The sequence below is a fragment of the Ursus arctos genome, unplaced genomic scaffold, assembly GCF_023065955.2.
Source record: "Ursus arctos isolate Adak ecotype North America unplaced genomic scaffold, UrsArc2.0 scaffold_16, whole genome shotgun sequence".
NCBI lineage: Eukaryota > Metazoa > Chordata > Mammalia > Carnivora > Ursidae > Ursus > Ursus arctos.
The window spans coordinates 11161511-11222458 of NW_026622830.1; the positions used below are offsets into that span (position 1 = coordinate 11161511).

General features: G+C 51.4%; 1 protein-coding gene across 1 annotated transcript; it reads right to left on the reverse strand.

Moving 5' to 3' along the window:
- Positions 1-33247: 33247 nt before the first annotated feature.
- CEBPB (CCAAT enhancer binding protein beta) lies at positions 33248-39551 on the reverse strand. The gene has a single exon (XM_048222360.2). It carries the CDS (start codon positions 39183-39185, stop codon positions 38145-38147), a length of 1041 nt encoding a protein of 346 aa, XP_048078317.1. The 5' UTR covers positions 39186-39551; the 3' UTR covers positions 33248-38144.
- Positions 39552-60948: the final 21397 nt, after the last annotated feature.

A 60948-nucleotide genomic window follows, 5' to 3' on the forward strand; every position in this document is an offset into this window, starting at 1 on the left:
ATCTGTTGCAATTTCTAGTGGCGAAAGCCTTTAAGCACCTCAATGGCCGTCAGTAAGAACTGGGTCATTAAATTCTGGTCTGTTTCCACAAGGGACTACTCTTTAAAAAAAGGAAGGGCATTCCTTATGCACTGATGTGGACCACCTCCCAGATCTACTGTTAAGTGAAAAAACAAGGCCCAGAAACACTGTACTGTTGTCTAATATCTGTAGGAATAGAAAAAGAAAGAAAATCTATGCTTTTGTTTGTATATGCGTAGAACCCTTCTGGAAAGCCAAACAAAATGTCCCAGGAGGAACTGAGGGGATGGGGGCAGGAGGAAGACAGACTTTTAACTGTAGGCTTCTAGTACGTGTGTATTTGGTGCCCTAGGAAGGTATTATCTGTGGACACAAATGAACAAAAGTTAAAACTTGTTAAATGATGGAAGAGCGCTACATTTTTGAATGTGGGGAAATGCTTATGATAAACTATTGAGGGAAAAAGGAAGTAACCCAATTGTAATACTCCTGTATTTCCATGCAGGTAGATAGGTATAGAGAGAAATGTCTGGGAAGACTGTCACCAAATTGTTAACAACCAGAGTTGCTGTTATTTATATGCTACATGAGTTCATTCATTGAATTCTCAAAACAGTGGGATGGAAGTGGACAGACTGGTACTATCCTCATTTCACAGACAGGGAAACTGAGGCCCAAGAGGGGAAGTCTTCTGCCCAAGGTCTCACAGTCCAGGGAGGAGAGCTGGGCAGAGGCTAGGGATGTGAGCCACAACCATGGGACTACAGAGCCCTCTCAATTCAAATGGGGCGATTTATACTTTTTCTTTAAATTCTTCAGCATCATTGTAAGTTGAAACAATGAACCCACATCTGTCCATCTCTGTCTCCTTCTCTCTCCCTCCCTCCTACCTCCTCCTTCTAAACAAAGTTTAGATACCTCACGTCCCCAAGTCAGCAGCCCTTTTCGCTAGCACTCTGTCCCCGTGGTACTTGCTCTTGTGCTCTAGGTATGTAGAATCATGAGGGCAGCTTTAAGAAAGCATGCATTACATATCAAGCGAGGACAGGGAGAATGTTCCAGATAAGAGAATACCAAAGAGACTTGCCACCAAATGCAGAGCCTGATCCTTGATTGGAATCTGGACCAGGAAAAAAAACAAAAACCAAAAAAACCTCAACCATTTAGGGACACTTTGGAGCAACCTCAGAATTTGGACACGGGCTGGATATTGGGTGACAGGAATGGGTCAAAGCTAAATCTCTCAGGTATGATAATGGCATTGGGGCTGTGCCGGAGAATGCCCGTTCTTCAAAGATGCTCCCTGAAGCGTTTAGGGTAAAGCATCAGGACGTCTGCAACTTACAAACAGTTCAGCAGAAATCATGTAGACAGAGAGAGAGGCCGAGAATGCACATGGGGCCAAGTGCTGACAGTTGGAGAATGTGGGTGAAAGGATTACCAAGGTTCATGGTGAGGTTTTTGCACTTTTCTGTAAGTTCAAAATCTCTAAAATAAAAAGTTGGGGGAGATCAGTGGCTGTCAGCAGCTGGTGGTGGGGTAAGGGATTGACTACAAATGGGCACAGGGAACTTTCTGGAGTGAGGGAAGTACTCTGTATCTTGTTCGTGGTAGTGGTTATGTAACTGTATAAGTTTGTAAAACTTCACAAAACTCTGCACCAAAAAAGGGTGAATTTTACTGTATGTAAATTATACTTCCAAAAAGGTGTTTCAAAAAAATAATAATAATAGTAACAGTTGTGGGAGACAAGGAGCCCGTAGGGCCACATACCCCCATGGGCTCTGGGAGCACAGTGGGTCCTGCCCTGAGCCAGCCTTGCCTGAGCCTGTCCCAGGATGGAACCTGTGGGGGGGGGGGGGCGGTTAGCAATGCAGAGGGGCTGGCTCTCCAGGGCCTGGGACCCCCAAGACCAGCCTTGGGGAGTGTCCAGATACCACATGGGAGCTTCCTCCCAAACCTCCTTGGCCTGAGTCCAGGGTCTTGGGTTCCCCAGGGCCAACAGAGACATACTGAATAACCTCTTTGTGTGGACTGGAGAACACCTCAGGAGGTGTTCTCAGCTCACCAGAGACAGAGGGTCAGCAGGAATAACCATTTGTCATCACTCTGTCCACCCCATCACCACCGGTACAGTCAGAGCTACAGGGACCCAGAGGGGGAAAGCAACTTGCCCAAAATCACACAGCAATTTAGACAGCTCTGTCTGAGTCTGAGAAGGATCATTCCTAAACTAAATCTTTGAGCCTGAGACTGTCACATCCAACCCCCCCCCCATTTCTCAGACAGGAAGACCGGGGCCCAAGTCTGTATCAGGGTGTAGATTAGCAGTGTCTCAGAACCCCCCACCCCTGTTGCTGTGGTCCTATTTGGTGTGGTTCCCACAGGCTTGTGGCGGGGAGCGGGGGAGTCCCGACCACTGTCCTCTGTCATCTTCACTGTCCCCTCCCAAGCTTTCTCTGCTCCCACTCCATAGGGGCAGAGGGAGGGCAGGGAGGAGGAAGGGGTCCCACACCTGCCCCCCACTGCCCCAGGGAGCGCCCACATGGCAAAGAGCCACAGATTCTGCCCAGCCCACGAAACTCACCTCACCCAGAACCTGTTTCAACTCCTCCAGCTCTCCTTGGCAGCCGTGGAGGCCTCATTAAGTGATGCCAGCGCCTCCCACACACCACCCAAAGAAGGGGAGGGGGTACACGCCAACAATGGAGTCCTATGGAACCTTCCCCAGAGACCCCCAGGCCCCAGGGAGGGCAGAGGCGGCACAGTGCCCTGCCAGGCCTGGGGAGTGGGGGCCTCGCTGCAAGACAGCCCTGCCACCTTCTCCCTGGGCAGGCCCGCATGGGCCCCACAGAGTTGTTTAACCTCCTTAATTAACCGGCAGTGATTAAGAGGCCACCTTGGAAGGCCCCCGGGGCTTCAAGGAAGGCTGGGGGCCGGGAAATGGGGGCAGGGCCCCCCAGCCATGGCAGGCTCAGAGGCTCCCCCCAAGTGGAATGGGGAAGGAGACCCTATCCCACACCAGAGGGTTGGGGGCAAAACAGCCCATCCTCCTCATATTGGCTGTGTGTTGCTGGGAAAGTGGCCTCACCTCTCTGTGCCTCGGTTTCCACCAGGAGGGAGGGTAGGGTGGCAGCGAGACTTGATTAATGACTGTTTGTGAAAAGGTCCGGGAGATGCTGCTGATAACAGGCCCGGCTATTATTCCGAGAAGGCATCGAGGAGTGTCTGAGCCCATAATTACCAGGAGGATGAAAACAGTAAGGAGTGAGGAGGCCTCGCCTGGCCCTGCCCGCTGCCCCCACGCCCACCCTCCCACCCTGGCAGGGGCCCCTCTCCAGGGCAGGGAGACCCAGGGAAAAGAGGTCTCAGACCCCCGCCTGGGCCCTGAGCCTTCTACTCGCCTCTCAGCACCCAGATTGTTCAACTGTTTCCATCCATCCTTCACTCATTGATTCATTCCACACATGTTTATGGAGCGCATATTATATGCCAGGCAGTACAACAGTGAACAAAACAAACATGGTCCCTGCCCACAACCGTTCAGCCCACTAGAGGAGGTAGATGATAAATAAAATTCCAGCGAGAGAGCAAGATACGAAAAGAAATGAAAAGAAAAAAAAAAAAGAGAAGAGAACAGAAAAAAGAAAAGACAAGAAAAAAGAAAAGAAAAGAAAAGAAAAAAGGTGATGTGATGGGTAACACTGCGGGTGAGGGGGGACGACTTGAGCTCAAATAATCAAGAAAGGCTTCTCTAAGGAGGTGACATTAGAGTTGAAAACCAAAGGGTAAGATAGAGTCGCATGGAAAGAGAGCTCCAGGCAGGGTAGCTGCATGTGCAAAGGCCCCAGGGTGGGAAACGTGTTGGAGGAGATCGGAGAAGAGAGCAAGAGGGGAGGTCAAAGAGGCGGCCAGGGTGGGGAGCAGATCAGGCACGGCCTTGGGGGAGCAAGGAGCGTGGACTGCATCTCAGGACTATGGACAGCCTTGGGGGAATTCTGAGCAGGGAAGGGACAAGGGTACGATCCCCCCTGCCGCCCGTGCACTATGCAGGGCCCGCTCAGCGCATACATGAAGGTTGAATTAAAATTAAAATGGCTAAGGATCCTAATGAGGACCACCCTGCCTGTTTGTAGAACACTTTTCCTACTTGAGGTTCAAATCCTGGCCTCACCACTTCCTGCTTCTGTGACTTGGGCCTCAATTTCCTCTCCTGTGAAATGACAAAGACCACAGGGTCTTCCTTTGAAAGGGGGTGAGGCATTCCCAAATCAAATGACAGCAGTGATATAAGCCCCATAAGCTCCTGGAACAAGGGTTTCCTGAGCACCTGTTATATGGAGTAGAGACTGCAGGCAGCACCTGCCATGGGAATTTTGAAGGGAACACGCAGCTGCTCCTGAGGGCTCTAGAGCATTAATGCCTGAGTTCAGATCCCAGCTCTGCCCCTTCAGAGCTACATGCTGTGGGCAAATGTCTTGGCCTCTTTGAGCCTGTTTCCTCATCTATAAAATAGGGTGATTAGTAATAACCTACCTCATGAATTGTTGTGAGAATTAAATTAGTTCATATATTTTTTAAAAGATTTTATTTATTTACTTGAGAGAGAGAAAGCCTGAGTGGGGGTAGGGGCAGAGGGAGAAGCAGACTCCCCGCTGAGCATGGAAACTCTCCCTGCCCCCCGCCATGCAGAGCTCGATCCCAGGACCCTGAGATCATGACCTGAGCCGAAGGCAGACGCTTAACTGACTGAGCCACCTAGGCGCCACATTAGCCAGATATTTAAGGCAAGTAGACAAGCCCTGCTCCAGAGTAAGCTTGATTCCTGGTCATTTTTTTATGATTCATTTCCTAAGTTCTTTCTTTAAGCTCCCCACCTGCTTGTCCCCCACAAAGACCCAACGCTGGATTTCTCAGCTCGGGCCTCCCAATACATCCAGTCCAACTTCTCGGCTCTGTTTCTTCCCAGCAACCAGAGGGATCCTTTCGGCCAATGTTTCTCCTCTGCTCATCGCTGCGGTGGCTGCCCACGGTCCCCAGGCCAGCATCCCCACGAGGGGACTGCACCTGTCCCAAGCCACCTCTTGTGCCACCTTCATCCTCCCACTCTGCCCTCTAGCTGGAGCCACTCCCAATCCTCTGCATGTTCTGTCCATCTTGCCTCAGGACCTTTGCACATGCTGTTCTTCTGCCCAGAATGTTCCTCCTCCAACTCCTCTGCCTGAGCTAGATCCTCCTCCCGTGGGAAGTCATCTGGGGCTCCCTAGGGTTGCCACATGCTGCTCGCTTAGTGCCCTGTGCTTCCCCCATGACTGTGTTTGTCGAAGAGATGGATGTGTCAGAGTCCCAGCTAGACTGGGAGCACGTTGGGGGCAGGAACAAGGTCTGAGGCATCCCTCTCCTGCAAGACCTGGGGATGTCTGCGGAGGGGGGGGGTGACAAACAGAATGAATGTTTAAGGTGGGCTGAGGTGGCAAAGTGGAGTCAAGTCAAGCTGAGTGGAGTTAAATCAAGTTTAGGTGGGGTGGGTTGAGGACAGGAGGTGAGCCAGGCCAGGTTGAGCATGAAACTGAGTGGGACTGACTCGAGCTGAATTGACGTGGGTGGAATTGAGGTGAACTGAGGTGAATTAAGCTGAGCTGAATTGAGGTGAACAACTAGTTGAGATAAGGTGAGTTAAGTTGAGTTAGGTTGACTTGAGTTCAACCCGTTTGCATTCTTACTGCGCTATACTGAATTGAGGGGCACGGAGCTGTTGTAACTGAGTGAGCTACACCAAGCTGAGGTACGCCAAACTGAGTGAGTTGAGTTTGGTTGAGTTGAGTTGACTTGAGGAGCTGAGTCAAATCAAGTTCAGGTGGGTTTAAGCTGAGTTGAGTTAAACTAATGTTTCTCAACTTGCTGTTGCTGCTGCTATTGCTGCCCCTAAGGAGAATTCTTAGACACTTGTTTCCTAACTGCCCCCCTAAGAAATTTTAATGACACAGATACACTGCGTATCTGTTTATGGCTTGTGTGTGTGTACTTTATACATAAACAAGTGTTTTTCCCTCCACAAGAATCAATTTCCACCCTCTTGGGGGCAATATGGCCCCCCACACCCACTCCAGTGCCCCTGAGGACACATCAGTTAGGCTGAGCTGAGGCGAGCAGAGCTATGCCTCTTCCAAGGGGTCTTCCTGGAGGAAGGGGCCTCTACCTGGGCTGGAGGCGGCTGCGAGGCAGAGGCCAGGCCAACCTGAGTTCCAATTCCCCTTGCACCCTGCACAATTCCCTTCAGCCCCATTTCCTCATCTGTGCAACGGAGATAGAACAACAGAAGGAACAGCAAACACACAGCCCCTGCAGCAGGTATGAGCTCAGTGTGTTGAGTTTAGCTGAGGGAGGCCCATGTGGCTGGAGGAGTGAGGAGGAGACGGACAGAAGGAGGTGAGGTCCTTATGGGGCATGAGGGGGAGTCTGGGTTTTATCGTAAGGGCAATGGGGAGACACGGAGGATTCTCAGCAGGAAGCAACAAGACGGGATCGCAACCAAAACCTCTGGATGGAGCCCGAGTGGACGCCCCACAGGACAGCGCCTCTGATTGGCTGAGCCGAGTCACGTGTCAAGAGAGGCAGGCCAACGAGTCTCCTCGTCTCAACATCCTTTGTGGAAGGTGGAACCTGCTGATAGAGCAGGGAATTCTCCAAACTTCTGAAGGAGATTCAGATTTGGGACAGAAAAGAATGGTCCAAAATACCCAATAGTAACGAAAGAAAGAAAGAAAGAAAGAAAGAAAGAAAGAAAGAAAGAAAGAAAGAAAGAAAGAAAGAAAGAAAGAAAGAAAGAAAGAAAGAAGAGAGAGAGAGAGAGAGAGAGAGAGAGAGAGAGAGAGAGAAAGAAAGAAAGAAAGAAAGAAGGGAGGGAGGGAGGGAGGGAGGGAGGGAGGGAGGAAGGAAGGAAGGAAGGAAGGAAGGAAGGAAGGAGAAAGGAAAGGAAAGGAAAGGAAAGGAAAGGAAAGGAAAGGAAAGGAAAGGAAAGGAAAGAAATAGACAGAGTGCTACAGAGCTGACTGGGTGGAAGGAGAAAGGCCCAGGCTGGGCCTGGTAGAGGCTGCCCCCTGCCCCAAGAGCAAAGCCACCTAGTCCCCAGCTAGGACAGGGGCCCTGGGAACACACTGCTGGATCCTGGGAGCTCGTACCTAGAGTCACTGCCTTCACTGCTTGCTTTAGTCATTAAAAAGCTGTTACGTCAGCGTCCATGGTGGACCTAAGGGGCCCGCGGGGGGACATCTCCCCAGCAATGCACACGCCGAAAGAACTCCCTCTGCCACCCTTAAAAAAAGACAGGCTCTAGAGCCAAGCAGACTTGGGTCCCACCATGGGCCAGTGACTTCACCTCTCTGAGGCTCAGTGTCCTTACTGTGAAGATGGCAGAACCACACCTACTGTGTGCAGGCACCAGAATGGGTACGTGATACCTATGGTCCTGATCCCCACAGCAAGCCGGGCAGCAGAGCCAGGACTCGGACCCAGCCAACACTCCAACCCTGCGTTTAACCGCCGGGGAAGGCTGGGGTTCATGAGGCCGGGGAAGGCTGATCACTGTTTTCTGAGCACCTACTCTGTGCTAGCCACTGTGCTAATAAGCACTTGTGTGGATTCATATGCTTTGTCCTCATGATGAACCCCGTGGAGTCAAAACATCTCCATCTCTGTGTGAGGACACCAAGGCTGTGGTGAGGAGGCCTCCTCCAAAATATGGAGATGTGGAAAAGTGAGATTTGCACCCAGGCCCATCTGAGTCTGAAATTCTAGTACTTTCCACCATGCTGATAGGAAGAATAAAAATACTATCTGTCATGTATTGAGCATTAGCTGTTTTCCTGGCCCTGCTCTGGATATTTGATCTGCATCATCTCACTCAGTCCTAAGCACACTCTGGGGGGGGGGGGGGGGCTATGACTAGCTCATTTTTCAAACGAGGAAACCAAGACGCAGAGAGGTGGAATTGACCAATTCACATAACGGCAAAGGGGCAAAGCTGAGATTCAAGCCTGGGAGAGCTAGCCCCAAAGCCCATGCCCTCCATCTCCCCTCCACATACCTGGCTCCAGACACACTTCCTCCATGAAGCCTTCTGCAAGACCCCTGCCCACCTCTGCCACCCCTTCCCCCATACGTGCATGCCCCCTTGGCACTCAGGTGGGTTCTTCTACATATTTGTCCACCATGGGCTGTGAGCGCCATCTTTCCTAGACATTTTCCTTTGACACCCCCTCCCCCATCTCCCCACGAGCACAGCCTTCCCACGGGGGACCCTGGACCAGCCAGAGCCCCACCTGCCCCATGATGATTAATGAAGCCCCCAACTGTGACCTGTGTCCCTGGTCCAGGCCTCGTGCCTGGTGACCTCAGCTGGGTGTGGTGAGGGTGGGAGGGATGCGGAAGCAGCAGAGACAGTCTGTGGGATGATGGGGTCCCCCACCGCCTGCCTGCTCCCTGAGAGAAGCTTTGGCAATCACAGAAGGCAGTGGGTTTACCAAGAAAAGGAGGAAGAAAACACAGGCAGAGGGCAAGGAGCTCATGGGTGAATCAACACCCAGTGGGCGGGTAGAGGCTAGAAAGTGGGCTCCACGGAGTTGCTGGCCTAAAGGAGGTCAATGGCCCAGGAGGGGGACCAAAGGTAGAAGGACCTCAGCAGAGAGAGGAGGGGGTGCACATGTTTTTGTTTTGTTTTTGTTTTAAGATTTTATTTATTTATTTGACAGAGAGAGACAGCCCGCGAGAGAGCGAACACAAGCAGGAGGAGTAGGAGAGGAAGAAGCAGGTTCCCAGTGGAGGAGCCCAATGTGGGGCTCGATCCCAGGACTCTGGGATCATGCCCTGACCCGAAGGCAGACGCTTAACGACTGAGCCACCCAGGTGCCCTGAGGTGCACATGTTTTGAGCACGCATGTGCCAACCATTATCCACTCAGACCCATTTAGTGTAGGTATCCACATCCCCATTCAGGGTAGCAAAACACTGAAGATCAGAAAAGTAAAGTGACTTGCCCAGGGTCACACAGCATCTAAGTGGTGGAACAGGGATTTAAATCAAAGTCTATGGCTCAGAAAAGGAGTTAAAAGTACAGTCTTTATAGTCAGAACTGGATTCCAATCTGGGCTTCCCCACTTGTAACCATGTGCCCTTGGGCATGTTACAACTCCTCTCTGGGCCTCTGTTTCTCCACATGCACGATGGATATAACAATATGCCAACAACCTCATGAATTGTCAGGTGGCATCTATGAGCCAGCACAGAGTTTGTCTCAAATCAGAGAGGGTACTGTAAGGCTGCTAGCGTGGTCTCTAGTTGAATGCCCCCATTGCTGGCGAGCTCAGTCTCTCACAAAATAGATTTTTCAGCCATAAAACTTCTCCGTATTTTGAACTAAATAAAACCTGCCTTTTCCTGGGACTATCCCAAGGTGGCCATGGAGAACTCCCTGCCCTCCACTCCTCCTCTATAAAATGGAATGAGGCCACTGACCTTGCATAGAGGGTACAGTCACTTGACATTTATTGTGCTCCCACTGTGTCCCAAGCAGTGGTCCCAGCACTGGGGACACAGAAGTAAATAAAACCAACAAAGTCTCTGATATCATGGGGCTGATGCTCTACAGAGAGGAGACAGACATTAAACATATAAACCCCTAAGAAATATAACCACTAAATACTTGGAAAATCTAAATACCAGAAGCATCCAAACAACAGAGAAAATTTAGAGTTTAGAGTTTATTTTTCTGTTCATCCGTTTTGAAAATGACATCATTGTATAAATCAGATAATGTTCCTTCTTAGCTCAAAACCCTTCCACGGCTCCCACTGTCTTCGGGATCAAGTCTAGATGCCCTAAAACAGCCTACCGGGCTCTATGTGGTCTGGCCTCTGCAGACCTCTCTGGCCTCAGCCCTCTGTCCACTCCACTTGAGCCACACGGGTCTCCTCACCGTTCCTCCAACATGACAAGCTCTGTTGGTTCTCAGGGCCACTGCACATGCCGTTCCCTTCACCTGAGGCTCTTCCCCTCACTCTCCAACTGGCCAACTCCTCAACACCCTCCACCCCAGGTAGGCACATGGGGGCCCTGTCTTGCCTATCAGCTTGGCTCACTTGGCCTCCTTCCCCTGGCCCCTGCGAAAATCCACGCAAAACGGAAAGAAAAATAGTCAAGAAGGAGTGTGAGTCATTTGTTTACAGGCTAATTAATTACTAAGCTTGAAAACCTGATTTCCATTCTTCCTTTTTTTCCCCTCTCTGCCCTTTGAGAATGTTTGGAATCTACATTGTTTCCCAACGCAAAAGTATGTCAAGTTTATTTTTAGCAAACGCACATGATGGCTGGGACTGTTATTCATCCCCGCCCGCCCCCCATGTCAGTGAGGAGCCAGCCACAGAGCATGCTGGCTGCTTAATGCTCTTCAGATGTGGATCCTGGGAGGCCAGCAGGTCTGTAACAGCCCTTGTGGCCCTGGGTTCAGTGGGACCCTACCTGGGTCCAATGCCAGGGACTGGAGATAGAAGTTCCAGGCTGTATTTTCTCCTCCTGACCAGAGGTGGTGCTGTGGGAGGTGGGGAGCAAACTGTCCTACGCTGGCTGAGCAAATGCCTTTTCTCTGGACTAGCAAGTGGGGAACTTGGGTATTCCAGAGACTTGTCCCTCCACTTCTTGCCTTTACGAGGGCAGTGGGAGAAACCCAGTTGATTCACCTTTGGTTCAAGCAGGACAGAAAAGTGCTCATGCTTTGTATGGCTGATACTGTGCTTTCTCTGCTCACTCCCGCCCCCATCTCCACTCCCAGCCTTCCTACTCCCACCCTCCTCACTCCCTCCCCCTAGCCCTGCCCACCCCTCCTGCATGGGGAGTAGTGGCAGCCTGTTGTGGGAACCCTTGCCAAGGGCTTCCTTCCAAGATGGCTGCCTTCAGTCCCTCTCCAGGGATGGGGGCCAGCAGCTACCCCAAGGGGATAAGAAAGGACCCGTCTCCAACAGACACTGTTGCCCAGCAATAAAAGTGACAATATGGCTGTGACATGGAAGACTGTCACCCCCAGAGGGCAGGACTTTGCCAATCGTGGTCCCTCTGTGTCCCCACTGCCTGGTATGCAGTGGGTGCTCAGTAAAGACTTGTTAAAGGTCTTTTAACAAGTGGCAACCTGAGTTCCAGCCTCGCTGTGCAATATCGGTTAAGTCACTTGCCTTTTCCAAGCCTCAGTTTCCCATCTTGCAAATAGGTAACTGACCTCTAACCCTAGAACAGGGGTTGCAAACTCAGCTGCCTACAGGAGCCAAGCAGGGACACAAACGTGAAGCAGATTGGGTGTAACTGTGGCCATCTCCCACCTGTGGAGACAGCCTCTCCTCTCCAGTGCACAGTTCCTGTGAGCCCAGAGTTCCTGGATCTTCCCATCTCTCAAGAGAAGCCAGAAATCTGGATGTTTTTATACAGTGTCCTAATTTTTCAGTGTTGGCCACTCATTTGACTTTCAGCAAAAGCACTCCACAGGCCAAACCCAACGCACCTCAAGGCTGACCCGCCCACAGACCCCCAGTTTGAGTCCTTGGTGGTTCATGTTTGTGGCTCACTAGGCCTTGAACAGGCCTGTCACACCCCAGCCTGGGACAGGGGGTTGGGATGGAGAAGGCAGCACAAGCCTCACCCCATGTGGGAGTAGCTATTATCCTGGCTTATGGGAGGGCCAGGCCGGACTCGTTGGTGCTGGGGCTGTGGGCATCGCCTGCAGAGTTTTGCCTTCCACTTAATTAAGGAAGCAGATAATCATCTAGGTGGAGCGTGGAGATAGGTCGAGAATGAGTTAGCAAACTGCGGCCGGTTGATTGTATCTATTGTAAAAAGCCTAGATATAATATAAGATTAGTACACTTTGTGTGCCTATTATAACACCGTGTCATTATGGGATGTGTTATAATTAAGGCCTGAGTGGGCCCCCTTCTCTCCCTGACTTTGCAGGTCCAGGCACTGAGGCTCCTCTTAACTCGCTCCTGGCCGTGACTGGCCCTATAAATGAGGCATGTGAGGCGAGCCCGGATCAGCCATCCACTGACCCATCCCACAGGATGCCAGGCCCAGTGCTGGGCCCGGGGGACAGCAGTGCCACTGAGGCAGACAGGTCCTGTCCTCAGAGAGCTCAGAGTCTGGGCAAGGGAAGGCTGATAATTATGGAAGCAAAACAGCACTCAACCTGCAGGCCTGGGTACCACTCTCAAGCCACCGGCCAGAGGAAGGAGGCTGGCGAGGTTTGCTGAGGCATGGTCTGGGCTGCTCTGGCCCCTCCTGCCCATCCATTCATGGATTCAGCCACTCTCTGTGGACCTACTAGGTGCCAGGCCCAGGCTGAGTGCCAAGGGAGCATGGTGACCAACACAGACAACCGTCCCTGCCCTGAGGAAGAGGACAATTGAAGGAAGAAGACAGACATTAAACAAATAAACAAATGTAGAATGATGGCAAGTCAGGAAGAAGGATTACGGGGATGAAGGTGACCATGGAGGGTGACACTTTAACAGGGTAGCCATGGAAGGCCTCCCCTAGGTGGTGACATTGAGATGAGATCTGAATAAAGTGAGAGATCCAGCTGTGTGAAAGAAATGGGGAAGAGCATTCCAGGCAAAGGAAGCAGCAAGTACAAAGGCCCTGGGGTGAGATCATCCCTGGTGTGTTAGAAGAAGAGCAAGGAGGCCACTGTGGCTGGAGTAAAGTGAGCAAGGGAGAGAGAATGGTGGTGATGAGGTCGGAAAGGCAATGGGGCCAGATGAGGCAGGGTCGTGTGGCCCTTGTAAGGACTTCAGCATGTGCTCAGAGATGGGAACCATGGAGAGTTCTAAGCAGAGACAAAATCTGACTTAGGATCCACGTGGCTCCAACAGAATCCCTTTGGCTACATGCGGAGAATGGATGGAGTTAAGGTAGGAGCAGCAAGACCAGAGGGGAAGTGCTTTGAATCCCATGTTCAAGTGGAAGGGGGGAACCTGGTTGGATTCTGGATGTATTTTAAAGGTAGAGCTGACAAGATTTCCTGACCACTTATTGGATGTGGGGCAAGACATGAGCAAGTTACCCAAGGCTTGGGCCTGACCACCTGAAAGGACGGAGCTGCCATTTCCTGAGAGTGGGGGGCTATGGGTGGACTCAGTGGCTGGGTCTGTTCTCTGCCCACTCCCCAAAAGCCCCATGCTGACCCCCACCCCAGCCTCTCCCAGGGTCAGGGTTGTGAAGGGAGAGAGTGAGGAGTCGGCCCCACCCAGGCCTCTGGGCAGGAAAGGGGCACCCAGGGCCTGGCCGCAGGATGACACAACACTTAATAATTTCTCCTCTGAGTTTTGCAATGGGCACCCTTTATCGGCTAGTGAAGGGAGTGGGGTTTTGCAATCACCCCAGTGGGTGATCATGGCTGGTGCCAGACCAGAGGGATATCAGGCCAGGCCACAGGCATCTTCTTCTTGACCCACAAGGATTGAGTCCCAAACAGGCCATCCAGGCCTGAGCCATCATTGTGGTGCAGAGGGCTGGGAGTGAGCACTGGCCTCAGACCCACGGGTTAAAATCTAGCCCCACCGCTCGGCTAGTGACGTTGGACAAGTCACTTCCTTCTCCGAACCTCAGCTCTTCCTCTAAAAAAAGGGGAGCAATTAAAGGAATTCTTTTTAAATCACTCTAATACTATTATCCAACATCCCTGCTAACAAGTACTGAGCACTTACTCTGTACCTGGCCCTGTGCTAAGCACTTTCTGTACATCATCTCATTTAATGCTTATATCAACAGGGGCGCCTGGGTGGCTCAGTCAGTTGAGCATCCAACTCTTGGTTTTGGCTCAGGTCATGATTTCGGGGTTGTGAGATCGAGCCCCATGGTGGGTTCTGTGCTCAGTGGGGAGTCTGCCTGAAGGATTTTCTCTCCCTCTCCCTCTGCCCCTCCTCCTGCTTGTGCTCTCTCTCTCCCTTTCTCTCTCAAATAAATGAGATAATAAACGAATAAATCTCTTAAAAAATCCTTTTATCAACCTTTAAACTGTTATTTTCCTATTTTACAATGTGAAAAGTGAGGCTCAGAGAGAGGGAGTGACTTCCCCAGATCACCCGGCCTGTCAGGTGTGGAGCAGGGACTCGGACCCTGGCCTGCCTGACTTCAAACCCAGTTCTGTTGTTAGGAAGTCATTGCGGCTCTCTGAGGCTGTTTCCTCACCTGTAAAATGGGAATTACAAACTAAATGGAATTAAGCAGTGCTTCCCTCATGGGGTTGTTGTCTGGCACCTGGGAAGCCCTTAGAACACGGCAGCTATTATGATTATTATCGTTATTCCCAAAATTGTTGTTACTGTCTAGCACTACCCCTAGGGGTGCCTGGCAGCTAGGATACCCCCCTCCCTCCCCTCACTGCCCAACCTGGCTCTGTGGAGCACAGACAGGACAGGGGTTTAAGAATCACACCCACGGCCCGGATCCCTCCTGCCTTCCTGCTGTGACCCTGGGCCCATCACTGGGGCGACAATTCCCACCACTCCAGGCCATTTACAGGCCAAAGAAGGCCACTGGCCAATGGTAATCCCAGTGTGTTGGGCACCTCAGGACAGTCCCGTGAAAGAGGGCCATTTATCCCGTCCAGCAAAGGAGCATGCCAAGTTTCAGGCTGGACACACGACTCCCCCGGACATCAAGCCAAAGAGTAGGGAAGAGGGACGTTGCTTCCACCATGACAGGCCCTCCAACCATTCAAGGTGCTGATGGCAAAAGCCTTCCTGGCAAAGTCTCTCTCTCTCTCTGTTTCTCCCCTCTTTACCTCCCTGTCTCTCTTCTTCCTGTGTCTCTCTGACCAACCCTCAAAGTGTGGCCCCCTTTGTCTCTCCACTGTGTCTCTGTCTCTCCCTCAGTGTCTCTCCATCTCTCCATCATGTCTCTCTGTCTCTCCCTTACACACTCACCCTCTGGGCCCGCCCACCGTCTCTCCATTACTGCCCACAAACATTTACTGAGGGAAGGTGTCTGGTCACCTAATTTGCTTGAAACACTTACCCAACCCCACCTCCCTTCTCACACCACCACCCAAGGGCTCTCCGGCAAGGGAGGGCAGGTGGGGGATCCACATGAAAAAGGCCCCCAGCTCAGGGGTCCACAGCTCATGGCGGGACCTGACCCCAGATGGAGTCCCGCTTCCCCGGGGAAGGGCAAACCACCTGGGGCTGAATGCTGATTGGCTTAAGTCAAACATGGCCCTCTCTCTCCCCCTTGCAGTGATTGGCTGAGGCAAGATCTGGAATGCGTCTGTGGCCAGTGAGATGGGGAAGTCTGCCAAGGGACTTCTGGGAATAGTTTCTTCATTCTTAAGAGGACACGTGAGGGCCTTTTCCTGCCTGGGCCATGGCTGTGTGACAAAGAGATGGCAGGAGCTTTGACTCCATCATGGAGCTGTAAGGAGCTGGGCTGGGAGGAGACGGGAAGAACCTGGGGCCTCGATGACGCCCAGCCCCCCTAACCTCCAGCTCACCCAGCCATTACTCATTCCGTCAGTCAGCAAATATTTATTGAGCACCTACTGTGTGGCAAGCCCTGTAACAGGCACTGGTGATGCAGCAGAGAACAGAGTTAACATGATCTCTGCCTTGCTTTCTGGGAGAGGGGACAGACCTCAATCAAATAAACATCTGAGAAAGTGTAAAGGTACGGCCATAATGAGGGCTGCCAAGAGAGATCCATGGAGATGAGACCAGAAAGGGGCATCAAGGAAGGCTTCCCTGAGGAGATGTCTTAGGTCAGGTTGCCCAGAAGCAGAGCCTGAAACAGAGACTGGAATGTGTGTGATTCACTAAGAATGCTTTGGGGAGAAAAGGAGAGAGTGAAACAGGACATGTGGGTAGAGCGAAGCTAGGATATGGTCTCAACTTCAGTCTAGCTTTAGCCTAATCTGGAGTTCTGGAGCATGAACAGTGCTACTGAGAGGATCCCACCTTGAACTAAGGCAGCTGAGCTTTGTTTCTCTGACTTAATCAGTCACTGGTTGTGTCCGTCCACCTCTTTGTCTGGGAGTGAGAGGACCACATAGGTGGGGCAGCTCCTGTTTGGTAAGAGCTCCAGAAAGCAGCTCTAGCTAGGTGCCCAAAGCCGCCAACATTGCATGCAGCTGAGAGATGAGTGCAGGGTCCAGTGTAAGGGTATCTGGGTGGGTCATCACAGTGCCCACTTCAGGAGGTCCCCCTGATCTGAGATCTGGGCCCTACCTAGATGAGGAGCAGTGAGGAAAGCATTTCAGTAGTGGATGCAGCATTTGCAAAGGCCCCGAGGCAGGCAGGAGCCAGATTTGCTAAAAGGAAACCAAGGTAGCTCTCTTGCAGAATGAATGAGAGTGAGAGTAACAGGAGATTAGGAGACACGGGTCAGCCAACATGCAGCAACTGCAGGTGGTGATTAGCAGGCTAATCCTTATTCTGAGGGCAGCAGGAGTCATGGGAGACTGTTGAGCAAGGGACTATGGTGATCCAGCTTACGTTTTTCAAGGCTCCGTTTGGCAGCACGCGAAGAATAGACCTAGGGCTCAGGCTGGGAGCAGAGATCATTTGGACGCTATTGTAATCACTCAGGTGAATCACCCACGCTTGAATGGTGGTGGGGGTAGAAAGCACAGAGAGGTGGGGACAGGGTGAGGCAAGACTCTAGGAGGTGACAGTAATGGTAGTTATTGATCACTTCCTACGAGTCAGGCATTGTTCCAAGCACTTCGCAGAGAGGATCTCACTTAAGCACATCCCCGTGAAGTAGAAACTCATTGCCCCTGCTTCACAATGAGGAAACTGAACCATGATCAATGCCCTAGAAATGGCTCACACCTTATGTGCCAGTACTTTCTGTCCCACCTCGATGGGCCCAGGACACTTGTAAATCTCAGGCATCCAGGGGACCTTGGGCAGGACTCCCCCCACATACACACAACCCCCAGTTGGGAACCCATGGGAATCCAGCCATATGTCACCAATCACCTTCTCATTTCAGCCTCCTTGAGAAGTCGGTGTAATTATTACATCCATGGACTCCCAGCCACGGACCCCATTTCTACAGAGTTCCTCACTCTTTCCTACGGGGCAAGACACCACCCTGTGTGACCCCGTAACCCAGAGAGAGGCAGGGACTTCCCTGAGCCACTCAGCATGTCCCCAGGAGAGCTGCCTGCAGCTGAGGTGAGGCCACCAGGCCCTGCGCTGTTATCTGTGGCCAGAGGCAAGAGGCCCAGGGATACCTGGGGCCCCTGATACAGTGGCTTGTGGTCCCAGCCCCCATGAGGACAGGCAGGCCATGCGCAGCCTAGAGATAATCAAGACCAGATTCTGGCCAGTGATTCATTACAACACCATGGCCAGGGCTGCGCCATGGAGTCTCAAGACTCAGAGGCAGGATTTCCTGGGGCTGGAGCTGGGACTGTGGCTAGAGGAGGGATGGGGATGGAGAAGGGAGACCCAGGGGTCAGCAGACTCCCTTTCTAGGAGGAATCCACACGGAAAAAAAAAAAAAAAAAAAAAGTCCAGGCTGCTTCTTGGCGGTCAGTGGCTTACTCGTGGAATACCTGTTGTGTGTCAGGGCCTGTGGGACACAGTGGTAACCAAGCAGACCTGGCACCTATACTCAGGGAGTCTCACTTGCATGGAGGAAGCAGGCATCAAATAAGGAATACCATTACGAGAATGGGTAGTGCTGAGCGCTGGAAGGAGAGATGTGGGGGACTGCTAAGGAATGTACCAGGGAGGCCTCCCAGTGACTTTGAGCTAAGGCCTGAAGCTTGTGTAGGGAGAGCTCTGAAAAGAGGTGGAGGAAGAGGAGGCTACAAGGGGATACAGCATATGTAAAGGTCCTGAGGTGGGCCAAGTATGGAATGTTGAGGGTAAGAGGGCAGGAAGGGAGGGCCACGGTGATTAGGCAGGAGCATGAACAGAGGGGCAGGTGGGTGGTGAGGAGGTGAGGCCAAGGTGAGGAGCTCGGATTATAGCTTAGGCCATGGGAGCCATAGAAGGCTTTAGGCAGGAGTTGTGGCAGACGTGATCAGACTGGAGTCCAGTGAATTTGCTGTACAGGATAGCAGGATAGCACCTGAGGATCCAGGCCTCCTGTGTCTCCCCACTTCCAATATACAGGGCTCGAACAGCCAGCAGGCAGAGGCCCGGCTGGGCCAATCCCAAGCACCCTGTGGCCCCTGGCCCTCTGCCCCCACCTGGACCTCCTAGGGAACATTCCAGACAGCGATTATCTCAGTTCTGAGCACTAATTAGCCCGGTTTCACCTCAGGCCTTCCCAGGGCTGCTCTGAGAGGGCCCCCTGGGGAGGCAGCCTCCAGGTACAAGGTCCCAGGGGAGGACTGGAGGGCCAAGAGGTAAGGGGCCCTGAGCTGCTTCCTAGGACTAGTCAGGCCTGCAGCTACAATCCAGAGGTGTGGAAAATGCCCGGCTGGGGATGTGGCTTCAGCACCCTGGGCCCCTGGCCTACACCTTCCCTCCCTGGCACTCCGCACCTTGGCCAGCCCCAGGCACCTGGCCAGCGCGCCCAGCCCCCACTCCCACACAGATCCAGACCCGGAGAGCTCCACTGTCTCCTTCCTCCCCATTGATTTCTTTGCTTCTCTCAGCCTGAATTTGGCTCCGCGCGCGCGCGCGCGTCTTTCTCTTTCACTGTCTTTCTCCTGCCCTCTTTCTCTCTCTCCCTGTCTCCCTGTCTTTCCTTTGTTTCTTTCTCTCTTTCCTGTCTCTCTCTCTGTCTTTTTCACTTCCTAGCTGTCTCTCTCTCTATCTCCCTCCCTCTCTGTGTGTCTCCCAGTTTCTCTGTCTCCTAGTCCCCCAACCCTGGCCCAATGCCAGTCATTCTCCCCTTTCCCCTGGTCTCCAGCCTGAAGCTTGGTGGAGGGGGTGGGGGGCTGCTGTTATGGTCCCAGCCCTGCAGGAGCACCAGGTGGGGGTGAGTGTCCCTGGGCAGCCTCCAGGCAGAGGAGTGAAGATGGTGCCTGCACAAACTGCTCCAACCCTGCCGGTTTTTCCAGCTCAGCCCCACCCTGGACTGGGCCGCCCCCCTCCCCGGGGACTCACCCTCCCTGGGCCCAGTGGGGCTGCTAGAAGGTGAGGCCCAACCAGGAGTGTCCCAGGAAATGGAAGCTGAAGCAGGATCAAGTTGCCTGGGCCCTCCATGCTGGCTAGGCCCAGGCTAGAAGATTTACCGCCCATTTATACAAGGGGAAATTGAGGCTCAGAGAGGGGCTTCGGGTCACACAGCTAGTTAGGGTTTGAATTTCAACCCTGGACTTAGGAAGGGATTCAGACATAACCAAGGGTATTCTTCCTGCTTTTGGTCCCCCAAGTCCTTCCCCAGAGGCTACCCTGGCCTATTTCTCATGTGTCCTTCCAGAACTGTCCATGCATATCCATATTTCTCTTCTTGTATGAATGTTTTAACACAAGTGCTGAAACAACAAGCACAATTCTGCACCTGCTTTCTCACTGAACTGTATCTTGGAGGTCTTGCCTTAGCAGGACCTTCTTCCTTATTTCTAATGTCTGCTGGGTCCTCCAGGGAGTGGACCAGCAGCAACGTACTTAACTGGCTCCACCAATGGACATCCCAATTTCCAGGCTGTTTTTTTTTTTTAAAGAAAATGTCACAGCAACGCCCATCCCCCACAGCACACACACAGACACACACATGTACACACCGGGCTGCTGACCTGTAGGATCTAGTCATCCCGGAAGGTGGCAGTGAGTCTTACCTAGAAATGAGCTCAAAATCCTAGAGAAGAGCTTTTAAACCTGCGGAGTTCTGGGCCTGCTCCAAAGCACTGGAAGTGGAAGCTTAGGTGCAGGGACCCTGGAATCTGCATTTTTAGCAAACACCCCCGGAGCAGAGGGACTCACAGAGTCATGGACTGTGGACCGTCTGGCTGGGTTTTCATGCTCTATTCCTGGCTCACTGGGCTGCTGGGGGGATGCCCTGCCCTCCCTGATGTTCTGTTCATGTGGTACGGCTCCAGAAAAATTGGGGTGGGGGGGCAGAAAGCGTTCTATGCAGTGAAATAAAAGCAACAATGAAGCAGAAAAACCGAAAGATAAGGAAACAGAGGCAAAGAGAGGCAACAAGCCACGCCCACGACTCCAGAGGCCTTGGTATTAATACGCAGCAAGGCTGAACTTGAACCCAGGTCTCTTGACTCTCAGGCCAGGAGTTTTCTGTTGCATTCTACCCACCTTGGTCCAGTCTCCTGTCACCTGGCCATTATTTACCCATGCACCCACCCACTTGTCCCTCCTCCACCCATTCCCTGCTTGCACCATCACCCAGCCCACGCCTCCCTGTCAAGTCCATCCCCCCACTTGTCCATCCATCTCTCTGTCCATCCATCTCTCACCAACCACCCAGCCTCCATCCTCCATCCTACTATGTGCAGGTGCTGTTCCCAGTGCTGGGAACACAGCAGCAACACGACAGACCTATTCCTGCCCCAGGAGCCCGGCACCCCTGGGAGAGACTGACCAGAGACAGATAATCACACACTTATAGATCCCAAACGGGGGTCCTGGCTGTGCACAGGAACAGAGGGAAGAGGTGGGAGATCAACGAAGGTCTCCCTGAGGACCCTTTCCTCTGAGAATTAAGTAATGGGAAGGCCTGAACCCGGTAAGAAGGGAAAGAATAGAGCAGAAGGAGCACTGGCAAGTTGGAGGGATGGGGGAGACCGAGAAAAGGTACAGGTGGGAGGTAAGAAGCGGCTGGGGTGTAGGTGTGAGGAGGGGCACACCGAACATGGTGAGGATGTCCGAGAGCAGCCCCAGCTGTGGGGGTAGTGAGGGGGTGAGCAGCTCAGAGAGGCCAGGACAGAAACCCCAGAGCAGAAACCACCAAGGCAGGAACTGGGTTTCCAGGAAGTCCAGGGGAAGTCCATCCTGGAGAGGGACTGGGAAGCAAGGAAGCTCCACTCAGGGCCGGGTCCTGCCTCCTGCCTCTCTCTCCAGGAGGACCAGCCCCAGCCTGTCCTCCCAGTCTGAACACTGTCTCCCTGGCTCCCTGCCAGCTTCCAGCTCCCTGCCAGCCCTGGCCTGGCCTCCTCCTCCCACTCACCTGCTGATCCTGTCCCACTGCCGGGTTGGGGGGGGGCCTCCTTCCCCGCCCCCAGCCCATCCAAGGGCACCCAGCCCTCCATGGTGGGAAGGGGTGGTAGATGGGACCCCTCAAGCATCACCCATTAAAGCTTAACAGGTCACTCCATTCACAGCCTCCACATACTCTCTACAGTAACAGAATGTTTACTGAGTGTCTACTGCGCACCAGACCCTGGGCTCAGCACTTTCCACCAATTCCAGCCCTCTGCTCCCTTCTCTCCCCATCTGCCACCACCTCCTAAACCTGAGAGGAAGTCAAATCATAACACTGCTGTGCTCGGAACCCCACCTGCCCACTACCCACATCCACACACCGCCCTCCAGCCCCCTCCCCTGCCCTCGCCCTCACTTACACGGGCCTCCCTGCCGCTCCCTGAACAGAGACCCGTGGTCCCACCTCAAGGCCTTACACTTGTGGTCGCTCCTTCCCCAGATATGCCCATGGCTCTCTCCCTTCCCTCTTTCAGGTCTGTGCTTCAGGATCACCTTCTCTCAGTGGGCACTCCCCCAGTGCCATCCCACCAGCCCCTCTCAAGGACCCTGGGACATCCACAGTGTCACTGTTCTTTTCCGGAAAACGCAGGGCTCAGTTCCTGGCGATACCAAATAGTCCATGCTTTTATAAGTTTCACAAGAAACTCCCATCAACCCAAACCCACCTTGACAGACCCCTCAATTATGCAGACCTAGGTGCTGTGGTTCTTGTCGTTTGCCATGTTTTCCTCTTATTTCCATCAGTTTATTTACCAACCATTTCCTTCCTGGGCACCAAGCATGTGGCCCTCCTGGGCTATCATGGACGCCTGCTTGCAGATGGGCCTGACGTGCAGAGACTCAGAAACGAGGAGCCAGAGATGGGCCAGAAAACAGGGAGCAGGGGCGCCTGGGTGGCACAGTGGTTAAGCGTCTGCCTTCGGCTCAGGGCGTGATCCCGGCGTTATGGGATCGAGCCCCACATCAGGCTCTTCCGCTATGAGCCTGCTTCTTCCTCTTCCACTCCCCCTGCTTGTGTTCCCTCTCTCGCTGGCTGTCTCTATCTCTGTCGAATAAATAAATAAAATCTTTAAAAAAAAAAAAAAAAGAAAACAGGGAGCAGCGTGAGGCCACAAGAAGATGTGCTCCATGAGTGGGCATGGGGTGGGCTGGGTTGCTGAAAATGTAGCAGCTCCTCTGGACCCAGGTTATGCTTCCATGGAAAGCTTACATTTTAAAAAGTATAACAGAGAGGCGCCTGATCTCATGGTTGTGAGTTCGAGCCCCATGTCGGGCATAGAGATTACTTAAAAAATAAAATGTAATCTTTAAAAATAATAAAATAACAAAAAATAAAAAGTATAATAGTAAAAAAAAGGAAGGACAGCATTAAGGCATAGGCGACTACTGCAAGTTTGCCCCCTCAAATCATAAAACCATGAGGAAGGGGCTGGCCCCAGGGTGGGTGGTCCAAGACTGACCCCAGCCTGATCGGAAATGTTTTCATGTTTTAAGAAAATGGATGTGTGTATTACTAGCATTGTTTTTGGGTTTTTTAAAGATTTTATTTACTTATTTGAGATAGAGAGAGCACAAGCGGGGGGGGGGGGGGTGGGCAGGGAGAGGGCAGAGGAAGAGGGAGAACCAGCCTCTCTACTGAGCAGGGAGCCCAACATGGGGCTTGATCCCAGGACCCTGGGATCATGACCTGATCCGAAGGAAGACACTTAACCAACTGAGCCACCCAGGTGCCCCACTAGCATTGTTTTAAATCAAAATGTAATCGTGGAAAGGCAAAAAGACAGGCCAGCCTGGGGATCAAAGAGCAGCTTGTACCTACTAAGCACCTACTATGTGTTCCAGCAGCACACGCTAAGGCCTGCCAAGTCCCTATTTCCCCAAGTTTCATCTTTGCTCAGCCACCAATGGTAGCTGGGTACCAGGAAGCCCGGGTTCTTCTCATCTCCCTATGGCCTGGCACAAAGCACTTTTTCCCACTTCCCAGATGAAAGAACTGAGGTCCGCAAGGCTAAAGAATGTTCCTGAACATCCAAGGACACAACCGAGGTGCACGTGCTGAGTGACCTTGCCAGATGCTATAGTCCTGCCCAGGACTAGCCACATGAAATGCCAAGGCCCTCGTTCTGAAATCATGAAGAATTTCAAGACACAGCCGCAGAGCATCAAACCCCGTGCAGGCCCCTTCTGAGCACGGAGCGCTGTGTGTGTGACCATCCAGGAAGCTCGCCCCAGCCCCGCCTTAGCTCACCAAGAACTTTTTCAAAACCCAGAATGGAAATTAGGAGTGTTTTCTAAGTAACCTCCAGGCAGTCTGAAAGCTCCTTTCTCCAGAACTTTCCATCCCATGCCAGCTGTCTTAACATGTAGGTGTTTGCAAGGCCTGAGGGCAACAGAGGCTCCCCCCTTCCCACATGCAGTGATAATAAACAACAATAGCAGGTACCCTTTTTGAGTACTTAGTATGTGAAGGCATCTTGTCAAGTTTTGAGCACACAGTCCACCAGTGCTATTAGGTACATGCTCTTGTGGGCAGCTCTGTAAGTGGAAACTGAGGCACGCAGTGGGAAGCCATTCACCAGAGGCAACATAGCCAGATGGAGGAAGAGCTGAGTTTCACACCCAAGGCTGTAGAGCTCCAGAGCCCACACTGGCCCAGGAAGGAAGGCAAAGGACAATAGGAGGTGGGCAAGGTTGGCAGGGCTGCCCTGGACCGGGGAGCGAGGCTCTGGGGATGAGAGCTGCTGCCCGGGCCAACCTCTGTCCCACTGCCTGCTCGCCCCACTTGGAGTCTCGAGCTCTGGGCTGGAATGGCCTTCGCCAGGCAGTGGTTTCGCCATCCCTACCAGGCCCCAGGGAAGCCTCTGGGAGCCAAACAGACCCGTCCTGTCCAGTGAGTCCAGGCCAGAGCACTGGGTAAGGAGCACACCCCAGGGTCACCCAGCCCCAAGTTCAAATCCTGCCTCTGCAACCCACCAGCTGTGTGACCTCAGGCAGGGCAATCCCCTTCTCTGAGCCCTGTTGTCCTTTCCCGTTTTTCCCTTATTTATTTATTTATTTATTTATTTATTTATTTATTTATTTTTAAGATTTTATTTATTTATTTGACAGAGAGAGAGACAGTCAGCGAGAGAGGGAACACAAGCAGGGGGAGTGGGAGAGGAAGAAGCAGGCTCATAGCGGAGGAGCCTGATGCAGGGCTCCATCCCAGAACGCTGGGATCACGCCCTGAGCTGAAGGCAGACGCTTAAGGACTGCGCTACCCAGGCGCCCCTCCCGTTTTTCCTTTTGAACCTCAGGTATGAAGGGCCAAGTTATCCAACTCCTCAATTCCTTTTTCTTTTTTTAAGATTTTACTTATTTATTTGAGACAGTGGAGAGAGAGAGAGAAAAAGAGAGGGGTGCAGAGGGAGAGGGAGAAGCAGACCCCCCGCTGAGCAGGGAGCCCAAGGCGGGGCAACATCCCAGGACCCCAGGACCATGACCTGAGCTGAAGGCAGATGCTTAACTGACTGAGCCACGTAGGCACCCCTCCAACTCCTCAATTCCTGCCATGCTGTCCGCATTGCCCTGCAAGCCCCCTCCCTGGTTTTATTTATTCCCTTCAACTCCACTCCCCCTCCCTGTCCACCTCATTCCCCTGTGTTTAATATGTATCTTCAATTTTTTTTTCTTTTTTTACTCTGATTTGGAGTTAAAGGTATGTAAAGTGCAAAAAGGGGATCTGTCTCAGTGAGTTTTTATCTCAAGGAGTATTTAGTTACATGTGTATAAATCCATCTCACCACCACCTAGGTCGAGATAGAACCTCTGCAGCAGCCCAGAAGGCTCCCGCACGCCCCTTCCCGAGCAGTGAAACTCCTCCACCCACAGAAGGAACCACTGTTGTGACTTCTAGATTCATCTGACCTGGCCCGGAACTTCCTATCAGAGCAATCACACAGGACGTGGTCTTTTGTGTCTGGCTTCTGCCCCTCGGCATAAGGCTCTTGACTGGCCCATCGTGTGTGGGGCTCCGAGCACTGCTGAAGAGTACTCCGTTTATAGATGCCCTACAATTTCTTGATCTTCTCACGTGCTGAAAGACATTGGGGCTGTTTCCAGCTTGGAGCTATTATAAATAAAACTGCCGTGAACATGCTTGTAGGGCTTTTTTGTGGACATATATTTTTGTTTCTCTTGGGTTTATTGGAGGTCAGATGTTTTGATTCACTTTTCAACTTCTGATGTCACACAACTTCTGAACTTACAGAAAAATTACAGGAGTTATAAGGAACTCCGGGATATCCTTCGCCCAGATTATTTACATTCTGTCCCACTTCATCATTTCCCACTCTATTTATGTTTCTCTCTTGTCCTGAATGATGGAGAGTCCGTTGTAGACGTGATGTCCTTTGATCCCCGAACCCTCCGGCAATGGATCTCCCGGCCCCCCTCCCCCACGACGCACACACAGTACACAAACTCATGACACTTATCTTCGATACAACATCACCGCCAAACCCACATGCCGCGTTCAACGTTCCATAATGGTTCCCAAAAAGGTCTTTACGATTTCTTTCCGGTCCAGGACCACACCTCACTTTCTTTGGTTGCATTAGGCTCTTTCAACAGCTCCTCAGACTTTCGTGGACTTTCTTGTCCTTGGCACTTTTGAGGATAACAGGCCAGCCTCTTTGTAGTTTGCCCTTCACTTTGGACTTGCCTGACGTTTCCCTCATCGCTAGCTGCAGGTCGTGCATTTTTGCACGGACCTCATAGAAGTGATGCTGTATTCTGGTGTGCCAAGTCGGGTGGCATGCAGTTGTGATCTGTCCCGCTGCTGGAAAATGGAGAAAATAAAAGCTCCCACCTCAACAGAGCTGTTACAAGGATTCAATGAGACAGAGCCCAAGGCACGGATTTGTACTTATTACCTCTCCTGCATTTGGAAGGAGGGCCAGGCATGGAGTAAAGAACGAACACGAGGCTGGACCCATCCAGACCTGTCGCCCGGGGCCCTAATCCTCGTCCTGCCTCCTAGAGACAGGGATGCATAGGAGCTAGAAATCTAGGCAGACTGGGCTGGAGGCCGACTGATGCTGGCTCAGCCTGATCCCCTAATTAAGTGATGGGGACCTGAGGCCCTGCGAGTACAGAGGGCTTCCCCAATGTCCCAGGGCAAGCCACTCAGCTCTGCCCAGCTGTTCGATCCTGCACACCAGGGATTTTCAACTGAGGGTGATTTTGCACCCCCAGGGGACACTTGACAATGTCTGGAGACATATTTCGTTGTCACAACTAGAGGCTGGGTTGTGGGGGGGGGGCTGCTGCTGACATCTGGTGCATAAAGGCAGGGAACCTGCAAATGCACAAGACAGTGTCCCCCCAACAAAGACCGATCCTGTCCTGGGGTGCCAGGGTAGTGCAGTCAGTCAGGCATCCGACTCTTGATTTCAGCTCAGGTCATGATCTTGGGGTCATGAGATGGATCCCTGCTGAGTGCAGAGTCTGCTTGAGATTATCTCTCCTTCTTCTTCTTCTGCCTCTCCCCCCCACTGCCAGAATAAATATATCCTTAAAAAAAAAAAAAAAAAAAGAACGATCCTATCCTAAATGCCAATGGTGCTGAGGTTGAGAAGCCCTGGTTCCCACTAAACTAATGACAGCAGGCAGTGGTGAGCCTCTGGCCAACTTACACTGTCAACTTTTATGGATTTTTTTTATTTTTTTATTTACTGGAGACACAGCTAGAGAGAGCATGAGCAGGGGGGATGAGGCAGAGGCAGAAGGAGAAGCAGGCTCCCCGATGAGCAAGGAGCCTAAAAGACTTGATCCCAGGACCCCTAGACCATGACCTGAGCCGAAGGCAGACGCTTCACTGACAAAGCCACCCAGGTGTCCCAATGCCAACTTTCTCCTGGAGCCCAACTGGCTGCAAAGAAAAGTCCGCTTGGACCTTCAGCAGCATCTAGACCTTAAGAAGGACAGTCCTTCTTGTACAAAAGGGTTTTGCTATGCGAGGCTCTTTTTGTTCTGAGTCCGTGAGGGTTCCAATCAGCACTGCTGGAGAAGGTCTGAGGCTGTCCATCCTCGGGGTTGCTGAGGGGCAGGGTTTACAGGGGTGTCAGGATCCCTGGCCTGAAAATGCAGGGAGTGGGGATCTTAAACCACCCCCCGCAGCCAGACTGCTGGGTGGGAGTGGTTACACCCTGAGGTCCTGTCATGTTCTCTGGGTTCTGGTTTTATAGAACCTGGGGTTCCACATGCTTCCAGGTCCAGGTAGAGAGAGAGACAACAAAGCCTAGGATGGAGCAGGTTCCCAGTAGACGATTTGTTGAGGGAAAAAAAAAATGAATTGTGAGGGTATATGATATTATTGAGCATTTACTATGTGCCAGGCAGTATTCAAGCACTGTGTATGCATCATCTCACTTAATCTCACCACCCCTGGGAGACAGGTTCTGTTGTCACCATCAGCATGTTGCAGAAGAGGGAGCACAGGCACAGAGAAGTGAAGTTACTGGCCTAAAGTCACGAGCTGTGAAGACGAACATGAATGAATGAATGCATGATGAAGGAATGAATACCAGTTCCCATCTACATTAGCATTTTTCCTTCAAATATTACTGAATCAAAAGCCTGGTTACAACTTTTCTTGGGACCTAACAACGCTAGTCCAAGTCCCCTGACCCCCTGGTCCTCTCCAGGTCAGCCCCCTCCCTCTCACTTAGTGGAACTATGTCCCTAAACCTAAGACTGAGGTAGAAACTTATGCCACAAAAGCCTCGGGACCCTAATGTAACGGGACCCTTTTGTTTATCAAGGGCTTCCTTTCCACCAAGCCCCACACTGCAGGACAGTCAGGGATGTGAAAAGACACACTGCACAGATGAGGAAACAGGCCCAGAAGGGAGAGGCCACTTAGATTAAATATCTAAGGGACAAAGCTGAGCTGTGAACACTTGCCCATCTGACTCGTGAGCCTGACAGGAAGACGGTGAGGGAGCAAAGGTCAGTGAGGGGAACTGTGGGACACCAGCAGGGGGACCGTGGAGAGTCAACCTCAGTTCATCCATTGGTAACACTCTCCCCAAACTCCCTCTCAGTATCCAGACAACCTAATGGCAGCAGAGGCACGTTCGATGGTATTCGTCATAACGGTGGCTGTGGCCGTGGCACCATCAGTGTCCGTCACAAGGGGGAACAGTTCACGACAATGTGGCAGCTACACACAGAGGCATATCATGCGTCAGAGCAAAAAGCAGTCAATTAGAGGGTCAGAGAGCAATGTGGAGACACCTCTAAAACAGTCTTACAGGCATCTACATTGCCTTAGCGCAAAAATGTGACCCATTTGATGTGGTTGTCCGATGTAGCATTGTGTGATCTGGAAAAGCGCTGGAAACAACCTCAATGCTCATCAAAAGGAGACTGCTTAAATCATTATGGTACCTCCATGCAATGGAATATTGTGTGATCATTAAAAAGAATGAGTTGAGGGGCGCCTGGGGGGTACATTCCGTTAAGGGTCTGACTCTTGCTTTCAGCTCAGGTCATGATCTCAGGGCCGTGACATCGAGCCCCATGTCAGGCTCTGCGTTCAGAGGGGAGTCTGCTTGAGTTTTTCTCTCCCTCTCCCTCTGCCCTTTATCCCCCCACTCTCTCTCTCTCTGAAATAAATAAATCTTTGAACAAAATAAAAATGAGGCAAAAAAAATTAAAAATAAAATAAAAACAAAAAGGGGGGGCACCTGAGTGGCTCAGTCATTAAGCGTCTGCCTTCAGCTCGGGGCGTGATCCCTGCGTTCTGGGATCGAGCCCCACATCGGGTTCCTCTGCTGGGAGCCTGTTTCTTCCTCTCCCACTCCCCCTGCTTGTGTTTCCTCCCTCGCTGGCTGTCTCTATCTCTCTGTCAAGTAAATAAATAAAATCTTTAAAAAAAATAAAAAATAAAAAAAATAAAAAATAAAAACAAAAAAGAATGAGGCAGCTCTACAGTACCAATATGAGCAACCTCTGAGATACATTGTTGAATGAGAAAAGCAAAGTTGAGACCAGCACGGACAGTGCTACAACGTGTGATGTGTGTGACTATCGTGTGTGGGCCCACAACCACATGCTAGCACAGACCACCTGAAACAGGAAAAACCCTTGGGAAGAGAAGGGGAATGTGAGGACCACAGAGGAGGAAGATCAGCTTCTCACTGTAAACCCTTTCATACCTTTTGAGTTTTGGACAATGAGTAGGTAGTATATATTCAACATAAAAAATTAAAATAAAAATGTGCAAATTCCGTGGGGTAGTGGAACTGAGATCACCCACAAGAAACATGGCACGGTGCAAGAAACAGGAAATTGGTTACATACAGGAGATTGATGAGATAAGGATATACATTAAGAACAATGAAAGCGGGGGCGCCTGGGTGGCACAGCGGTTAAGCGTCTGCCTTCGGCTCAGGGCGTGACCCCGGCGTTGTGGGATCGAGCCCCACATCAGGCTCCTCCGCTGGGAGCCTGCTTCTTCCTCTCCCACTCCCCCTGCTTGTGTTCCCTCTCTCACTGGCTGTCTCTCTCTGTCGAATAAATAAATAAATAAATCTTTAAAAGAAAAAAAAAAGTAAGAAATAGAATAAGATCCAGGGTTAAATACCATTAACAGGAATTAAAACACGTTCTCACAGCATTTCCTATGACTCAGCACGCACTCCTAGGTATATGCTCAACTGAAATGTGTACCTATGTTCACCAAAAGACATGTATTCTAGAATGTTCATCACAGCCCAATTCTCAAGAGCCAAAAGTTAGAAACAACCTAAGTGTCTCTCAGTAATAAAATGGGTAAGCATACTGTGGGATATCCATGCAGTAGGATTCTAGTCAGTAGCAAAGAGGAGCAAATCTTAATACATGCAATTTGGATGAATGTTAGCTACAATACCAAGGAAAAGAAATCAGACACAAATGAGTGCATATCCTGTGAGTCCATCTCTATAAAGTGTAGAAACAGGCAACTGCAGGGGAGCCTGCGTGGCTCAGTCAGTTAAGTTTCTGACTTTGGATTTCGGCTCAGGTCATGATCTCAAGGTTGTGGGATTGAGCCTTGCATCCGGCTCTGTGCTGGGTGTGGAGCCTGCTTGGGATTCTCTCTCTGCCCCTTCCTCTGCCCCTCTCTCTCCCTCTATAGAAAAGAAACAGGCAAAATGAATGTTTACTGTTAGAAATCAAGATAATGATTTCTCCTTTCTCCACTTAGGTGGTGATGGGAGTGTCTGTAACTAGAAGGGGCACAAGGGGTTTCTGGGGTGCTGGAATGGTCTTTTTCTTGATCTGGGTGTTGGTTCCACCCATGGGTCTGGGCAGGGAAAAACCACCGACCCATCTGCCTATGTTGTGTGCACTTTCCTGTGTGTGCATATTTCAGTGAAAAGACATAAAACAGTAAGATGTACATATATAAGGACAGATATCAACCACAGTGGGGTAGGGGCTATGAGAAGTGGATGGAATGGACATGGGGAGCTGAGATGAAGAGGGGAAATAAAACAAAAATGCAATGCAGGCTTTGCAAGGACTGGTAGCATCTTCAGAACTGAAAGGCAGGATTAGCTAATGCCCTGCACTTGAGTTTCAAGACTAAAGGAAGGAAAGAGTCCCATTATCTGTATGTCCCTCGCCAGCCCCCAGGAGTGAGCAAGGCGTGCTCGATGACCAGCCCTGTTTAGCATGAGGACTGAGGCCTGGCTTGAATCAGGCAGTCTCGACTCCTGCCCCAGTGTTCTCTCTTCCAGGGCCTACTGATCCCCACCCACCAGTTTCCCTGAGGAGCCTTCCTCCTCCCTGACCTCCTCCGTCCTCGCCAGAGCTCCAGGGCTAGGGCCTGTGAGGCAGGGATCTGGTGACAGCTATAAAAATAAAAGTTCCCCCAGCCTGGCTCCCTGGCCTACAGACTCACCCCATAGAGATCCCAGCTGCGCTGGCCCCAGGCGGGCTAGCAAAGGTGCCTCCCAGGCCTGGCAGGCTAAGGGCTCCATGGAGCAGGTGGTCGCAGAGGGGTTATTCAGGGTGGTGTGGGGTGTCGGGTCCCAGCACAGCTGCCACATGGCTCTGTGAGCTCTGCGGCAGGGACTGACCCTCTCCATTTCCAAACCGAGGACCTCCTTGGTGGTTTGCCTATGGAGCATGCGGGGCCACGATTTGACCTTGCTGGGGTTAGCAGAAGAGATTCTGTCCATTCCATATAGGCTGATTCCATGTGGGCAAGTGTATCAGTCAGAAGTAGCTTCGGCTGCCAGTAACAGGGAGCCAAAATGACAGAGACCACCGTAAGATTTTTTTATTTTTATTTTTTATATCATATAAATAAGTCCAGACCAAGGCAGGCAAAGACTGGTGTGGCTGTTGCACTACCATCGAGAACCCAAGTGCCTTTTATCTTCCGGTTTCATCACCCTCAGTAGGTGGCTTCCATGCTTCAATGTTTGCCACATGGTTAAAACAGCCGCTGAAGCTCCAGCCATTGTATCTGAGTTCCAGGCAGAAAGTAGGAAGGAGTTGGGGGGGGGTGGAGACGGTACAGAGGAAGGAGGCAAAAGGAAACGTACTTCATAGCTGAATCCCCCCCCCCCCCAAAGAGCTTTCCTGGAAACCTCACCTACAACTTCTATTTATAGTCATTAGTCATCCCTAGCTGCAAGAGAATCTGGGAAATGTAGTCTCTTAGTAGGGCACTTGCCCCCAACAACAGAGTGTCCCATTGCTAAGGAAGAAGGAGGGGAGCGACTATCAAATAGGCAATGTTAGCTACAATGAAGAAAAAATACACATGAAGTGAAAATTCTGGAAAGAATGGCATACAGAACTCGCTCTACCATTGCCCTGCATGAATTTACCTATCAAATCTTCACAAACACCGTGAGGAATTTTATCATCTTCTTAGCACAGAGGGGGGAACTGAGAAACACCAAGATGCAGTCACTTGCCCCAAATCACACAGCCAGGAAATGAGGGATTCCGAACTAGAATGTAAATTCAGCTCTGCAATTCAGAACTAGAATGCAGGCAGCTAAATTTCAGCGCGGGAGCTCACCAAAACGGTAATGACATTGTTAATAATAGTGATGATGGCCAATACTCACTGTTGCTGGCACTGATCTGAATATGCTGCATGGATTCACGCAGGTAATCCTCACAACAACCTTATGAGACAGGTACTATCATTCCATTTTACGAACACAGAAAATGAGGCACAGAGAGGTAAAGTGACTTGTCCAAGGCCACACAGCAAGTGTTAATGGGGTTTATTTCCAGGTAGTGGAACTATGGGTGCTTCCTGTCTCCTCCTTTTATTGATGCTCTGCATTCTCTAACCCTCCCAACCAGGATCGTGCACTGCTTGGGAAGTCAAATAAAAAGAAAACACCTCTCCTGGGGTGCAGCCTCCTGCTTACCCCCCAACAATCCCACCCCGGACGCCTCAGGGAGGCCAGGCCCCACTTCACTCTCCCCCCTGGCCATCCTCCCCCTGGTGCCCTCTCCTCTGCAGTCAGAGCTTCCCAAGGAACTCTCCCCCTCTTGGCTCCCAGCCTTTGCTCCTCCGGTACCCCTCCTGGCATGCCCTTCCCCTCATTCCTGCCTGGTGAACAGCTCACTGTGGCTCCAGGCCCTGGGTCAGAGGCTGCTCACCCACGAGATCTCCTGGGCCCGGGCAGGCGGCCTCCCTGTGCCCTTCACCCACTGCACTTTGCCTCTTCCTGAGGCTGAAGGGCCTGTTCCGTTCCATCAACAAACTTGTCAAGGGCTTTCCAGGTGCCAGCCCCTGCCAGGGATACCCACTCATTCCTCCTCAAAACAACCTCCATCAGCCTCATGCTGGCCTCCCCAGCTCTGGATGAAAGGACCTGCCATCCCCCTGTTCTCCTCTGTCCATGTCACCAATCGCTGCCTTGACTTTAGCCACACCAGCTCCTTGCTCTTTCCCTAAGACACGGAGCTCCGTCCTGTCTCAGGGTCTGTGCACCTGCTGCTCCTTCTGCCTGGAATGCTCTCTGAACACCCTCCCTTTGTCACGCTCTATCACTCCCTCCCCTTCATTTTCTTCTTTCTCCCACGCCAGAATGTCAACTCCGGGAGCCCAGAGACCGGACCGGCCCACAGTAGGTGCTTGCTTCACAGTGACTAAATACGTGACTATACACCCAGGCCCAAAGAGGTCAAGCATCTTGCCCAAAGTCATCCAGCAAATAAGGGACAAAGTTCAGAGCATTTTATTTTTTTATTTTGGCCTGAGCATCTTGCCCTCCAAAGGCTGTAAAATCGAGGTTTGTCCATCTGTGCCCCCAGAGTGCAGTGACAAGCAGAGAAGATAGGTAAGCTTGGGGCTCACACAGGCATGGATTCTAATATCTATTTTGTTTTCTGGGCAAGTCGTGTCCCCTCTCAGAGCCTCAGCTCCCCACTCTGTAAAATAGGACTCTTCATACTTGGCCTCAATGGACACTCAGGAGGGGCTCAAATTCTTGACAGGTGGGGGCCCCAGAAACTCCAATCTCCCCAGCACCCCCCAGCCTCCCTCACTCTCCTGCACATGGCCACAGCCAATACAAGGTTGAAAACCCCCAAGGAGGGGCAGCCAAATGGACAGCCTGACTCCCTCAGGGGTCACCCAGCAGGTCAGCCAGGTCAGGAAAGGATGGGGGAAGGGAGCAGGACAGGAAAACAGAGCAAATGAGAAATTTGGGGCCATGGGCACAGACAGGAAGAGAAGGCTTCTCAGGTTTCAAAGGTAAGACATGAATTCATATCTCATACCAAGTCACTCATCAGCTGTTGGGCCAGTGACTTCATCGCTCTGTGCCTCGGTTTCCCCAACTGGGGAAGTGGAATGATAAGCAGCACTCAAGTCATTGGGTTACTGAAAGAATAAATGCCACATAAAATACGATAACACCCAGCATAGCGTGCGTGTGCCCAATAAACCAAGGCCCGTCCCCCTCACACCTCACCTGGCTCAGGTGTCTGCCCGAATTTCGCCTCCTAGGAGAGGCCTTCCTGGACCTCCCAGCCCCTCCCTGCCCCACTTTCCTTCCTTTGGAGCCCTTGTCCCCACCTGTCATTACCTCATTCTAGTTACTGGACACTTAGTGTCTGCCTCCCCCCATAAATTGTCACTTCTGTCTTCGTCACCACGTCCCCAGCACCAGCATCAGGCCTGGTACCCAGCAGGTGCTCAGCAAATGCTTGCCAAATAAATGGAAAAACTAACTGGACAAATAAATGTCTCAGAAACAAGGACAAAATGGTTCCAGGGACTCTGGGGGAGGAGGACACCTTTAAGTGTTTCCACAGGGGAGTCTCCCTTCTCTTTCCTACCCCAACTCCCCCCCTTCTCAGTTGTGCAACCTTGGACAGGTCCCTTCCCCTCTCTGAGCCTGTCTGCTTGGCAGGAAAATGCCCATAACCAAAGCCACAGCCTCCAAGAGGCGGCTGGGCTGATTCAACCGGCAAGCACCCGGCAGTGTCTCCAGCTTTCACTACGGACACCCACTTTTCTCCTTGGTGAAATCACCAGGCCGTGGGACAACTGCCTAAGATTAGGAGGTATGAATGTGTTTTGTCAACTCTCCTGTCCTAAGCAAATACTGGTTGGGGTTCCCAGCTAGCCTCAGTGGTCAACCCCACTAAATGGGTCTGTGGTTAACATGACTAGTCTTCTTGGGCAGACAGAAGGATCCAGCGCGCCCATCTGAGCCAAGGCCTTGGAGTGGCACTTTGCCCATCCTAAGCACTGAACTCACACACACTGTTGTTACTATTCCTCGAGGCTCGTCTCTGGCCTCCTGGGCACCCCCTCACCCCGTCAGTGCTCCTTCCTCCAGCCTACTCTCTTGTTTCCTGACTTGTGAATGGCTTCCTCCCTCCTCCCTGCAAGCCTTCAGCCCTCCTAGCCTTGTGATCCATGCGGTGGCTGTCCCCCCACCTATGACATCTCCCAGAGTCCTTTAGGCACAGCGCTATCCACAGCTCTCCCACACCAGGCCACCCAGACCACCAGCAGAGCCCTCAACCTGTTAACTTTTTCCCAACCTTCTTCAGATGGGCTCAGGGTCAAATCCCCTTTCTTTTGCTTCCAATTTGTGAAACTGTATGCAAGTCACTTAACTCTGGCATTTGGGGTACTTGAACTTGGGGCCAGGCAAGGAGTCATCCAGGTAGGGCCCAGGATCACAAAACAGGCTCTTGACCCCAAGCTTTCCCCAGAGACCTGGGGGTCAGACCTAACTTTGGAACTGGCTTCACCCCATTCCTTGAGCACTAACCCCACTTTTGTGGGCCACAGCTTACTTTTATGAAATGGGTGTAACATCTTCCCTGGAGTGCTTCCGTAGATGAAATCCGGATGTGTGTGTGTAAAGGGCTGTACTCAAGGCTGGCTCCAAGACAGTACTCAGGAAAAAGAAGCTTGGGGGTCACTGTGTGGCTAGGCTGCTCCCCTCTTGCCTCCTCTGGGTATAGCGCAGCCACCAGCCAACTCTCAGTGACAAAGAAGAGAGGGGGGATTGGGAAGATTCAGTCCTAAATTGTGACCTCCCCACCCCCAGACAGACTGAGCCCCTCCTTCCCTGGAGCCAGGCTCCCAGCCTTTGCCCTTTAGCAGGTGAATCCTAAAGTCGGTTGAGCCAAAGTGCTGTCACTGGTACGTGACTGACTTGGCAACTCCAGGGATCCAACCAGTCACCCACCCACCCACCCAGGACAGGGAGGAGACGTGCTGGAGGGTGGGAGGGACAATGGAGGCCCAAAGTGAGGTTTTCTGTGCCCAGCGTCCCATACAGCCCCAGTGCCACAAACAAAAGACGCTAGGGTTGAGGGATGGAGTTTGCCTTGACCCTCAGCTCCGTGATGGTGGGAGCTGCTTGTCTCTGTCCCCCATACCCTGGGCTCCCACAGAGAAAGCACATCCAGGCCCCCAGAGGGAAAAGCAGGGGAAAACGCATTTCCTCTTCTAAAACCACCATACAGCAGCTGCTCCCAAGATCTCGGGCTGCCCCAGGCCCTTGGCAAACCAATCTATGAAGCTCCCATTCAACTCCACCCCTGAATTCCTAGGACACAGGGACCCCAAACCACCTTCATACTCTTAGGGACGGGAAAAAAGGCTGCTCCACGGCTCTGAAAACAGGCCCCATAACAGTACCCACCTGTGCGAAGGTTGTTGGGAGGCTTACATGAGATGGGTTAGGTCCAGGACTTACTGGACACCCGACCCCTGGCAGGCACTCGCGACACTCTCGCTGCACTGAAGACCAGTTGCCAAATGCCAGGAACCTCCCAGCAAAAAATAATAACAAGAGCAAACGCTTATATAATATCTCCTGTGTGCCAGGCACCGCGGGACGCCAAACATACGTGTATCCACACTAACCCCTCCATGTCCATCCTCAGCTCTCAGGAATGCTGTCCAGGGCTGGAATGGCTATGGGGGTGCAGTGCAGAGGGTCGGGAAGGTATCAGGGGCAGGGAAGCAGAAGCCTTGCCAGGGGTCCCTTCTGTCCCAGGGAATCAGAGACAGCGGTCCCAGGACCAAACCGGGCTCGGCCACCATGAGCAAACAGGTGAGGCTGGACCTTGGTGTCCACACCGGTGCAAAGAAGGCAAGTGGTAAACTTCCCACCCTAAGGAAAGGGAATGGAAATGTAGGAACCCTTCCCCCACCTCCCTCCACCTGGCCCAGCTTCTCCCCTCTGGCAAGCCAGGGACACACAAACACAAGCTCGCCCACACACCCAGGCTCCTCTTAAAATAAATATATACACACACAAAGTACTTTTTAAACAGCCCGCCCAACTACACTTACCAAAAAGAATCTGCCCCAACTTGGGCACCGCAGGACCAAGACCTGTACCCTCTCCTCCTACATAATCTGGCCTGCTGGCCCCATCCCGAAACACTGTACAGAGGTCAAAAACCTGCAGGCCCCTCTAAACCCAAGCCTGGCAGTCAGGACCAGTCAGCGGCCCTAGACCTCTCCCCAAGCAGGGCTCCCAGTCACTCCTCCCCAGCACCCAGGGGCGCTGAGTCACTCTGGGAGCCTGACCCAGCACTCCTCTGCCTCCCCCCCCACAAGCCTGGCACCCCCATCTCCAAGCACAGACCCTGGAGGGAGTAGCAGAGGAGGAAAAAAAAAAAAAAGAAAAGAAACAGCTGTAACACCCCCACCCAACCACCAAAAAAGCCAAAAATAGAACCCCCCCAACACACAATAACCCCCCCAACATCAGGAAAGCAAATATAAAATCATATAAACCAAAAATTTAAAAAAATCAAAAGCCAACTACTGCCCCCAAAAGGCTTTCAACCATTCTCAAAAAAAAAAAAAAAAAAAAAGTTTATTAAAAGTGTTCTTAATGCTTGAAACGGAAAAGATTCCCAAATATACAGACGCCTCTTTTCTCATAGAAATAGATTATTTTTTATAATACAAAAAAAAAAAGACCAAAAAACAACAACAACAACACAACATCAACAGCAACAAGCCCGTAGGAACATCTTTAAGCGATTACTCAGGGCCCGGCTGACAGTTACACGTGGGTTGCGTCAGTCCCGTGTACACACGCGTTCAGCCATGTTTAAACCGATTGCATCAACTTCGAAACCGGCCCGCCCGCCGGCGCCTGGAGAGGAGGCAGAGGGAGAGGCAGAGAGTTTATCATTCATCTGTACACATAGACATTTCTTCTTTAAATAACACCACGGGCGGGCGCCCCATCTGCATGTGCGGTTGGTTTGGACAAAAATATAGATATATATATAATAAAATATTAAAATTACCGACGAGCTCCCCGCGCTGCCAAGTGCCCCAGTGCCAAAGTTTTGCCGGCGCCACCAGGGGCGGGGGCGGGAGCGCGGGCGCTTCCCGGAGTCTCCGCGGCCGCGGCGCGCCCGGCAGCGCGGAGGCCGGCCGGCAGGGGGACGCGCGCGGGGGCCGCGCTAGCAGTGGCCGGAGGAGGCGAGCAGGGGCTCGGGCAGCTGCTTGAACAAGTTCCGCAGGGTGCTGAGCTCGCGCGACAGCTGCTCCACCTTCTTCTGGAGCCGCTCGTTCTCGGCCGTGAGCTCCAGGACCTTGTGCTGCGTCTCCAGGTTGCGCATCTTGGCCTTGTCGCGACTCTTGCGCACCGCGATGTTGTTGCGCTCGCGCCGGATCTTGTACTCGTCGCTGTGCTTGTCCACCGTCTTCTTGGCCTTGCTCTTGACCTGCGAGGGCGCCGGCGCCGCCCCCGCATAGCAGGCGGCCGGGGGCGCCTTGGCGTCGGCGGGGCTCGGCGTGCCGGGCGGGCTGGACGACGAGGACGTGGACAGGCTCCCGCTGCTGCCGCTCGGCACTGCCTGGTAGCCGAGGTAGGCGCGCAGCGCGTACGGGAAGCCAGCCGCCATGCCTGCGGCACCGCCGCCCGGCGCTCCGGCCTCCTCCTTCCGCTTGCAGTCCGCGGGCTCGAAGCCCGGCTCCGCCTTGAGCTCGGCGGGCTGCGGCGGCGGCGGCGGGGGCGGCGGGTGCAGGGGCGCGAAGCAGCCGGGGTGCAGCGCGCCCTTGGCGGCCCCCAGGCGCCCCAGGCTCACGTAGCCGTACTCGGACGCCTTCTTGCAGTTCTTGCCCCCGTAGTCGTCCGAGAAGAGGTCGGAGAGGAAGTCGTGGTGCTGCCCGGAGGAGGCGGGCGCGGGGGCGGGCGCGGGCGGAGCCGCCTCGAAGGTGTCCGTGGCTGTGGCCGGCGCCGGGGCCTGCGGCGCGCCCAGCGGCTCCAGGTACGGGCTGAAGTCGATGGCGCGCTCGTGGTCACCGATGCTACCCAGCTCGCCGGCGGGGGGGCGCGGCCCGGGTCTGGCCGCGGGGGGCGCCGCGGGGGCCGCCTTGCCGGCGTACGCAGCAGCCAAGCAGTCCGCCTCGTAGTAGAAGTTGGCCACTTCCATGGATTTAAAGGCAGGCGGCGGCGGCAGGGGCAGACATGCTGGGTCCCAGGCCACCAGGCGTTGCATGAACGCGGGTGCCCGGGGAGGGGGCCTGGGGCTGCCCGCTCCGGCCGGCCCGCAGGTGGCGCGGCCTCCTGGCTCCGAACTGTCGCCGCTGTGTCGCTGCTGCTGCTGCCGCTGCCGCCGGGGTGGCCGCTACTAGTGCGGGGGCTGACGACTGGACCCTCGCGTGGGTCCTCTTCCCGGTCCCGTGCGCGGCTCTGACTCGCTAAAGTTTCTCCTGAGCCCGGTTATTTATAAAGGCGGCCCATGGCAACGGCTGCGTCACGCTGGCAGCCGCCCCGGCCCCTCCCGCCGCCGCCGGGACGCGGTGTGGCGGCCCAAGACCCCCGGGAGGGCGTCGGCAGGGCACGGCTGCCAGACCCGAGACCAGGAGTGTGCCCTCGGGGGTCGGCGGGCCCCGGGGGGGGAGGGTGGCCTTACGCCCCCTGCCCACCCCCACCCGGCGGCCCTGGGATTGGGAGCGAAAAGGGGAGGTGCGACCCCGCCCCCGGACCGCCCCCTCTGGGCTGGAGGCTGTCCTGGAAGGGGGGGGAATCCGGGGAGGGGGCAACGCGATCGCCTTCCCCCACCCAAAACACGGCCGCCGCCCGCCCCCTGCTGGAGGAGGAGGTGGCTTCAGGATCGGCGGCGCCCAGCCCGGACGCCCCACTGAGGAGGCGTTCCCCATGCCGGATCCCGGAGACCCCAAACCGCCCCCCCAGGTCTGGCTCCTGAAGAAGTGACCCATCTCCACGGCCCTTCCCCGGGCGCGGCCCCGCCCCCAAACTTGCCCCCATCCCCAACTCTTGGAAGGAGGGGATTCCACGCTGGTAGAGACTCCCCTCCTAAAGCCACGTCCAATACAAGGACCCTGAGTGGGGGGGAGAGGGCAGTTCAAAGGAGCACTCTACCTGGGCTTCTGTTGTGGCGACTGCGCCCCTCCCCTAGCCCGGCCCACCGGACCTGCCCACCCCCTTAGACCACACCTGGGTACTCTCTGGCCCCACCCCACCCTGACCTGGGCCCAGGGAGGTGGAAGGGGGCGGGGGTGCTAGACTCTACCACACTATGTGACCTTGGGCGAGTCACTTCACTTCTCCAAGCTCCAGCCATGAAGGTGCCGTTACAGTTATTATTAACTGTATTACTGTCTCCACCACAGATTTCCAAACATAAGGCTTCATTTTTAAGTCAACTCTGGGAGGCACATTGGAAAGAAGCCACCCCCCACACAGGGTACAAAGAAGCCCGGGGGAGGGGGGGGAGATAGGACACCCAAGGTCACATGTTCTCATGTACCCCACTAGTCTCAAAAGAAGAGCTCTTGTCAGGGCACCCTAAGACCTATTTGCCAATCTGAGACCAAAAAACCTACTTCTGAGGCTGAGGATGGGGGTGCCAAGCCAGATGCCACTGAGAGCCATGCAGGAGAGAAGGGACTTCCCCCATTGTTAGCAAGTCCCCACTTTGTATTGAGGGTGGGCCTGGACACAGGGTCCACTTTTCCACCCCGGCAGGAGGATGCTTTTGCTACTCCTGGTACACAGATGGGAAAACAGGCCATGGCCCATCCTGCATTGGAACAGTGGGCTGCACGGGCTCAAAGGGCCGCTTCCCCTCTCCAGCCCCATTCCTAGGCCATTTGGGCAGCTCCTTGGGCCCACCCTTCTGCCATTCCCGGTCCAGGCGGCCCAGGCAGGAGCTCCCAGCCTGCCTGGGGATAACCCCCGGCCCACTGACCCCAGCCCTGGCCCTGGCAGGCCAGCAGGCATTGCTCAACCTTCAGTGTTATCTGCTGAGCTGGGGTGACCTCCGCCCCAGAGAGCTGGAGAAATGACATCTCCAAGCGCCCTTGGGGGGTGGGGGGAGCAGGGAAGAACAGGATGAAACACTGACCGGGCCTGCTGGCTTTCTGGGCCTTCCCAGCAGCCTCTGGGCCAGGGAGGGATCTGAGGCCCGAGGGCCACTCAGTCAGGCCTTCCAAGCTGCAAAGTGGGAAGCTCACACCACCTCCAAGAGGCCCTCCTGGCCCCACCTGCTGGTGAATTTCCTTCCCAGCCTGTCACCAGCTACCATTACCCTACTGGTCCAGTCTACCTCAGTCGCCCCCCACCCCCGCCAAAAGACTGCCCATTCCATGAGGGCTGGCCCACGAATACTGGACCTCCTCCAACGGGCATGATCAAAATTTACCAGAGGTGAATGCATTTGCTATTCCCTGGACCAAGAACACTGTTCCCCTAGCTCTGCCCACTCCTCAGGGCTCAGCTCAAAGGTTACCTTCAAGAAGCCCTCCCTAACCTCCCCATCGAAAGTCCCAGACCCTCAGTCTTTCACATTCCCATATTCTCTTTACAGTCAAAATTATCTCCCCTATGCATGTGGCTTTCTGTCCCCACTGCCCCGTCCCCATGTCACCCTGTCAACAGGGCAGGGATTTTTGTTTTGTTCATTGCTGTGCCCCAGTGCCTAGAACAGTGCCCGACACAGGGAAGATGCTCAATGTATGGAGGAGGCGGAGAAAGTGAAGTCACCCGTGTGCTGGGCTATGTACCCTCAGACAGGATGGCTTCCCTTTCTGAGCCTCAGCAGCCCCCCCCCCAACACACACACCTATCAGGGTTCTGGGGAGATTGCAGTGAGACCTGAGGGGGTCTGAAGCTAATTAGAGGATTTGCTGTGTATCCTCAAGCACGTCTTCCACCCTCTCTGAACCACATTTTAAGCTCTCTGCATGTATTAACTCATTTAATCCTCTTGATAATTTGTAGGAAGCAGATCCTATTATCTCCACTTTACAAATGAGGAAACTGAGGCCAAGGTCACATTTAAGGGGTGGGAAGGACTAAAGTCTTTCCAGGCTCACCTTCCTCCTTTGGGTTTGTAATAAAAACGGGTCGGGGATGTGAACCCCATTTTCTGAATAGAAGAGCTAAGAGCCAGATGAGGGGGCCCCAGAGTCACACGGTGAGTCGAGGGGCAACCGGATCCTGGTGACCAGCCCCCAGGGACCAGACTCAGCCCATCCGGGTCTCGTTCTGCTGGCCTCCAGGATGGACTTCACCCACCAGACACTGAGCCTTTTGCTTCCTGCCCTTCTCTGCTCAAGATTCCCCACTCTGGCCTGACGGTGAAATCAGCGGCCACCGCAGTGCCACCCCAGGTGCCCGCACAGAGGCTGCCTGCTCAGGTGACGTAAGCCCTTGTTTTTACAAGCCTCGTTGCTCAACAGGCCCTGCCTGCTGCCGCACCATTAATGCTCAGCTCCCCTCCAAGGAGGGTCTGATGGGTGCGGATCTACCAGGGCTCAGAGGGCACCAGCCCGCCCCGTGGCCCTGCGCCAGGGAGAGCCCAGAAGCCAGGTTCCACCTGACACCACCCACAATGCCCTCTACCGGTTACCATCCCACCTGGGTGTCTGTAGGAGCCAGGGGTGGGGAAGGGTCTCAAACGGGCAGCCAGGAGTCACATCCAACCCACAGACATGCTCAGTGTGACCCCCTGGTGTTTTGCTTTATTGTGGGTGGTTTTTTTTTTTTTTTGTCCTAATGAATTTATTGCCAACATTTAAAAATCAGGAGACTTCACATCAAAATTCCAATTTTCAGCTTCTCTTTTAAAACCAGAATCCGTGGGCTGGGCCTATGTGGCTGCAAGTGTGGGCAGGAACCCGGTGAGGGCTGTGGAGGAACAGGCTCTTTCCTACCCAGATACACACCCTCCTCTGCCCCCAAACCTCTTTCAAAATCCCTTCTCCCAGCCTCTGCAGCTTCTCCTCAGCCCCATTTTCAGGAGGAGAAAACCAAGACAGCTTGCTCAAAGGGAGTCCCAGTGTCGCTCCCTTGTTGGAGAATGATTAATTAAAGGTGTTCGCAGGGGCAGAAATCAGCCAGCAGGTAGGAACAAGGCTGAAAGAGGAGCCATCAGAGATGGTCCATGGAGCCGGTCTCTAGTGGCTCTGGAATGGCAGGCCTGCAGGGGTGGGCTTTGGTTCCTGTTCTTTGCCCTCCTGGCTGGCACACTCCAATGTGTTCTCTAGACCTCATTCCCTGGTCTACAGAATGGGATAATAATATCCCCTCTGTCTTGGGGATTCTGAGCCAGCAGTCCCCCCCCCCCCCAACTTGCGCACTGTGGCACATGGGAGTGCATCCCCTTGGCCTCCAGAGGGCCTGGTAAGTCATGAAGCCTCACAAAGTAGGCTGATGGGAAACAGGTCCAAAGAGGGTTAGGACCTCCCCCTAGATCACAGTGAACCAGTAAAAGAGCCAGACTGAAAAGCCAGATCCCTGATTCCAAGATTTTCCCCACTACACCTCCTCTTTAAAGCTTCACTTTCCCCATCTACCAAATGGGGCTGAAATTAGATCCCTGAGGGCTGCCAAGCCAAATACCCTGGGATCCAGAGTTTTGGAGACCTAGGAGATGCTCAGGGCTGGCTCGTGAAACTTGTCTGTGCATATGCTGCCACCATGTGGTGTGTTCTGGGAATGCAGGAGTGATTTAACTGAATCCTCTTGCTTTGGGATACAGATGCCGGCACTATGGCTATGACAGATACTCAGAGGACAGAAGCAGGCTACTGAAAGAATTAAAAATGTCCAACGAACCAATGTCTACAGACAAAGGTGCTCATTTTCACTTAGTCATTCATCAAATATTTTTTGGCACCTATGGTGGTTCATACCCTAGAAACATATTCATGAACAAGACAGAGCGATTCCCGTTTTCATGGTGTTGACATTCCCCTTGGGAAGACAAACAAGAAACAAGATAAATGAGTAACGTATACATTGTGTTAGATCCTGGTAAACACCCTGGAGAAAAATACAGCAGAAGAGGGAAATGAGAAGTGCGGGCAGGGCAGTGGGGGCAGGGGCAGTGGCGGTGATGTGGATTTTAACTTTAGATTAGAGTGGTCAGAGGACGCCTCACTGAGGTGACATCGGAGCAAAAACATGAATGCAGATAGCTGTGGGGAGGGTGGGCCAGGCGTGTGGGGGAGCAGCAAATACAAAGGCCCTAACGTAGGAGCATGCCTGGCCCATGCAGTTGCTGTGGGTGGAGTAGATGGACAGTAGGAGAAAATTATTTCAGAAACAGTGGGGGCCAGCGGCGCCTGGGTGGTTCAGTCCATTAAGTGTCTGACTTGGGCTCAGGTCATGATCTTGGGTCTTGGGATGGAGTCCCGCATCGGGCTCCCAGCTCAGCAGGGAGCCTGCTTGTCCCTCTCCCTCTGTCCCTCCCCCTGCTTGTGGTCTCTCTCTCTCTGTCTCAAATAAATAAATAAATAAATATTTTTTTAAAAAAAGAAAGAAATATTGGGGCCATATCACACAGGGCTTTGTGGGGCACTGAATAGACTTTGGCTTTTACTCCAGGTGAGCTGGGAGCCATGGGGAGTTCTGAGCAGACGAGGAACAGGAACTGACTTGGGTTCTAACGGAATCACTCTGGTTGTAAGTGGTGGGGTGGGGAGTGGATGCTCCTAGCAGTCAAGGCTGAAGCAGGGAGCCCAGGGAGGAAGTAACCGCAGTCCATGCAGGCAGCTGATGGGAGACTCTACCAGCGGGGTGGCCGTGGAGGTGGTGAGAGAAGGGGTCAGATTCTGAATCTGTTTTGAAAGTAGAACCTTCAGGAATTGCTGAAAGATCCAGTTATAAGACAGCCACACTCCACATGGACCACTCCGTAGCCGTTTAAAGGGATAAAGGTATATGACTACCAGAAGCACTGGCCCCCAAAAGAAAGTAGATAAATCAGATGATGTCAAAATTAAAAACTTCTGTGAAGCCGAGGGGAAAATCAATAGAGTGAAAAGTCAGCCCTAAAGAACAGGAGAAAATACTTGTAAGTCATGTATCTGATAGGTTAATATCCAGAATATGTAACGAACTCCTACAACTCAACAACAGAGAAACAGCCCAATTAAAAATGGGGAACGGACTTGAAATAGACATTTCTCCAAAGAAGATATGTGAATGGCTAATAAGCTCATGAAAAGATTCTCAACGTCACCGATCGTTAGGGAGATACAAATCCGAACCACCACGAGAGACCACACCCCACACCCACTAGGATGGCTACTCTCAAAAAAAATAGGAAATGACAAGTGCTGGTGAAGATATGGAGAAACTATGCACCACACCGTTGGTGGGAATGCAAACTGGTGCAGCCACTGTTGGAAACAGTACAACGGTTCCTCCAAAAATTAAAAAGATGAACTACCCTATGATCCAGTAATGATCTAGGTATGTATCTAGTATGATCTAGCTATATATCCCAAAAGAACTGAAAGCAGGGTTTGGACAATATATCTGCACACCCATGTTCATAGCAGCGTTATTCACAATAGCCAAAAAGGTAGAAGCAACCCAAGTGTCCATTGATGTATAAATGGATAAGCAAAATATGGTCTATACATACGACAATTATTCAGCCTTTAAAGGGAAAGAAATTCGGATATACTACAATATGAATGAGCCTTGAGGACATGATGCTAAGTGAAACAGACCAGGCACAAAAGGACAAATACCGTATGATTCCACTTAGATGAGGTCCTGAGAGCAGTCAAATTCATAAAGACAGAAAGGAGCATGGCGGATGCCAGGGGCCAGGGGAGAGTAGAGTGGGGAGTTGTTTAATGGGAACAGAGTTTCCATCTGGGACGACGAGAAGCTTCTGGAGACAGATGGTTATGGTAATGGTTGCATTACAGTATGAACGTATTTAATGGCACTGAACTGTACATTTAAAAATAATTAAGATGGTAAAGTTCACATTATCTGGATTTTACCACAATTTAAAAAAAAAAAAAGGACAAGGCAGATCTTCATATGTCAACATGGGAAGGTGCCCAAGGGCCCTATGAGGTGAAGAAGGATGTGGCGGAGCAAGATCCTGGTGAAGTTGTGTTTGTCTTAAAAACATTTGCCATTAGCTTAAAAAAAAATGTTTTTAATTACACATAGTGTCGATGGTGCAGGAAAACAAACACTCTTACAAACTTCTAGTGGCCGTGTAAAGTGGCAGAACCTCTAGTTGTAATTTGGCCCAGAAACGTCGCTGAGCCCAGAAATGCTGGGCTTATACTACAAAGATACTCACAGCTGCACAAAGAAGAATGGCCATAGTAATAGCAGGAGTGTGTGGACAGTGTCAGTGGCTACCATCACCAGGGAATACTGTGCCGCTGCTGGGGAAGAGGATGAGGGAGAGGATCTAGACTAGGATGAGGTCTAGAGGACGAGGGAGATCCTGGATGAGGGAGAGGATCTAGCCCAGCACTGTCCCACAGAACTTTCTGGAATGATGGCAATGTTCTACATCTGTGCTGTGCCCTATGGGAGCTACAAGCCATATGTGGCCAGTGAGAACTTGAGGCTAGTGTGATGGAGGAAATGAATTTTTAATTTTATTCAATTTTAATTAAATTTAAAGAGCCTCCTGTGATTGGTGAGTACCGCACTGAACAACACGCATCTAGAACCAAGATCTCTCATTAAGAGAAAAAAGCCAAGTGCGGGCCAGAATGCGTGGTGTGCAAACCCCCACAGAATTGAGAGGAGGTGCAGGAATTCACCCATGTGTGTGTTTGAGGAGGTTTCTCCCAATGGAAGGGCCATAAGAAACTGGCGACCAGGGGCAGCCTAGGGCCCGGGGTGCTCTGAATACTGCTCTGTGATAACACACCCCAAAACTTAGCAGCTTAACACAACCGCCATTTGGGTTGCTCCCAACCCTGTGGGTCAGAAATCTGGGCAACTGTCTCTGCTCCAGTGCCGGCTGCTGGCTGGAATGTCCAAGGTGATGCCTTTACCCCATGTGTGACATCTCGGCTAGGACGGCCCAGATGGTTGATGGTGGGCTGGAGCGTATGTCTGCCAGCTTAGTCCTCGGTCCCTCGGTTCCCCGTTATGTAGTCTCTCCCTCCCCACGTGGTCCTCCCAGCACAGTAGCCACCCCTCTTATACAGCAGCTGGCCTCCCCCAGAGCACAAACACGAAAGCTGCTAGGCCTTCTTTAGGTTTAAGTTCAAAACTGGCACCACCATTCGTCCTATAGGTGGGACTACACAGGGGCACGCACACCAGGGGCAGGTTCACTGGAAGCCACGAAAGTAAGTCTTCCACGGGAAGAGGGCTGGGGGCTGACGTGGGAGGTGAAGGAAGACCTACATTTTTTTTTCTAGCTTTAAAACGTTCATAACGGATATGTGTTACCTTATTATGTGTTTGAGTTTAGAAAGCCATGTTACATGGTCCTGCCTCCACACCTTTGCCTGTGCTGTTCCCTCTGCCTCAACACCCTTCCCTTCCACCTGCAGCGGAGACAATGCCCGGAGAAGCTTTCCCTGAATGCCCAAGTCAAATGACTCCCTGTTTCCTCTGCACTCCCCACACTTTGTGCCTCCAGAATCTCATTCTGCCCCTACTGGAGTTAGTTTCGGGTAATCTGCCTCTCCCGGCAGCCCCTTAAGGTCGGCCTAATCTAGGTCATGTCTGTACACACGTATACATACACACAGTGAAATCATGCAGGTGCTGAGTACGTGCTCAGTGATTTGGGGACCCAACCACTTGCCTGACCCACAATCTCCCCACCCCACTAGGCCTTTGCGGGCGTCTGTGGGCGCACTGTCTAGAATCGTCACCAGGTGGCAGTAGAGCCCAGCCTCCGACCTCCCCAGCGCCTCTGAGCTGAGAAAGCCCCCCGCAGGTTGAAAAGCTTGAGAGGTCAGAGAGGCCAGGGCAAGGGGCCCCAAGCCCAGCTTTGAGGATAAATTGCCCATCCTTATTGCCCGCTCCCCTCCTCAACTTCAAAATTTGCCTCCCCCCAAGCAAACTGACTTTAATTAGTGGTGTACCAACTACTGGTGGATGCAAACACCTACAAAATCCGCACGGAGTGAAAGATACCAGACACAAAAGAGTACACCCTGCACGCTTCCTTTTATATGAGGCTCTAGAATAGGCAAAGTTCATCTACGGCGGCAGCAAACATCAGAACAGCGGCTCCCTCAAACTGGGGGATGGGCAGGCTCGAATGGGGAAGCATGAGGGACTTTCTGAGGTGATGGTAGATGTTCTGTACTAGTATCCTACGGGGGCCATAACAAAATGCCACCACGAATTAGGCAGGTTAAAACAACGTACGTTTATGCTCCAACAGTCCCGGAGGTCGGAAGCCTGAAATCAGGCCCACGCTCCCTCCGAAGGCTCTGGGGAAGAATCCTTCCTTGCCTCTTCCAACTAATGGTGGTTACCAGCAATCCTTGGCATTCCTGGGCTTGTCACGGCATCCCTCCAGTCTCTGCCTCTGTCTCTGCATGCCCTTCTTCCCCCTATGTGTCCACGTCCAAATCTCCTTCTCCTTTCCCTTATAAAGACGCCAGTCATCAGATTTAGGGTCCACCCTTATCCTGGATGATCTCATCTTAACTCGGTTACATCTGCGAGACCCTATTTCCAAATCAGGTCACATTCACAATTACCAAGAGTTAGGACTCTCTGAGGAACTCGATTCAACCCACTTCATGTTCTCTATCTCGGAAAGAGTTTGGGCAACACAGGTAGATGCGCTCACCAAAAATAATCAAAAATACACCCAGGATTTGTGCATTTCACTGAATATAAGTTTTCCAGACAGAAACAAATGTTGAACTCTAGCTAATGATAGGTATGCCGAAGTCTTTAGGGGTGAGGTGTGCTGCGGTCTGCAACTCACTGCATTCAGTTGTCCTGGCTTTTTAAATCAGGAACAATCCCTCGGTCTTTCTCATTCATGACCTTGACACTTCCGAAGAGGACAGACCGGTTATCTTGCAGAATGTCCCTCCTGTGGCTCTGTCTGAAATTCCTCATGGTTAGAGGCACCCTCTGCACCTTTGTCAGGAACCACCCAACTGGTGGTGTGCCTGTCCTCCTTGATGCTTGCCATCAGGAGACACCCAAGAGCCATGGTCCCCTTACTGGTGATGTCAATATTGGTCACGTGGTCAATGGGGAGATATTCTTAAACCGTCTGACTATCCTGTTAATCCTCCCACGTTCACTAATTTTTCACAGTTTCACTGATTTTCACTAATTTTAACATCATGTATGATGTTTGCCTCAATCGGTCTATTGCTATGTAATAAATGACCCCCAAACACAGCAGCTTAAGGCAACAATCATTCATTTTTCTCATCATGAGTTTGACTAGAAGGTTCTGGCTGGGGGTGTCTCAGGAGGCTGCAGTCAAGATGTCAGCTGGGGCTGCCATTATCTGAAAGCTCAACGACACTGGGGCCTCGGCAGCCAAGAGGAATATAATGCGAGCCGTACGTGAAAACCACATGCTTAACTTTTAGTTCTCCAGTAGGCACAGTTTAAAAAGCAGAAAAAGATAGGGGCGAAATTCATCTTTGTAGTATACTGTATTTAATTCAATGGAACTCAAATCGCATTCCAACACGTTCTCAATAGGAAAAATTATTGACGTATCTGACATCTTTTCTCAAGCTGTCTTTGAAATTCAGTGTATATTTCTCACGGCACATTCTGATTTGGACTGGCCATAGCCAACGCGTAACAGCCATTGGTGGCTAGTGACTCGTGTGGGACAGCTCAGCGCGGAGGCACTTGCTTCCAAGATGACTTACTTACAGGACTGTTATGGGAGGCTTCGGTCCCCCACCATGTGGGCCTGCTAGTTGGGCTGCCTGAGTGTCCCCATGACATGGAAGCTGTCTTCCCCTGGAGAGAGTGATGGCAGAGAGCGGCAAGGAGGAAGCACCTGCCTTTTACGGACCTCGTTCTCTGACACAGCATTGCTTCTACCGTATTCTACCATCCAAACCAAATCACTGAGTCCAGCCCCCACACAAGGGAAAGTGAATGAGATTCCACCTCTTGAGAAGAACGGAGATAAAAGAGTAAGTCAAAGAATTGGTGGCATATCTTAAAATCGTCATACTACCATTTGTTTATTCATTTATATCAGGAGGGACCTGTGGATTTTATGTGATCCCAGGGGTAATAAATCCATCACCACCATTACTTATTTTGATGCACAAAGTGACCTAGATTCAGCCAGCCTAAGTCACTTTTCACTGGCTCCCAGGTCTTTCCACCACGTCCCCATCATTCTCTGGGCATTCCCTTATTTCTGGGACAAGATATTCCAGGCTCCATTCCTACTTGTCTTAACCCAGCCCCGGTTCCATTTACAGGAGAATGGCATTTTGAAACCAGAATCTGGGCGCTGTCCAACTTTTTTATTTTTACCAATCTCATAGGCATAAAGGGATGTTTCCTGGTTGTTTTCATTCACATATCCTATTACTAATGAGTTCGAGCCTGCTTCATTTGCTGGTAGTTTTCCTCTTCTGTAAATTGCTCTCCATATCCATTGTCCCTTTTCCTTGGGGGCTGCTGTCTTTTCCGCTGTTATTCATTTGCAAGTTTCCTGTATATTCTGCAATGTCTTCACACTCTGACACCTGCCTATTTACTCTGTCTGTGACATCCTTCAGCCAGAATTCCTTAATTTTTATGTTATCAGGGTAATGCCTTTTATACATTTGCAGGGTTTTTTTGTTGTAAAATACAGACAACATATAATTTACCATTTTAGTGGCTTTTAAGGATACAATTCAGTGGCATTAGCTACAATCACAGTGTTGTGCAACCATTACCACCATCCATCTCTGGAACTTTCTCATCTCCCTAAATGGAAACTCTGTCCTCCTCCTCCCCCAGCCTCTGGAAACTTCTATTCCACTTTCTGTCTCTATGGCTGTGAGTGCTCTGGGTACTTCGAGTAAGTGGAACCATACAATATTTGTCCTTTTGTGTCTGGCTTATTTCCCCTGGATAATGTCTTCAAGGTTCATCCACGTGGTAGCCTAAAGGCTAAATAATATCCCATCATTCGGACAAACCACATTTTGTGCATCCATCCACCTGTCGACGGATATCTGCATTGTTTCCGCCCTTTGCTGTGGTGAATGATGCTGCTGGGAGCAGGTGTACGAGAATGTGAGTTCATGTTCAATTCTTTTAGGGATAAACCTAAAAGTGGAATTGGGGATCATATGGTATTTCTATGTTTTCACTTTTCAAGGAACTGCCAAACTGCTTTCCACACCAGCGGCCCCGTTTTGCATTCCCACCAGCACTGAGCAAGGGGTCCAGGGTCCTCACATCCTCACAGGTACACGTTATTTTCCACTGTTCTTTTATGAGAGGCATCCTATGGGGTGCGAAGTGGTATCCTCTTGCGGTTTTGACTTGCGTCTCCCTCATGATACCGAGCATCATTTCATATGCACACTGGCCATCAGAAGGGTTTTTTGGGGGGAGAGGTGTCTATTCAAGCTCTTTGAGCATTTCTGAATCAGGTTCTTTATGCTTGTGCTTAATTTAAAAAGTCTTTTCTCAGGGCACCTGGGTGGCTCAGCCATTAAGCATCTGCCTTTGGCTCAGGTCATGATCCCAGGGTCCTGGGAATCGAGCCCCGCATCGGGCTCCCTGCTTGGCGGGAAGCCTGCTTCTCCCTCTCCCACTCCCCTTGCTTGCGTTCCCTCTCTCGCTTCTCTCTCTGTCAAATAAATAAAATTTTTAAAAATCTTTAAAAAAATAAAAAGTCCTTTGTCACCTCTAGGCATAGAGTGACTTTCTGACTATTCTTCCACCAATTGGGGAGTGCTTTTTTGGAGTGAAATATATATAATATTTATCATTTTAACCATTTGAAAGCGAACAATGCAGTGGCATTAATTACATTCACAATATCTTGTACCCATCACCACTGTCAATACCCAAAACTTTTCCATCGTCCCCAACACAAACTCTGTCCCTATTGAACAATAACATTCTGTCCTCCCCCTCTCCAGCTTCTAGCAGTCACCATTCTACTCTCTGTCTGTATGAATCTGCCTATAATTGTTCTTCTGTGTCAGCTTATTTCCCTTAGCATAACACTTTCAGGAGCCCTCCACTTGTAGCATGTGTCAAAATTGCATTCCTTTTTTTTTTTTTTAAGATTTTATTGAGAGAGAGAGAGAGAGCACACGTGCATGCAGGGGAGAGGAGGAGAGAGAGAATTTCAAGCAGATTCCGCACTAAGCACAGAGCCTGATGTGGGGCTCAATCCCATGACCTATGAGATCACGACCTGAGCTGAAACCGAGAGTCAGATGCCTAACCAACTGAGCCACCCAGATGCCCTAGATTAGTTATTGTTGGAACATCAAGTACTTATGATGGGGGTGACTGAGAATCTCACCCAGGCACTAAGATACACCAAGCCCTGAGTCCTGCCCTCACAGGGCTTACAGTCTACTGGCAGAGCAGGTGGGGGGAGACAACAGACAAACAGGCATATGGGATAATTTCAGGTATTGATAATATGATAAAGGAAAATAAAGCAGGAGCTGGATCTGTGTGGGTGGCAGCATCATCATAGGGCATGTCTGAGGAGGTCTGAGCAGAAGCCAGGAGGAGTCACATCCTGTGTGTAGAGAATGCATGTAAAATACCAGTGGAAGGTGTGGACACATAGTAAATGCTCAGCTAATGGCAGCTCCCAGTCCTATCATAGAGATGTGTTTCCAGTTTTGCTGAGTGGCACAGGCCCTGGGCTACTGTAACATTTCCTCCTCCCTTGCTCCCTCCAGCGTAGAGGTGGCAATGACTTCTGCTGCAAATTTCTGAGCTTTCTCACACTCTCCTTTTTGACTTTTGGGCTCCGCCACCACCTCTGTCACCCATTCCCTGTTGGAAGGTCTCTCCGTTTAAATGCACAGTGGTTTCCTCTCCTGCTACAAGGAAGGGATCTGAGAGCCAACTGGCAGGTGAGCAGTAGAGCAGACTTTTAAGCAGCCCCTTCTCCCTTCTTGAAGCTAAAGCCCTGGTGCTGTAGACAGGAGAGGCAGCTGGGGGCTGGGGACCAGGCCCGGTTTTGTCCTAGCTCTGCCACTTGTCAGCTCTGCAAACTTTATCAAGTCACGTCCCTTCCCTGAAGCCTGTTTTCTCCCCTGTCCTGTGGGGAAAAGGATTACACTCTTTGACACAGGGCATTCTGAGGGTTTGATGGGGTGTGGCGTGGACAGCCACAACCTTAAGAAAGAATAGTAAAGAGGAGACTTCCCATACCAGCCGAAAGAGGCACATGCCAGCATAATATAAATAGTGGGGCGCTGGCACACAGAGACACAGGCCAACGCGGGAACGCAGGGGGGCTGGAGCTGACCACAGTTGCCTGAGAACCTCAGTGCATGGAACCATAGCCTGCCCAGGAAAGGGGAGATGGTTCAGGGAATGCTGTTGGGAAACTGGCCCCGAAAAAAACGGCAAACAAAGGCAGACTCTCCATGTGGATTAAAGTCTTAACACAAAGGGTGGAAATCATAAAATTAGTCAAGTTATAGACACATGGTGGAATATTGCTCAGCCATATAAAGGAATGAGATTTGGGGGTGCCTGGGTGGCTCAGTCGTTTGAGCCCTATATGCTGGGCGGGGTGTCTGCTTGAGATTCTCTCCCTCTGACCCTCCTCCCACACGCTCACACGCACTCTCTCTGTCTCAAATAAATAAATCTTTAAAAAAACTAATGAATGAATTCTCTCATCAAATCCTTAGTAGACATCCATAAGGTGGGCCCGTGGGCCCATATGTTATAGAAGAAGAAACTGAGGCACAGAGAAAGTCCCAACTCGGCCCACACTCCCCTAGGTAGGAAGTAGTGAAGCTGGAATTAGAACCCAGGCCACCTCCTTGCCTTGGTGCCTTCCTTCCAAATCTCTCCTTGCTCTGTGGCTTCCCACGCTACCCTCACAGCCACCCTGAACCACTCTGGTTCTGGGAATTCCCAGTGCCTCAAGGAGCTGGGCTGCAGTTTCATTTTGTGCCAGGAGGTGTCACCAGAGAATTCTTGGTGGTCACAGTCCGCGGTCAGCACCCCAAAGCATGAATGTGCCATTGTTTATCTCATTACCTTAAGGATATTTCCATGTTTCTCCTCCACAAACGAAGGTACAGCTATATCCTAGCACCTGTGGTCACGAGCTTGGAGGTGAGAATTTCTCTGGGAATGTATTTCTAGAAATGGCATTGCAAAGATCAGCGAACATTTTTTAATTGCACGGATTCCACGTGAACTTGCTAAGCCGGGTGTACAGCTGAGGCGGGTGGGGCCCACCGAGGGCACATGGGTTACCCAGGAGCCCACGGCAAGTTAGTACAATGGCCAGGTCTGAAACTGGCTCCTCTGGCCACAGATTTTGCACTGCATTTGGTCGGACGCTCCCACCGAGGCACAAAGGCCATCTCTGCACTTTTATATGTGTACGGACCTGTATCTGACTGTTCCTTCTGTCATTCAGTCATCCACTCACTCACTTAACAAATACATTGGTGAGACACCAGATGCATGCTGTTCAAGAACGGCTCAAATACACTGGCTATTATATAAGACTGATGAATCACAGACCTGTACCCTTGAAACAAATCATACATTATATGTTAAGTAATTGAATTTAAATTTTAAAAATGAATAAATAAATGGCTCAAAGAACAAGTGTCTCCTAGACAAGAAAATAATTTATCTTCCTCTCTTACATTAATCTGGAGAAAAGCAGGCCTGGGTTGGATGGTGGCTTTATGGTATCAAGGTCCCGGACTCTTTCTTTTTCTCTTTTTTAAAGATTTTATTTATTTATTTATTTATTTATTTAGAGAGCATGAGTGGGGGGAGGGGCAGAGGGAAAGGAGGCTCTCAAGCAGTCTCCATGCTGAGTGCAGAGACCAATGCGGGGCTCCATCTCATAACCTGAGTTGAAATCAAGAGTCAGATGCTCAACCGACTGAGCCACCCAGGCACCCTGGGACCCAGACTCTTTCTATGTTATAGCTCATCCATCTTCAACTGGCAGTTTCCATCTCATGGCCCAATGTGGCTGCTCTAACACTGCCATCACATCTACATTCCTGCCAGTGGGAAGTAGAGAAAAGGAAGCAGAAGTCAACCTCTTTAAGGGCACAAACTAGAAAGTTTTGTGCCACTTGCACTCTCATCCGATTGGCCAGAATTAGTCACATGTCCTATACTGCTGCAAGGGAGGCTGGAACAGTAGTCAGTAGCTAACATACCTGGGCAGCTGTGCTTTCTGGGGTTTACAACCAATGAATATATTGTCCACTCTCTGCCACCCATAATTTTTCTGAGCACCTACCACGTGTGAGAGAAGTTGCAGCAGACTAGAAATAGCCCAGACTTTGGAATTTGACTCATCTTGGGTTGAATCACAATTCTGCCTTTCCCAGCTCTGTGTCATGACCTCTCTGAGCCTTAGTGTCCTCATTTATAACATGGAGATAAGAGAGTAAGTGTGCTCGTGCCATGCGAGAGCATGTGGACTTAGCCTTGGGCCTGGCATACAGTTGGCACCAAAGGAATGGCAGCTGCTTTTCCAATGAACTAGACCCTAAGCTGGGCTCCCAGGGGCCAGAGGTGACTCAGCAGAGGCTCTGCCCTCGATTCCAATCGGGAGACATTCCCGGGCAGCCTCCTGTAAATAAAAGCCCAGAGACTGGTCAGCACATAATCCCAATGCGTCAATTGTGCATGAGTCAGAAGGAGTTATGCCCATAAGTCATAAAGTAGCAGCTGGACCCAAGATAACTGGCATCCTTCCAATCCCACCCCTCCCCCAACCCCGTTTTACAGAAGAGCAAACAGAGCTGAGGGAAGAGCCGTGACCACAGCGTGACTCCACGGTTTTATTTTATCAGTCTCCTCCTAATAGGACACGTGGATTAGTTCCCGTTTGGAGTGATCATAAAGAGTTTTGGCTGGGCCTCCCTACGCCTAGAGGAGTGGGGGTTTTCCAGGGTAGCTGGGGAGAAATAGAATTGCTGGGGTGAATTGGAGGCCCATAGGGTGCTCCAGGTGCAGCAAAGGGAGGTGTCTCTCCGCCAACTTACTTGCAGGTCAGAGTTTCTCAACCTCAGCACTACTGACATTTTGGGCCAGAGAATTCTCTATCCTGCACATGGTAGGACATTTAGCAGCATCCCTGGCTTCTCCACCCATGAGATGATAATAGCATATCACTCCCCCCACTTGTGACAACCACAAATGTCTCAAGACATTGTCAAATGTCCCACAGGGGTCAAAAGCATCCCCAGTTGGACACCACTGCTTGAGATATACAGAGCCAACAAGTAGGAATTCTAAGCACAGATTCTCTAAGCAGATTTATGGATGTTAATGATTTTCTTCTCTTCAAGCAGGTGCATATTTTTTCTTTTTGGAAGGGGTACAATGACCTTGGTGGTCACTAAAGATTTCAGGTCATTATGGGTACAGTTAGTGGTATTTGAATATGGACAATAAAAATTATATTATAACCTTCTGCGAATGTTAAATTTCCTGATTTTGAAACCTGTTTCAAACCCATGGCCACATATGAGAACATCCTTGTTCTTAGGAAAAGCACAGTGAAATATTTAGGGGTAAAAGGACATTGTGTCTGTGACTGACTCTCAAATGGTTTAGAAAAATTATACACACACAGAGAAAATGATAAATCAAGTGTAGCAAAATGTGGATTTTGGGGGGATCCGAGTGAAGGAGATATGGAAGCTTTACTGCACTGGTCTAACAACTCTTCTGTAAAATTAAAATTATCTTAGAAATTATGATTTTAAAAGGATCTTGTCATACTCAGCTATGTTTTATTCTAGTTTTTAAAACATGGCTTTAATCTGTTATTCCCGGGACTCTGAATTACTCCTGTTCCCTGAATAGTACACCGAGTACCTTCACAGTTCATGGCCCTTGATCTTGCCACACCTGCTGCCCAACATACCCTCCCTCACCTTTTCTCCCTGATGAAATCTTACTCATCTTCAGGCAAGTTAACTTTTCTGAGCCTTAGTTTTTTTTCCTGTAAAATGAAGCCAAAGAGCAAGTGTGCATAAAATATTCTGCTCACAGAAACAGCCACCTTCAAATACCAGCCCCTACACCTTTCTCCCCAATCCCACACTGATACTGATCCCTATGCTCAGCAAGTAAGAAGGAGGATGTAAAATAAAAACAGAGGATGTATCGGTTTCCTATAACTGCGAAGTCCAGAAGAAGATCACACACAGTTCAGGAAAGGTTTGCTCTATTAATGCTAATAATAATAGCTAAAATGTATCACCAGGCACTCTTCTAACCACAATATATGTATTAGCTTATCTTCACAACAGCCCCACAAGGTAGGCATACTCTTATTATCCTCATTTTCCACATTAGGAAACTGACATCCTGGGAGAATAAATAATTTGCCCATGGTCACACAGCACACAAGTGGTGAGGCTGAGACTTAAACCTAGTCTGTCTGACTGGTAGGGAGGACCACTTTCAGGTAAGGCTTGATCCAGCCACTCAAAGATCTCACCAAGGACCTGATTTCTCTTGGTCTTTCCTCTCTGCCTTCTCCAGCAAACTCACCCTAAAGATGACCCCCTTATGGCTGCCAGCAGATTCTGATAAAACTTGCTTCTCATTCACATCCATGGGGGAAAAGCATCTACCTCCCAAGACACTTAGATTCCTGGATCCATGAAATTCCATAGCAGGATCCTGAAACTCACTCTGATTAGGCCATCTGAAGTCACACACCCATCTCCAAACCAATCACCATGTCCCAGGTGGCCAGACAATATCGCTTGGCTTATATTAAAGAGGCAGAGTCCGTCCCATACAAACCACAGGCTGAGAAAGCAGGCAAGAGAGATTCCTCCAAAAATTCAGGGTATTGTTTCCATGAAGGAGGGGGAATGGGTGTGGGCAACCAGAAGCAGATGTCTCCATCCCCATGACTCACACATACAATAAAACACTTTAAAATGTAGGAAAAAGGAAGGCTTAGTTTGGGGATGGCTGTGCCATAGCCCAGGCATGCGCCATCTGGTCAGTGTAGTCTGGCCATGACCCTCCAGGGAAAGAGGCCTTCCTGTCCATAGCCACGCCCTGCGGTGGTAGCAGGGTCAAGAGGCAGGCACCCTCAGAGGTTGGCAAACAGCTTGCCCCAGGCTAGAGCACAGCATGGGGCACTTCCTTCCGGGTAGGAGGCCCTGCTGGAAACAGGGGAGATGGTAAGAGAGGTTCCCATAGACTGACTTAGGGAGCAAGCAGCCCAGCTGGGCACACAGAGCCTCTAGGGGTAGCGGGATAGCTGGCATCCTGACCGCACAGCCGCACCCCCCACACCCTTGTCTCTGAGACTCTTTTCACAGCCAGGAAACTCTGACACCCTTGGTCCTTCCACCAGGCTATGACCTGGACCTTTTAAGCCCCTGTGGGCCCCAAGCCCACTTTTTCTTAACAGCCCACACATTCAGTCAATCATTAAAGCTCATAAGGCTCCTTCCCACCCCAGGGCTTTTGCACTGGCTTTTTGCTCTGTCCAGAACACTATTCCCCTGTAGTCCCACATGGCTCCCTCGATCCCCTCCTTTAATCTGCTCACCTTCTATCTTTAGTCTATCACCTTCTCAGTGAGGCATTCCCTGGCTACCCTGTTAACTACTCAACCTGCCCTCCATCCTCCCAGTTTCCAAGCCTCCTTACCCTGCTTTGTTGTTGTTGTTTTGTTGTTTTCCCATGTCGGCATAGTTTAGTACTTAGTAATTATTGTCCATCTCCCCCTCCCACTCCCCAGGTGTCAACGCCAGGAGGCAGAGATTTTTGTCTTCTCTCTTTCCTGTTACGTTTCCAGTACCTACAGCAGGTCCTGCCTAGTAATACATGCTCGATAAATATTTGATGGATGAATAAATGAACAGTAAAAATTAAAATTATAGTGAAGCTCACTTTTGCAGTCAATTTGTGTTGTTTGGAGCCTACGTAAATACGCATGAGGCAGGATCTTAAACGTTCTCCTCAACATAGGGCGCTGTGTGTCACTAGGAACAATTCTCAGGAATGAGACTCCATTCCCCACAGGTCCCTCAGCTCCCAGCACAGGGCCAGCTGGGGCAGATGCTGAAAACGTTCACCCAGCAGAAGCACACTCAGACGGATAAAGAGGATGCATAAGGAGGTGGGAGAAGGAATCTGCTGGCACAAGCCCCCATCACAGCCTCCCTTGACCTCCAGCCCCCTCACCCATCATCCCTGCAGACCTTTCTTACTCATCTCCCTTCCCTCTAGATTCACCTCATTCTAACCCACCTCCTCTCAGCAACTAGAGGGAGCTTCTCAAAGCACAAATTGGATCTTCAACTCTGCGGGGCGCCCTGGTGCTGCCTTTGGAAAGGTCACAATTCCTGTGTGGGGCACCAAGCATGCCCGGGCCCCCATAGAACTTCCATTTCTCTACAACTCTCCGCTCATGCTATACTCCAGCCTAGCTGATTGGTTTTTCTTCGATTCAGTGAGTAGAACAATTTCTCACCACTGGGTCTGTGCACATGCTATTCCCTGTGTCTGGAAGACCCTCATACCTCACCTGACTCCCCTTCCCCAGCCAGTTCTTACTTAACTTCAGATGTCAGCTCAGGTATCCCCTCCTCCAGGAAGCCGTCCCTGATTTCTCACCCTGAGGTAGGTAGCCATTATGTATGCATTCCAAAAACTCTCTGTTTGCCTCTTTCATTCATGCATTAATTCAACACTTATTTGGCCTAAATGGTGCATAATGATGTGGCTCCTTCATACCTCTCTGATCCCACCTTCCCCCATTTTCCTCTCGCCCTCTGCTCCATCTATACAAGCCTCCTTACTGTCCCTTGAGCACGCCAAGCATGCTCCTGCCTCGGGGCCTCTGCACTTCTTCTCTGGGTATCCTCTTGGCAGCTCCTTCACTTCCTTTAGGCCTCTGTTCAACTGCCACCTCCACGGAGAGGCCTTCCTGACACCTTCTGCTCCCCATCTGATGAAGCACTCCCTGTCATTCTCCACCCATCTCTGCAGCCTGCTTCACTTCTCCACATCATTGGTCCCTACCTGAAATTAGATTATCTTTTTACCTGTTTATTGTCTGTCCCTCTTGCATATCTAAGAGCAGGGCCCTCACATGTCTTGTTTGCTGCTGTACCGTCAGCATTTCACAAAATATCTGGCCCACAGCAATTCTCAGTAAAGGTCTGATGAATAAATGAATGGAGCGATCCAGATCAACAGGACTTGACGCAAGCCAGCAGGGCTCCATCCCCCAACACTGTGACACCTTGGGGGTGTCCATCTCCAGCAGCTTTGTAGCAGGAGGAACCAAAGAAGAGAGACCTAAAGGAGGAGAAGGAGCCAGCCACATGCCTCTCCAGGGAGACCATTCACCAGGAAGCATATACAGTGAGTGCAAAGGCCCTGCGGCAGGATGACAGTGGAAGATGTCAGGAGACAAGGCTGGAGAGTCAGCAGGGCCCAGATCAGCAGGGCCTTGAATGTCAGGTGAGGGTGTGGATCTCATCCTAACACCTTCATAGTCAAGTGTAACACACAGGGGAGGTGATGAACATTTCTGCAGTGTCTCCTGCCTGCCAGGTACCCTACCTCTCATTGTGTTCACTGTGAACTTTACAAAAGCCTATGAAGCATTCTCTTTCCATTTAACGAAGGAAAACGGACCTACATAGGCTCAGAAACAGACTCCAAGTTTCGAAAGCTGGGCTCCTTCCTTTGCCCAGCACTGCCTTTGACCTTTGCCCCGCTCACCTATCCCCAGCTGAGGCCTGTGATTCCACCTCTTCCCTCCTTTCTGGGTTTGCTCTAACTTGGTAACCAAAAGTGCATGTCATTCTCAAGGC

Bases quoted from the DNA above. Each gene is read 5' to 3' on its own strand.
- CEBPB (XM_048222360.2), bottom strand. From the start codon at position 39,185: ATGCAACGCCTGGTGGCCTGGGACCCAGCATGTCTGCCCCTGCCGCCG.